The sequence below is a fragment of the Hemitrygon akajei genome, chromosome 12 (assembly GCF_048418815.1).
Source record: "Hemitrygon akajei chromosome 12, sHemAka1.3, whole genome shotgun sequence".
Taxonomy (NCBI): domain Eukaryota; kingdom Metazoa; phylum Chordata; class Chondrichthyes; order Myliobatiformes; family Dasyatidae; genus Hemitrygon; species Hemitrygon akajei.
The window spans coordinates 115,681,910-115,747,853 of NC_133135.1; the positions used below are offsets into that span (position 1 = coordinate 115,681,910).

The following is a 65,944-nucleotide window of genomic DNA, read 5'->3' on the forward strand; positions in this document are numbered from 1 at the left end:
CTTCTCTGTTGTCCCTCGTGGAACCTCTGGCGACTCCTCCCTGGGTGATTCTAACAGGTTGTTACATTATTATTCTTTGACTATGTAATGTGTTAGATGCCACAGGATCTGCTCTTTTAGACCACGGCCAAGAGAAAATCTGCAGGTGCTGGAAATCCAAAGCAAAACACACAAAACGCTGGAGAAACTCAGCATCTATGGAAAAGAGTGAACAGTAGACATTTCTGGTCAAGACCCTTTTAAACCACAATGTTGTAGCAAGCTAATTAAACAAGTGACCTGATCTCTTGCCTGCACCATCGCATTTCCACCCATTTGCTGTGCCATTGTGTCTATCCAAGATCCTTTTCAATAGCGCCTTTGTATGCTCTGTATTTTGGAAACACTTAGATAAGCACGTGGATGAAAGAAAAATGAGCAGTATGTAGCAGGGAAGGGTCAGATTGATTTTAGAGTAGGTTGTTTGGCAAATATCATGGGCCAAAGGGCCAGTCCTGTGCTATAATATTCCATGTACAAAGAACATAGAACATAGAATAGTACAGCATAGTACAGGCCCTTCAGCCCACAATGCAAGTATCCTGCCATTTACTTTGTACTTTGCCTTGGAGTTTGTCCTTCCAAAGTGTACCACCTCACACTTCTACAGGTTGAACTCCATCTGCCACTTCTCAGCCCACTTCTGCATCCTATCAATGTCTCTCTGCAATCTTCCACAATCCTCTACACTATCCACAACACCACCAACCTTTGTGTCGTCTCAAACTTGCCAACCCGCCCTTCTATCCCCACATCCAGGTCGTTAATAAAAATCACAAAAAGTAGGGGTCCCAGAACCGATCCTTGTGGGACACCATTAGTCACACCCCTCCAATCTGAATGTATTCCCTCCACCATGACCCTCTGCCTTCTGCAGGCAAGCCAATTCTGAATCCACCTGGATCCCATGCCAGCCTTCACCATCAAACTTGCAACCCTTTCCAGGCAACCATCACGCAGTGTGTGAAAATAAACTTGCATTTTCCTTTAACTGTGTTCTCACCCATCACCTGCCAGTTTGTACTCCTCGCCTTCACCCCATCTTCATATTCTGGCTTCTGTACTCTTCCTTTCCAGTCCCAATGAAGGGCCTAGGCCCCAAAATTCAAAAGTTTACTCCCCTTCCATAGACGCAGCCTGACTTGCTGAGTTCCTCCAGCATTTTGTGTGCATTACTCTGGATTTCCAGCATCTACAGAATCTCTTGTGTTCTTTCAACATAGCCCTCTGTCACCCTAAATGTATACCCTCTAGTATTAGACACTTCAATCCTGGGCAAAAGATACAGGCTGTCCACTTTATTCCTACCTCACATAATCTAAGGAAGGATGTGCTGATACTGGAGAGGGTTCGAAGGAGATACACAAAAATGATTCTGGGATTGAATGGCTTATCATATGAGGAGGGTTCGATGGTTCTGGGCCTCTACTCACTGGAATTCAGAAGAATGAGAGGGGACCTCATTGAAACCTATCGAATGTTGAAAGGCCTTGATGGAGTGGATATGGAGAGGATGTTTCCTATGGTGGGGGAGTCTATGACCAGAGGACACAGCTTCAGAATAGAGGGGTATCCTTTTAGAACGGAGATGAGGAGTAATTACTTTAGCCAGAGAGTGGTGAATTTGTAGAATTCAATTCCAAGGACGGTTGTAGAGGCCAAGTCACTGGGTATATTCAAGGCAGAGGTTGACAGATTCTTGACTAGTCGAGGCTTGAAGGGAGAAGGCAGGAAAGGAAATCGGTTCAGCCATGATGGTGGACAGACTCGATGGGTTAAATGGCCTAATGCTGCTCCTATATATTAAAGTCTTATAATCTTTTAAACTTCTATCAGCCGCAGTTGTTCCAGAGAAAGCAACACAAGTTAGTCCAAACTCTAGTTACGTTGCTAACAGTAAATCTGTAGAACATATCCAATAAACCATACTGTACTTTAGTTAGAAACACAAAGAGATTCTACAGATGCTGGAAATCTTGAGCAATGCACATTAAATGCTGAAGGAACTCAGCAGGTCAGGCAGGATCAATCAATTGACATTTCGGGCCAAGACTCTTCGTTAAGACTGAATGAAACCAGAATAAGGAGAGAGAAGGAGAAGTGGAGTACAAGCTGGCAGAATGTAAGTGAGGCCCCATGGGTGGATGAAGTAAGAAGCTGGGAGGTGATAGGTGGAAGATATTAAGACTCTGATAGGAGAGTGGACCATGGGAAAAAGGAACAGAGGAGGGGCAGCAGAGGGAGATAATGAGAAGGGGTGAGAGGGTAACCAGAAAGGGGAATGGAAAAAGAGAGGTGGAGGGAGAAGGGAGAAAGCACTGGACATTAGAGAGATCAATGTTCATTCCATCAGGTTGGAGGCCACCCATACAGAATATGAAGTGTTGCTCCTCCAATCTAAGCGTGGCCTCACCATGGCCACCGTGAAGAAATCACAGACGGACATTATCAGAATGGGAATAAACAGCTGACGTTTCAGGCCGAGACCCTTATTATTAGCTGGATCGCTGGGGGTGTCACAGTAGCGTAGCAGTCAGCATAACGCTTACCAGTGCCAAGTATAAGATCAGGGTTCAAATTCCACCTTTGTTTGTAAGGTGCTTGTATGTTCTGCCGGCGACTGCGTAGGTGTCCTCTGGGTGCTCCGATTTCTTCCCTCATTCCAAAGGATGTACAAGGTAGGGTTAGGAAGGTGTGAATGTGCTGTATGGGCACCAGGAACATGGTGATACTTGCAGGCTGTCCCCAGCACATCCTCAGGCTGCGTTGATCATTGATGCAAATGACACTGTGTGCATAGATGTACATAAAGCTAAACCTTAAATCTTTTTATGGAGGACTCCCAGGGGAAAGTGCTGGATTTCCAGAAGTCTACTGTCCAAGTCTTTATAACATTTAAACGTAAATTAAGGCTTGGGACTGTGAAGCTCTCCCTCAGTGGATGAGATGTCAGTCTGACTTCGGTTTGTGTCACAAGCCTGCCACCTTCTGAAACACAGCCATAATGGAAATTTTATAAAATAATATGACAACATTTGTGACAAAACCAGGGTGTTAATGTCAACAGTAAACCCTGGCATGGAGTATTTTGACTGACAGATCCATTTTCTAAAAGTAATTGAAAGAAGCAATTTGTACCCACTGGATATTTCAAAAGGAGACCATTCAGTCCTTTGTGGCACACACAAAACGTTGCAAGAATTTAGCAGGGGCTCCCAACCTTTTTTATGCCATGGACCCCTACCAATAACTGAGGAGCCTGTGGACCTTAGGCTGGGAAACGCTGAAGAGGGAGGCTAAAGGTTTGACATTTCAGGCCGAGACTTCATCAAGTCTGGAAAAGAGGGGGGAAGCAGTCAGAATAAGACAGTGGGGGAAGGGGAAGGAGTACAAGCTAGAAGGTGAAGCCAGGTGAGAGTGAAGGTAGGTGGCTGGGGGAAGCAGAGACGAAGTGAGAAACTGGGAGGTGATAAGTGCAAGAGGTAAAGGGATGAAGAAGGAACCTGGTAGGTGATGAGAGTGACTCTTTAAAGTCCCCATTGTATCTGCCTCCACCACTGTCACCAGCAATGCATTCCACGCACCCACCACTGTGTGTGTGAAAAACCTAGTCCTGACATCTCCTCTGTACCTACTTCCAAGCATCTTAAAACTGTGCCCCCTCATGTTAGCCATTTCAGCCCTGGGAAAAAGCCTCTGACCATCCACACGATCAATGCCTCTTGCCATCTTATACACCTCTATCAGGTCACCTCTCATCCTCCGCCGCTCCAAGAATAAAAGGCCAAGTTCGCTCAACCTATTCTCATACTGCACACTCTCCATAGTTAGAGGAGCAGATAGCAGACATTATGGACATGAAAGAGACACCCAGATAGTATGTTGCCTTCCAGGTACCAAGGTCAGGGATCTCACAGATCAGGTCCACCACACTCTGAAGGGGGATGAACAGCTGGAAGTTGTGGTACATATTCATACCAGTGACATTGGTAGGAAAAGGGAAGAGGTCCTGAAGAGAGAATATGGGGAGTTAGGCAGAAAGATGAAAAGCAGGACCTCCAGGGTAGTAATCTCTAGGTTGCTACCTGTATCACCTGCCAGTGAGGGCAAGGATAGGATAATTTGACAGATGAACGTGTGGCTGAAGAATTGGTGTAGGGGGCAGGGTTTTAGATTTCTGGATCATTGGGATCTCTTCTGGGGAAGGTGTAACCTGTACAATGGGACGGGTTACACCTGAACCCAAAGGGGATCAATAGCCTTGTGTGCAAGTTTGCTAGAGCTGTTGGAGGGGGTTTAACTTTGCAGGGGGCATAGGAATCAAAGTGATAGGGTTGAGGATGGGGCAATAAGTATTCAAGTCAATGCAGCGTACATTGAGACTGTGAGGAAGGATAGGCAGATGATAGGGCAGAATTGCAGTCAGTGGGAATGAATGCAGGACTAAAGGTGTTACATTTGAATGTATGCAGTATACTGAATAAGGTAGATTAGGTTGTAGTGCATTTAGAAATTGGTAGGTACAACGTTGTGGGCTTCTCTGAGTCATAGCTGAAAGAAGATCATAGTTGGGAGCTTAACATCCAAGGATACATATTTTGTTGAAAGGACAGACAGGCAGAGGGATTAGGGTAGTTCTATTGAGAAAAATGAAATTAAATCCTTAAAAAGAGGAGTCACAGGATGTAGGTACTATAAGAAATTGCAAGGGTAAAAAGACCCTGATGGGAGTTATATACAGACCTCCAAACAGCAGCAAAGACATGCAAACCAATTACAATGGGAGGTAGAAAAGGTTTGTCAAGAGGGCAATGTAACAGTTGTCGTGGAGGATTTCAATATGCAGGTAGATTGGGAAAATCAGGTTGGTGCTGGATCCCAAGAGAGGGAATTTGTAAAATGCCTACAAGATGGCTTTTTAGAGCAGCTTGTGGTTGAGCTCATTAGGGGAAAAACTATTCAGAGGAACAATCCCAGGAATGAAAGGGTTAACATATGAGGAGTGTTTGATGGCTTTGGGCTTGTACTCACTGAAAGAACAAGGGATAGATACCTTATTGAAGCCTATTGAATATTGAAAGGTCTGGATAGCGTGGATGTAGCGAGGATGTTCCCTATAGTGGGGAAGTTTAGGACCAGAAGACACATCCTCACAACTGTCCACTTAGAACAGCGATAAGAAAAAAATTCTTTAGCCAGAGAGTGGTAAATGTGTGGAATTCATTGCCACAGACAGCTGTGGAGGACAAGTCATTGGGTTTATTTAAGATAGAGGTTGTCCGGTTCTTGACTAATCATAATGTCAAAGGTTATGGGGAAAAAGCAGGAGAATGGGTTTGAGAGGGTTAATAGATCACTCATTATGAAATGGCAGAGCAGACTCAATGGGTCAAAAGGCCCAATTCTGTTCCTAGGTCTTCTGGTCAACAAGGTCATGCCATCTTCTCATAGATACCATCAGGCAGGAGGCACAGAAGCCTGAATTCCCACTCCACCAGGTTCAAAAACAGTTACTTCCCCTCAACCATTCGGTTATTGAACAGACCTACACAACCCTAACCACTGGAATTTAGCAACACCATGACCACTGTGCTAATATGGACTTTTGGGTTCTTGTGTTCTAATTGTGTTTGATTGGACAACGGCGCAGACGCAGTGGAAGCTTTCACACGCAGGTCCGGAGTGGAGCTTGAAAAAGCAGCCAGTTTTTAGTGGGAGTCTTTGATTAGATAGCAGCATAGCCACTGTAAACATGTTCCCACGAAGGTCCGGAGCAGAGCTTGTAAAACCCAGTCTCAATAACAGAGGGATATCATCTAGTGGAGCAGTCATCATCAGAGTGGCTTTGTCTCAACAGTCAGAGGCGAGGTAAGTAGGTAAGTTTATTTCTCATTTCTTTTTCTTATTTAACTCTTGAAAGAATAGAGGGCATGTCTGCAGAGCCAGTGTTCTGTCCTGGGTGTCAGATGTGGGATTTCCAGGAGAATTCTAACTTCGCCAATCGCCACATCTGCACCAGGTGCATCGAGATGCAGCTCCTTAGACACCGTGTTAGGGAACTGCAGCCCAATGACCTTTGTTTTGTTAGGGAACATGAGGAGGTGATAGACAGGAGCTACAGGGAGTTAACCATCCCAAGACTGCAGGAGATGGGTAACTGCGGAAAGGGAAAATGTCAGATAGTGGATCACACCCCCGTGGCTGTCCCCCTCAACAATAAGTACTCCATTTTGAGTACTGTTGTGGGGAAGCAACAGCAGCTGTGCCTCTACCACTGAGTCTGGCACTGTGGCTCAGAAGGGTAGAGAACTGAAGAGGGTGGCAGCAATAGGGACTCCAGAGTCAGGGGATAGATGGGTGAGTCTGTGGATGCAAAAAGCAAACACAGATGGTACTTTGCCTCCCAGGTGCCAGGGTCCACGATGTTTCTGCACACTTCTACAATATCCTTAAAAGGGGGGGGGGGTGGGGGTGAGCAGCCAGAAGTCGTGGTACATATTGGTACCAACAACATAGGCAGAGAAACAGAGTAAGTCCTGAAAACAGAATACAGGGAGGTAGGAAGGAAGTTGAGAAGCAGGACCTCCAGGATAGTAATCTCAGGATTACCGCCTGTGCCACATGACAGTGAGGATAGGAATATATTAAGGTGACAGATACATGAGTGGCTGAAGAATTGGAGCAGGGGGCAGGGATTCAGATTTCTGGATCCTTGGGACCTGTATGGCCTGTACAAAAGGGACAAATTGCACTTGAATCTGAGGGGGACCATTATCCTTGCAAGCTGGTTTTCCAGAGCTGTTGGGAACCAGGATGACAGAGCTGAGGATGAGCCAGCCGGTTTACAAGTAGATGATGGGTGTAACATGACTGTAAGGAAGGACAAGCCAATGATTGGGTTCAAATGCAAACACTGCATAGATTTAAATTGTACCACAGATGCAAAATTTAAAAGGGCAAAGAATACAGAACTGAAGGTACTGTATTTAAATGTACATAGTATTCGGAATAAAGTGGATGAACTCATGGCACAATTAGAGATTGGTCGGTATGATGTTGTGAACATCACTGAGTTGTAGCTGAAAGATCATAGTTGGAAGTTTAATATCAAAGGATATACTTTGTACTGAAAGGACAGGCAGGAAAGCAGGTGGTGTGACTCTGTAAGAAATGGAATTATATCTTTAGAAAGGGGTGACATAGGGTAAGAGAAAGTCAAATCCTTGTAGGTGGAGTTAAGAAACTGCAAGGGTAAAACAACTATTATGCGAATCACATACAGGCCTCCAAATAGTAGCCAAGATGTGGGGTTGAGATTGCAAAGGGAGCTGGAAAGGGCATGCAATAAGGGTAATGTCACAAATGTAATGGGAGTCTTCAATATGCAAGGGGATTGGGAAATCAGATTGGTGTAGGATCCCGAAGAGGGAATTTGTTGAAAGCCTACGAGATGACTTTATAGAGCAGCTTGTGCTTGAGCCTACTCGGGGAAAGGCTATCTTAGATTGGGTGTTGTGTAATAATACAGATTTTACTAGGGAACTTAAGGTAAAGGAACCCTTAGGAGACGGTGATTATAATATGATTGAATTCATACTGTAATTTGAGAGGGAGAAGCATGTCATCTGTATCAGTATCACAATGGAATAAAGGGAATTACAGAGGCATGAGAAAGGAGCTTGCCCAGGGGATTGGAGGAGGATACTGGCGGAGATGATGGCAGGGCAAAGGTGGCTGAAGTTTCTGGGAATAGTTTACAAGTCACAGGATAGATAAGTCCCACATCACCCAGGTCATGCTCTCATCTTATTACTACCATCATGGTAGAGCTACAGGAGCCAGAAGACACCCACTCAACATTTTAGGAGCAAACATGAGGAAATCTGCAGATGCTGGAAATTCAAACAACACACACGAAATGCTGGTGGAACACAGCGGGCCAGGCAGCATCTATAAGGAGAAGCACTGTCGATGTTTCGGGCTGAGACCCTTTGTCAGGACTAACTGAAAGGAAAGATACCAAGAGATTTGAAAGTAGGAGGGGGCGGGGGAAATGCGAAATGATAGGAGAAGACCGGAGGGGGTGGGATGAAGCTAAGAGCTGGAAAGGTGATTGGCGAAAGTGATACAGAGCTGGAGAAGGGAAAGGATCATGGGACGGTAGGCCTCGGGAGAAAGAAAGGGGGAGGGAAACACCAGAGGGAGATGGAGAACAGGCAGAGTGATGGGCAGAGAGTAAAAAAACCAAACAACTAAATATGTCAGGGATGGGGTAAGAAGGGAAAGGGCATTAACGGAAGTTAGAGAAGTCAATGTTCATGCCATCAGGTTGGAGGCTACCCAGCCGGTATATAAGGTGTTGTTCCTCCAACCTGAATGTGGCTTCATCTTGACAGTAGAGGAGGCCATGGATAGACATATCAGAATGGGAATGGGACGTGGAATTAAAACGTGTGGCCACTGGGAGATTCTGCTTTCTCTGGCAGACCGAGCGTAGGTGTTCAGCGAAACTCTCCTACCCCCACCGATGACCCCTTCTCCCTCAAACCTCCTCCTCTTCATGGACACCTCACTCTGGTCTTCTGCCTGCTCTGGATCTCTTTATTGCTAATTGCTGATGGGACATCAACCCTCTCGACTTCACCGCACCCTGTTCCAATTCCAACCTCACTCCTTCCGAACGCTCTGCTCTCTGCTCCCTCCGCTCCAATCCCAACCTCACTATAAAATCCGCTGATAAGGGGGGAGCTGTTGTTGTCTGGCGTACTGACCTCTACCTGGCCAAGGCACAGCGACAACTCTCTGATACCTCCTCTTATTTACCCCTTGATCATGACCACACTAAGGAGCACCAGGCCACTGTCTCCTATACTATCACCAAGTCTGGGGATCTCCCATCCACTGCCACCAACCTCATAGTTCCCACACCCCGTACTTCCCGTTTCTACCTCCTACCCAAGATCCACAAACCTGCCTGTCCAGGTAGACCTATTGTCTCAGCTTGCTCCTGCCCCACCAAACTCATTTCTGCATACCTTGACACTGTTTTATCCCCCCTTGTTCAATCTCTTCCCACCTACGTTCATGACACTTCTCATGCTTTGAATTTTTTCAATTATTTTAAGTTCCCTGGCCCCCACCGCCTTATTTTCACCATGGATGTCCGGTCCCTATATACCTCCATCCCCCACCAGGACGGTCTCAAAGCTCTTCGCTTCTTTTTGGATTCCAGACCTAACCAATTCGCCTCTACCACCACTCTCCTCCGTCTAGCGGAATTAGTTCTTACTCTCAATAATTTCTCCTTTGGCTCCTCCCACTTCCTCCAAACCAAAGGTGTAGCCATGGGCACCCGCATGGGTCCCAGTTATGCCAGCCTTTTTGTTGGCTTTGTGGAACAGTCCATGTTCCAAGTCTATACCCGTCCCCCTCTTTTCCTTCACTACATTGACGACTGCATTGGCGCTGCCTCCTGCACGCATGCTGAGCTCGTTGACTTCATTAACTTTGCCTCCAACTTTCACCCTGCCCTCAAATTTACCTGGTCTATTTCCAACACCTCCCTCCCCTTTCTTGATCTTTCTGTCTCCATCTCTGGATACGGCTTATCTACTGATATCTACTATAAGCCTACAGACTCTCACAGCTACCTGGGCTATTCCTCTTCCCACCCTGTCTCTTGCAAAAATGCTATCCCCTTCTCACAATTCCTCCGTCTCCACTGCATCTGCTCTCAGGATGAAGCTTTTCATTCCAGGACGAAGGAGATGTCTTCCTTTTTTAAACAAAGGGGTTTTCCTTCTTCCACCATCAGCTCTGCTCTCAAACGCATCTCTCCCATTTCCCGCACATCTGCCCTCACCCCATCCGCCCACCACCCCACTCGTGATAGGGTTCCCCTTGTCCTCACTTACCACCCCACCAGCCTCCAGGTCCAACGTAGAATTCTCCGTAACTTCCGCCACCTCCAACGGGATCACACTACCAAGCACATCTTTCCCTCCCCCCCTTCTGCTTTCCACAGGGATTGCTCCCTACGTGACTCCCTTGTCCATTCATCCCCCCATCCCTTCCCACCGATCTCCCTCCTGGTACTTATCCGTGTAAGCGAAACAAGTGCTACGCCTGCCCTTACACTTCCTCCCTCACCACCATTCAGGGCCCCAGACAGTCCTTCCAGGTGAGGCGACACTTCACCTGTGAGTCGGCTGGTGTGGTATACTGCGTCCGGTGCTCCCGGTGTGGCCTTTTATATATTGGTGAGACCCAACGCAGACTGGGAGACCGTTTCACTGAACACTTACGCTCGGTCTGCCAGAGAAAGCAGGATCTCCCAGTAGCCACACATTTTAAATCCACGTCCCATTCCTATTCTGATATGTCTATCCATGGCATCCTCTACTGTCAAGATGAAGCCACACTCAGGTTGGAGGAACAACACCTTATATACCGGCTGGGTAGCCTCCAACCTGATGGCATGAACATTGACTTCTCTAACTTCCGTTAATGCCCCTCCCCTTCTTACCCCATCCCTGACATATTTAGTTGTTTGGTTTTTTCCTCTCTCTCTGCCCATCACTCTGCCTGTTCTCCATCTCCCTCTGGTGTTCCCCTCCCCCTTTCTTTCTCCCGAGGCCTCCCGTCCCATGATCCTTTCCCTTCTCCAGCTCTGTATCACTTTCACCAATCACCTTTCCAGCTCTTAGCTTTATCCCACCCCCTCCGGTCTTCTCCTATCATTTCGCATTTCCCCCTCCCCCCACTACTTTCAAATCTCTTAGTATCTTTCCTTTCAGTTAGTCCTGATGAAGGGTTTCGGCCCAAAACGTCGACAGCGCTTCTCCCTATAGATGCTGCCTGGCCTGCTGTGTTCCACCAGCATTTTGTGTGTGTTGTGTCAACATTTTAGGAACAGCTTCTTCCCCTCTGCCATCAAATTCCTCAAAAGACAATGAATCCTACCTCAGTATTCTTCCTCTCTTTCTGCACTACTTTATTTAACTCAATTTTTAAATATATTTTAAGACCATAAGATATAGGAGCAGAATTAGGCCATTTGTGGTGGAGTCTTCTCCACCATTCATCACAGCTGATCCACTTTCCTCTCAGCCCCACTCTCCTGCCTTCTCTCCGTATCCCTTCTTGCCCTGACTAATCAAGAATCTATTAATCTCTGCCTTAAATATACCCAATGACAGCCTCCACAGCTGCTTGTGGCAATGAATTCCACAGACTCACCACTCTATGATTAAAGAAATTCCTCCTCATCTCTGTTCTAAAAGGATGCCCCTCCATTCTGTGGCTGTGTCCTCTGGTTTTAGGCTCCCCCACCATAAGAAACATCCTTTCTACATACACTCTATTGAGGCCTTTCAATGTTCGATAGGTTTCAATGAGATTCTTCCCACCCAGCCCACCTCATTCTTCCAAAGTCCAGTGGTATAGGCCCAGAACCATGGAATGCTCCTCATATGATAGGCCTTTCAATCCTGTACTCATTTTCGTGAACCTCCTTTGAACTCTCTTCAATGTCAGCATATACTTCCTTAGATAAAGGGCCCAAAACTGCTCACAGTACTCCAAGTGAGGCATCACCAGTGCCTTATAAAGCCTCAACATTACATGCTTGCTTTTATATTCTTGTCCTCTCAGCACTTGCTTTCCTTACCACTGACTCAACCAGCAAGTTAACCTTTAAGGGATTCTGTACGAGGACCTCCATGTCCCTTTACACCTCAGATTTTTGAATTTTCCCTCCATTAAGAAATTTATTGTAATTTATAGTATTTTTAATGTATTGCATTGTACACAAAACAACAAATTTCACAACATATGTCACTGATAATAAACCCGAATCTGATTTTGCACAGTCCATCTTCCACACGATACAAAACCTGATGTTCAGCTATGGTAGTTGGTTCTGATAATGAGTTCATAAAGTCAATTTAAACACTGCCCATTGAGGCAGGTTCATCTGTACTCAAAGTCACAGTCAGGAAGAAAGTTCTGCCAAAGAGTGTGTCCACTGGCCACATAACCTACGGCTCTGTAGATGATGCACCCCATGCTCAGTTATGACACCTTTTCTACAACTATAGGTTCTCTCAATTGCTGCATGTGTAGTTGCTGGACGAACTCCTCAGCATACACTTTAAACAGCGGCACTGCGTCCTAAGAAGAAAAATATTAAAAGTAAGTTGAAGATCCATAAACACTGAAATTCTGCAGAAGCTGGAAAACTTAAGCAACAGACACACGTACACACACAATGCTGGAGGAACTCAGTAGGTCAGGCAACATCTAGACAAATCATCGTTGTAATACTGCGGCATTGGTCGGCCCACATTTGGAGTATTGTGGGCAGTTTTGGGCCCCTTATCTAAGAAAGGATGTGCTGGCATTGGAGAGGGTCCAGAGGAGGTTCATGAAAAATTATCCTGGGAATGAAACGGTTAACATATGAATCATGTTTGATGTTCTATACTCGCTAGGAGAATGAGGGGGATCCCATTGAAATCTATCAAATATTGAAAGGCCTAGATAGAGTGGATGTGGAGAGGATGTTTCCTATAGTGGTCTTTCTGATGCAGAGGAGGCTGCCCCAGATACTGTGGACAATCCCAACAGACTCAGGCCACCTCAGTTTAAGGATGGGTGTGATGAGGGAGGAAGTGTAGCTGCAGGTGTAGCACTTGCAGAGATAAGTGCCAGGAGGAAAAGCTGTGGGCAAGGGAATCAAGTAGAGAGCAATCCCTACAGAAAGAAGGCACAGGGATAGGAGAGGCTTAAAGGCTATGGATCAAATGCAAGGGAATGGAACTAGCTAAAGAAGACTGTATGTCACCATATACTACCCTGAGATCCATTTTCTTGCAGACATTCACAATAGAACAAATAGGGAGTGACATAGAGAGCGATCCCTATAAACAGCGGAGAGTGGAGGGAAAATGCACTTAGTGGTAGGATCCTGCTGTGGATGGTGGACCCTACAGAGAATGATATGTTGAGGTAGATCCAGCTGTTTGCAAATTGCAACATTTATTTAGGACAGCGGATTCTCTTTTAGTCTAGGAGAGAGAAAATGCCTTCTACAACCAAAGAACAACGATTCGACAAGATAGCGGCGTAGTCATAAGGTGTTAAACATGAAGTCACACAAACTGTCACAAACAGCAATGCAACCCCAGATAATAACCCACAGAGTGGGTGGAAACTGGAAAGTACTGCCTGAGGGCCGGGTGGAGACAGGTACTCTCACAACATTTAGGAACTCTTCACAAGGCGATGCCTCAAAAAGGCAGCATCCATCATTAAGGACCCCCACCACCCAGGACATGCCTTCTTCTCATTGCTACCATCACGAAGGAGGTATAGGAGCCTGAAGACAAGCACTCAAGATTTTAGGAACAGCTTCTTCCCTTCCACCATCCGATTTTTAAAAAAATTATTGAGATACAGCATGGAATAGGCCCTTCCAGCCCTTCAAACCACACCACCCAGCAACCCCTGATTTAATCCTCGTCTAGTCACAGCACAACTTACAATGATCAATTAATCTGGCAACCAGAATGACTTTGGACTGTGGGAGGAAACCTATAAGGTCATGGCCAGAATGTACAAACTCCTTACAGGCATCAGCGGGAATTGAACCCGGGTCTTTATGTTATGCTGACCACTACCCTACCGAGCTGCCCCAAATTTCTTAATGATCTCCTGAATACTACCTCACTATTTTTGCACTACTTACTTAGTTTGTATATATTTTTATTGTAAATTATAGCAGATTTTTTATGTATTGTACTGTGCTGCTGCTACAAAACAAATTTAACAGCATATGACACTGATTTGACTCTCAGAAGGCTATGCACTGGATTCTGGTAAATGGGATTAGGGCAGATAAATACTTGATGATCGGCATAGATACGATGGGCTGAAGAGATGTCTAGAACTTTCTTTTCTCCAAGGAATGAAGTTGACAGGAACTCAGTGCAATGTTTCAGCCGAAACATGATACTTCCAGCAGTCCTATGCTCCCACATGGTTTCCCCCCATCTGTCCTCCACATCCCCTGCTCTCGCCTTCCCAAACTGGCACCAGTCATTTTTCACCCCTCTTTAGTCACTTTGGACTCCCGTCTTACTACTCCCCCTCCTCCTCTTTATACTAACCATTTCAACTCTCAGTCCTGATGTAGCATAGGTTTTGTTTCTGGACCAAAACATTATTAAAGATTTAAAACATAGGCATCAGAACATTTTAAATCCATACTCAGAATGGAACCTACAGTAAACATTGTCTTCTCTCACAATTAGTGCCTCAATCAATTCTTCCTCCCCTTTCTTCCCTATCCCATCCCCTTCTCCTCCTCTCACTCCGCTTCTCTCTCCTTCCCCCTCTATTCTTCTGTCTACACTTCTCTCCCCTCTCTTTTCCCTTTCTTCCCCCTCGCTCCCTATCCCACCTCTCTCTTTCTCTTTGACCACATGACAATAAACTGATTAACTTAAATGATTTCAAAGTTGGCATTAGAAAAAATCAAGTCCATAACAGAATGAAAATTATTGTAAACAATATGTTCTTGCCCACAAATGGTGCCTTTATCTTTCTTTCTCCCTCCCCTCTCACTCTTCTCTCCCAGTCTTCCCCCTCCCTCTCCCCTTCTCCCCCACTCTCCTCTCCTTTTCTCTCTTTCTCTCCCCTCCTCTTTCTCCTTTTCTCCCCCTTTCTCTTCACCTCTTACTTCGCCTCTCTGACTGTACCTCAGAGAAACTGCCATGCCCTGCTTAAGTGATTTTGAAGGATTAAGGATTTTAAAATAGAAAATGTTCTGGCACTATCGTGCTTCACTTCCTGAGTGTGACACAGGAGACAGTCTGATGGATCCAAGCATATCATACAGAGACCATGTGGAAAAGCTGCCTGACCCACTTAGCCACTGCGATGTGTCGCACGTGGCCTTTGTCCAAGCTACATCCGTTTTCAAGTAATGAACGTTCTAGGCATCCCTCCCTGGCTCTGAGGGCAATTGACCAAAAATAACAGCTGCATGACTGTAATAAAATTCATTGCCGATGTCTCACAGCTTACAAAACATCCTTGTGTTCAGTCTTTGGAATTACAAACAACTTACTATACATAGCATCAAACAGGGCATGAATTCTATACAGGAGGCCATTCAGCATCCTAACTAGTGCTATCTCTCTCTATCTCTCTCACACACACAGTGGCCACTTTAATAGGTATCTCCTGTATCTAATAAAGTGGTCACTGAGTGCATGTTCACAATCTTCTGCTGCTGTAGCTCATCCACTTCAAAGTTCGACATTTTGTGCATTCAGAGATGCTCTTCTGTACACCAATGTTGTAATGTGTGGTTGTTTCAGTTACTGTCACCTTCCTGTCTGCTCAAACCAGTCTGGCCAATCTCCTCTGACCTCTCTCATTAACAAGGCATTTTTTGCCGGCAGAAATGCTGCTCACTGGATGTTTTTGTTTTTGCTTTTCACACCATTCTCTGTAAATCTAGAGATTGTTGTGTGTGAAAACCCCAGATCAGCATTTTCTGAGACAATCAAACCATCCTGACTGGCACCAACAATCATTCCACGGTCAAAGTCACCGAGATCACATTTCTTCCCCCATTCTGATGTTGGTCTAAACAACTGAACCTCTTGACCATGTCTGCATGCTTTTGTGCATTGAGTTGCTGCCACTTGACTGGCAGATTAGATATTTGCATTAAATAGCAGGTGTACAGGTATAAATAATAAAGTGGCCACTGAGTGTAGATCCTAATAATATATTTGAAACTCAAAAACAAAACTGCTAGTGCTGGAAATCTAATGTGCGATTCATTGGGCTGGAAGTGCCTGTTTGAATTGTATCTCTAAATTAAATAACAGAAAATGTTGGAAATACTCTACAGGTCAGGAAATATCTATAGAAAAAACATTTTAAGTTGGAGACACCTGGGGAAATATATCCCCTGATGAATTTTGTGAATTTATAACTTGTAAAATATAATTTGACAAAACAGATCCTGTGTGATTCTAGAGTGCTTTGCAGATTTGTTAATATGTTTGAACGGAAAGCTTGCAAGGGTATGTGATTTATCTAGCAGGGAGTGTTTTAACAATACAGGATAGAAAGTAGAAAAAGAACAGGACACAGCTGTTGGGGAGAGAAGCCTCAAAGACAAATGGGCTCATTCAAGATGGATGAGAGATAAAGCAGGAATGCAATTAAAGGATGCAATGACCTCAAATGCATGAAGTTAATAAATTACAGGACTCTGTAAGTATATAAAAATTATCTGTTTAGAGCTGTAAGACTGAAGTTATCTACCAATGACTTAACGTATGGAGATAAGACCTCCCTTTTAGGTAATAAACGTACTTATAATTTGATCCACTCTGAGTTTGTTGTAGTCTGTTACTATATAAGACCCAAGGTTCCACAAAAAAGTTTGTGAACCCGTTGCAATTAACTGTTTTCTGCAATAGTTACTCATAAAACAAAAACTCATAAAACTGAGAGCGTTGTATTTAAATGCGCACAGCATAAGGAATAAAATGGACGATCTTAAAATTCAGCTTGAAAATTGGCTAAAGAATGGTTGCCATTGGGATCTGAACGTCCAAGGATATAAGGTGTATCAGAAAGATAGGTTAGTAGGCAAAGTAAGTGGTGAGGCCTGTGTAAAAGAAATGATGTAAAAGAGATGACATAGGATTGGAAGGGGTAGAATTAAGAAATAGTTGAATTAAGAAATATACGATATATGTTAATGATTTGGACTGTGTTATTAATGGATTTGTGGATAAATTTGCTGATGATACAAGGATAGGTGGAGGAGCGGGTAGTGTTGAGGAAACAGAGAGCCTGTAGAGAGACTTAGATAGTTTAGGGGAATGGGCAAAGAAGTGGCAAATGAAATGCAGTGTTGGAAAGTGTATGGTCATGCGCTTTGATGGAAGAAATAAACAGGCAGACTATTATTTAGATGGGGAGAGAATTCAAAATGCAGAGATGCAAATGGACTTGGAAGTCCTTGTGCAGGATACCCTAAAGGTTAACTTCCATGTTGAGCAGGAGAATAATGGGGATCTCATAGAAACATTCTGAATGTTAATATGCCTGAACAGATCAGATATTGCAAAGTTAATTTCCCATGGTAGGGGATTCTAGGACAAGAGGGTATGACTTCAGAATTGAAGGACATCGACTTAGAACAGTGATGCGGAGAAATTACTTGAGTAATTAGGTGGTAAATCTTTTGAAAAAGTTGCCATGAGCGGCTGTGGAGACCAAGTCATTGGGTGTACTTAAGGCAGAGATAGATATGTTCTTGATTAGCCGGCGCATTGAAAGGGTGTGGGGTGAAGGCAGAGGAGTGGGGATGAATGGTGGAGCAGACTCGATGGGCCGAATAGCCTATTTCTGCTCCAATATATTATGGTCTTATGGTCTGATCTTCATCTGTCTCAATGACAGACACACAATCTGCCTAATCTAACACACAAACAATTGTACTTTCCAGAATCAAATTTATTATCACCAACGTGTGACGTGAAATTTGTTAACTTAGCAGCAGCAGCTCAATGCAATACATAATCTGGCAGAGAAAATAATAATAAATAAAATAAAAATAGCAATAAATAAGTAAATCAATTACAGTATACGTATATTGAATAGAAATACTGTATATTTAAAAAAATGAAGTAGTGTCCAAAGATCCAATGTCTATTTAGGAATCGGACGGCAGAGGGGAAGAAGCTGTTCCTGAATCGCTGAGTGTGTGTCTTCAGGCTTCTGTATCTCCTACCCGATGGTAATAGTGAAAAAAGGGCATGCCCTGAGTGCTGGAGGTCCTTAATAAAAGACGTGCCTTTCTGAGACACTGCTCCCTGAAGATGTCCTAGGTACTTTGTAGGCCAGTACCCAAGATGGAGCTGACTAGATTTACAACCTTCTGCAGCTTCTTTCAGTCCTGTGCAGTAGCCCCTCCATATCAGACAGTGATGCAGCCTGTCAGAATGCTCTCCATGGTACAACTATAGAAGTTTCTGAGGGTATTTGCTGACATGCTAAATCTCTTCAAACTCCTAATAAAGCTGTCTTGCCTTCCTTATAATTATATCACTATGTTGGGACCAGGTTAGATCCTCAGAGATCTTGACACCCAGGAACTTGAAACTGCTCACTCTCTCCCCTCTATGAGGATTGGTATGTGTTCCTTCGTCTTACTCTTCCTGAAGTCCATAATCAACTCTTTTGTCTTACTTAGTTGAGTGCCAGGTTGTTGCTGCGGCACCACACCACTAGTTGGCAAATCTCACACCTGTACACCCTCTCGTCACTACCTGAGATTCTGCTAACAATGGTTGTATTGTCAGCAAATTTGTAGATGTTATTTGAGCTATGCCTAGCCACACAGTCATGTGTATACAGAGAGGAGAACAGTGGGCTAAGCACACACCCCTGCAATGTGCCAGTGTTGATTGTCAGCGAGGAGGATATGTTATCACCAATCCGCACAAATTGGGGTCTTCTGGTTAGGAAGTCGAGGATCCAATTGCGGAGGGAGGTAAACATGTATCATGACTTTATTGAATACGTTGTTTAATCATTCACAATCCAGGCTGGAAAAATATATGTAAACCTTAGTTCTTAATAACTGGTATAACCTCCTCTGGCAGCAATAAACTCCACCAAATGTTTCCTGTAGCTGCCATCAGACTTGCACAATAGTGAGGAGGAATTTTAGACCATTCCTCCATATAAAACTGTTACAGCTCATCAATATTGCTGGGATACCTTGCATAAACAGCCCTCTGCAGGTCATGCCACAGCATTTCACTTGGGTTGAAGTCTGGATTCTGACTTGGCCATTCCAAAACACAACTTTTCTTCTTTTTAAACTATTCTGTTGTTGATTTATACTCTTGTGTTTCGGATCATTGTCTTGTTGTGTCATCCAACTTTTATTAAGCTTCAGGTGATGGACTGCTACCCTGACATTCTCCAGTAAAATGTCTCGATGCAGTCTGAATTCATTGTTCCCTCAATGATTGCAAGCTGTCCAGGCCTTGAGGCAGCAAAGCAGACCCAAAACATGATGCTCCTTCCACCACGCTTCAGAGTTCAACTTCTATCTTATCTGTCCATGGGACATTGTCCCAGAAGCATTGTGGAACATCCAGGTGGTCTTTTGCAAACTTGAGACATGCAGCAATGTTTTTTTTGGAGAGCAGTGGTTTCCTCCATGGTGTCCTTCCATGAACACCATTCTTGTTCAGTGATTTTCTTATAGTGGACACATGAACAGAGACTTTAGCAAATTCTAGAGATCTCTGTAGGTCTTTTGCTGTTACACTTGGGTTCTTTTTGACCTCCCTCAGCATTGCATGTTGTGCTCTTGCTGTGATCTTTGCAGGATGCCCATTCCTAGAAGTACTGAGTGTCCTCCATTTGTAGGCAATTTCTCTTACTGTGAACTGATGAATGTTCAGGTCTTTAGAAATGCTTTTGTGGCCTTTTCTGGCTTCGTGCATCTTTCCAATCTTTTTTCTAAGATGCTCTGGCAGCTGTTTTGATTGAGGCACGGTACACATAAACAGATCTTTCTTGAGAAAATCAGGTTTTGCCAGTAACCGGACTTTGTCTTTTTTACAGGGCAGGGCACATGAACAACCCACACCTCCAATCTCATCTCATTGACTGGAACACCTGACTCCAAATAGCTTTTGTAGAAGGAATTACCCCAGAGGTTCCCATACTTTTTTGAACCTAGACTATTGTTGTTTGAATGGTGTACTGAGTATCACTGAGAAGGATAATTGCTGGTGTGTTATTAGTCTAAGCAGGTTGTGTTTGTCTATCATTCTAACTTAGATGAAGATCAGACCACATTTTATGAGTAATTAATACAGAAATCCAGGTAATTGCAAAGGGTTCACAAAATTTTTCATGCAACTGTAGCTGAACGGTACCTGACACACTCATCAGAAATGACTGAATAGGATTTTCCACCCTTACACCACCCAGCCAGCCAGTCTAAAGCAGTGGATGTTTAGGTGCAGTACAAAGAGGGATTAGAAAGTGACAGCACTGACTCAAGCAACAATAATGTATTGGTCTCTATTAAGTGTAAGGAGTATTTGCTCTTTTTTATAAATTAAAAATTGTTCTAATGCTGATTTTTGCTCTGATGAATTTCTCAATTTAAAGCACTTAGAAGAATCTGGGACATTTAATAGAGGTATACAAAATTATGAGACGTATAGATAGGGTAAATGCAAGCAGGTTTTTTTCCACTGAGGTTGGGTGGGACTACTAAAGGTTATGGGTTAAGGGTGAAATATGAAAAGTTTCAGGAGAACATGAGGGGAAACTTCTTCACTCAGAGGATGGTGAAAGTGTGGAACAAACTTCCAGCCCAAGTGGTGCATGTCAGCTTAATTTCAACATTTAAGAAAAGTTTGGTTAGGTACATGGATAGTAGGGATATGGAGGGCTATGGTCCAGGTGCAGGTTCTTGAAAGCAAGCAGCATAAGGCGTTCCCTCTCTCCACTACCCTGCAGGTCACCTTTAGGCAAGATGTGGCACCTGCTTCGCCCCCCACTCCACCCCCCACCATCAGGGTCACGTGAAGTCATGGGCGCAGGTGGCAGATGGTCATATGAGCAGCCGGGGCTTATCACAAGTCCTGGTTATGTGACCACTGACACCAGGCAGACATCTCTGAAGAGTACTGATAATGGCTGTGGATCACCCATCTTGTAAAGACACTACCTGGAAGAAGGCAAAGGCAAATCACTCCCGTAGAGAAACTTGCCAAGAACAATCATGGTCATAGACTATGACTGTCCATGTCATACAACACAGCACGTAATGATGATGTCCTGTATAGATATGAATGGACTGAACTTCACTGAGGGAATTTGCAAGGGTAATCATGATTTGAAATTATTTATAAAGAGATTAGAATTTTTCATATAAGACAGTATACAGCAGGGGTTTCCAACCTTTTTTATGCCATGAACCCCTACCATTAACAAAGGGTTCACAAAACCCTGGGTTGGGAACCCCTGATATAGAGTCACTCTGTCTGTGCTGACTCTCCCAAAGACAGAATCACATCCCTGCTTTACTCTGCAGCCATATAGCGTAACAGTTAGTGCAGCACTTTACAGCACTGGGTTCAATTCCAGCCGCTGTCTGTAAGGAGTTTGTACGTTCTGTGATTCTGGTTTCCTCTCATATTCCAAATGGGTTAGTGACTTGTGGCCATGATGTGTAGGCACCGGAAGCATGGCTCCCAGCACAATCCTTGCTGATTTGATTTGATGCAAATGACACACTCACTGTATGTTTCAATGTACACCTGACAGACAAAGCTAATCTTTAATGCAACACACCATCTTTATTTTGGTCAAGACAGTTGAAGAATAATTTAATTCGGATCCGTGTTACCTTTTTCTCTAATAACCTCTGTTTCTCCACCGCTTCTTCCAGGCTGAGACCAACCCACTCTGCCTCCTCTTCAGGGATCACAAATTCCTGCAACATAAACAATAGAGATTAGTTTTATTTGTCATATACTGAGGAATATGCCGTCTGTGTCAACAACCAACACAGTCCGAGGATGTGCTGAGGGTTGCTATCCATCTATCAACATAGCATTAGTAACCCTGACTTGTACATTCTTGGAATGTGGGTTTCCTCCCACGCGATCACGGGGAAATGCAGCAGAATTGACTCCCGATCGCTGGGTACTGGAAAGACAGTGTATTTAATATTGATAATATTCTTGCGGACCGACGGATGGACCGGGGGGGCAGGGGCGGGTGTTAATCATGACCAGAATATAGGTGATAAGTCACTTATAAATGGCTAATATACTCAATTTCGTTTCTAAAAGGGTTTATCTAATGAATTTAATACTAAACACACAGCGCATATTTTCCTCGCATGAATATAGTGACAAGTCAATTATAAGTCATTTATGTCAATAGCATAACATTTTAAGTAACATTTGGATATTAAACATACGGCGCATATTTTCCTCGTATGAACATATAAAATCATTGCAACACACCAATATCGTTGAATCAGTGGGAGCCCTGGCCCTGTTTCCCTGCAACACAACGGTCCCATCGAGGGGTGATGGGAGACAGTGATACTCAAAGGGGGATCCTTAAAGGGGGTTCAAAGCAGAAAACCCCGCTTCGCAGAGATATGATGTTGGAAATGGAAGCAATGTTTTCAGTGCTTTTGTGGCTATCTCAGGATATTCAGCCTTGACTTTGATCCAGAATGCCGCAGAGATGTTATGACAAACATACGTTTCAGCCCACCATCATTTGCAAGCTCGAAGTGTTGATCTTCTTCCCGCGCTGACATGGATGATTCACCGGAAGTAACGCTCGAATTCTGTCGACAGCAAAGATAGGTGATCGCGCACCAGCTGTGAGAAGGATGGTGCAGCCTCAGTTTCTCCCAAAATCCCAGCTAATGTTGAGAACATGTCAAATATGCCCCTGTCCATTCGCCATCCCCACAGTTCCAGTTTGGCTTTGAAAACACTTTATCTGCCAACTTGAAGACAGTTGTCATTCTCCCCAAAGTGACAAATTGAGTTCATTGAGCAGGTTGACGATGTCACACAGATAAGTGAGTTTCGCTACCCACTCCTCATCACTGAAGTGTGCTGCCAGTGGTGATTTTTTTCCTGAAAGAAATCTCTGTAGCGGCTCTCTTAATCTCTGTGGGGCTCTCCCCCTTGATAGCCATCTGACTTCAGTGTGTAAGAGAAGGCATTTGTGTTCTGCATCCATTTCCTCGCAAAGCTGCTCAAACAGGTGTGAAAACAACACACACAAAATGCTGGTGGGACATAGCAGGACAGGCAGCATCTATAAGGAGAAGCACTGTCGACGTTTCGGGTCGAAGGGTCTCAGCCCAAAACGTTGACAGTGCTTCTCCTTATAGGTGCTGCCTGGCCTGCTGTCCCCCATCAGCATTTTGTGTGTGTTGTTTGAATTTCCAGCATCTGCAGATTTCCTCGTGTTTGCTCAAACAGATGTGAGTTAAGGGCTTTTGTTTTGATGGGATTGATAACTTCAACAACATCACTCAATACACTGTTAAGATCAGGTGACATTTTTCGGCTAGCCAGCATTTCCCTGTGTATGACACAGTGTGTAGACTGGCATTCAGGAGCAACCTCTTTGACTCCCAACAGTTCATGGGCACATGTCCTTGGCAGCAGGCAGAATCAATTCTTCACCAACAGTGAAAAGCTTCTTAGCCTTAACAACACGGCTAGCCACCAAGTACGACACTCTCAGAGCAGCAGCATTTGTGGAGGTGGTGGCTCTCAGCACTTGCTTCTGTCCCGCTTGCTCATGGTTTTTCCCGCTCAAAAAGCTCAACAGGTTTGTCTTTAAGTACAGGGTGCTTGGACTCAAGGGGCCAAAGCAGTTTTGAGGGCTTCATTGCCTCATCCGACAGCTTGTCTCCACATATCACACACAGGGGGTTTGGAGCGTGCGAGTCATCAGTCGCATTATAGCCATATTTTATGTATGACTCGTCGTATTTTCTGTTGAAGGAAGCTTTTTTTTTGCAGTCACGGCCTCAGCTGTCTCTGCGTTATCATCATCGCTAGGCCTTTTATGTCTGGGAATACACATCTCAGAAGACCTTACATGGTCCACTAACACCACCGTTTGTTTTTCCTCAGGACGCTGAAGAAAGCTGGTCTACCTGAACAGATGCTGGTGACCTTTTACCGCTGCACCATAGAGAGCTTCTTAACATTCTGCATCTCTGTGTGGTATCTCAGTTGTACAGCAGCTGATAGGAAAGCACTTCAGCAGGTCATCTCTAGCACACAGAAGATCATCGGGACACAGCTCCCAGCCCTGGAGGACACCTACAGCTCACACTGCCTAAGGAAAGCTACAAGCATCTGTAAGGACAATACACACTCATGCAATCATCTGTTTAAGATGTTATAAGATTTTCTATGCCCACACTTCCAGACTGAAAAATAGCTTTTTCCCCAGAGCTATAATTGCTCTGAACCAATCGATAAAGCATTATCCATAAATTTGTTATACTGCTACTTTTAATACTGGTTTTATGGCTGTCATGCACTTTTGTACTGCTGGACATTGCTTGTACTGGCTGGTTACTTGATTTTATTTATTGTTTATTTATTTTATTTGTTTTATAGCATTGAGTACGAGAGTTGCAAACTCATTTTTGCTGTATTGGTGCATGACAAATTGTACTATGCAATGACAATAAAGATATTTCATTTCATTTCATTTCTACCACCTCTTCCAAAGAAACTCTCAAGTGATGTTTGGTTTTTTTACTCATCGAGTAGTTGTAGGTTAAGACCGACTGATGACCTTGCATGTGTAATGACCTCGTGTGCATTCAAGTTCAGCAGTGGGTGTGACAGGGAATGAGGAAAGGTGCAGCTGACTCATATTGTTTCATATCGTTTCCTCGCGGCCTGGTAGCACATGCTTTGGGGACCATTGTTTGAACCTACTCACCCTTCCTACATAGGTCTCCATTCTTGTTTCACCTGTGTGCCTATCTGAGTTTCTTAAATGTCCCTAATGTGTCTGCCTCACCACCACCCCTAGCAGTATGTTCCATGTACTCACTACTCTCACTGTAAAATGCTAAACTCTGACAACTCTCCCCGAAACTTACCTCCAATCACATTAAAATTATCTCCCCTCACATCCTCCTTCACTCCAAAGAGAAAAGCCCTAACTTGCTCAACGTATCCTCATAAAACATGCCAAAACTCTGCAGAATTGATGTAGGAATTTCAGCAACCAATGTTGGGCAGCAGGTTCCCAGAAATAACAATATGATAATAATCAGGTATTCTGTAGTGTTAACAGCAGGCCAGATGGATTGAGAAGGCAGGGGTGTCGGACAAGAGGCGTGGGTCAGGTCAGTTCTGCTCGCTACTCCGTAATATTTATGTCACTCCTTACTGCACTGAGGCCAAGGATGTGGGCCTGCTCTGGCTGTACCGGGTTTCGTGCCTTAGGATTCAATTTCATTCTAAATACTATTTGCTTAATTTTATTGTTTGCACAATTTGTTTCTTTTCTCTCTGCACATTGGGGTGTTTGTCAGTCTTTTTTTATGGGTTCTTTTGGGTTTCTTTGTTTTGTGGCTGCCTGTGAAGAGACAGATCTGAAGGTTGTATAATGTGTACATTTTTTGATAATAAATATATACATTATACAATCTTGGACTGAGTGATAGCACGGTTGTCATGAAGCACGGGAGTCAGGAGTAGGGGTGTGGTTAAGGCGATGGAGGAGAAACATACTGGGGCTTCCTCATGCAGAATTGAATGCTGCGACTATGGAATAATTGGTGTGAGTGTAACTTTAAGGGCAGCACAGTAGCCTAGCTAATGACCCGGATCAATTCCTGCCACTGTCTGTAAGGAGTTTGGACGCTTTCTTTATGATCATGTGCTTCAGGGTGCTTCAGTTTCTTCTCACATAGGGCCCTGTATATCTGAGGTGGTGGACACTACCAAGCCCATCAAAAGTAAAGCCCTCCCTACCAATGAGCACATCTATGAGCATTGCAACAAGAAAGCAGCATCCATCATCTAGAGCCCCTGCCATCCATCCAGGCCATGATCTCTTCTCACTTCTACTATCAGGAAGGAGGTACAGAAGCCTTAGGTCCCACACCACCAGGTTCAGGAACAGTTATTACCCCACAACCATCAGGCTCCTGAACCAGTGTGGATAACTTCACTCACCACAATGAGCCTCAGGTCCCACACCACCAGGTTCAGGAACAGTTATTACCTCACAACCATCAGGCTCCTGAACCAGTGTGGATAACTTCACTCACCTCAACTCTGAACTGATTCCACAACCTACGGACTCACTTTCATAGACTCTACAACTTGTCCTCTGTATTATTTATTTATTTTTGGTATTTGCACAGTTTACCTTCTTTTACACATTAGTTGCTTTCCAGTCTTTTGTTTGTGTGTAGCTTTGCATTGATTCTATTGTCCAACCCTCCTACTTTTACAGCCGAGCTAGGGACTGCCCACAGCAGAGTTCCATCACCCTGATTTGAGTCGGCTTCATACACCAACCCTACACTAATCCGTTTTATTCTCCCTAGGTTCCCATCAACCCACTATAGACTCTCATACTCATCTGCACATCATGGGCAATTTATGTTGACCAGTTAACATACCATCCTGCATAGCTTTGGAACATGGGAGAAAAGCAGAAAAGCTGAGGGTGCAAATCCCACACACAACACCAGAGTCAGCTTAGAAACTGGACCTCTGGAGCAGTAATGCTTCCCCTCTCTCCCTTTACTCCCTGTATTGCATTGTACTGCTGCTGCATAACAACAAATTTCATGACATATGCCGGTGATATTAAACATAAGAAATAGGAGCAGGAGTACGCTGTCCAGCCCATCGAGCCTGCCCCGCCATTCAATAAGATCACAGCTGATCTATCCATAAACTCAGCTCCAATTATCTGCGCTTTCCCCATAACCCTTAATTCCCTTACTATGTAAAACCTATCTAACTGTTTCTTAAATTCAACCTGGTGAACCTCCTCTGCACTGCCTCTAAAGCCAGTGTATCCTTCCTCAAGTATGGAGCCCAGAACTGCACACAGTACTCCAGGTGCGGCCTCACCAGTACCCTGTATAGTTGCAGCATGACCTCCCTGCTCTTGGAATTCAATCCCTCTAGTAATGAAGGCCAACATTCCATTTGCCTTCTTAATAACCTGCTGTACCTGCAAGCCGACCTCTTGTGATTCATGAACAAGCACTCCCAAGTCCCTCTGCACAACAGCATGCTGCAATCTTTCACCATCTAAATAATAATCTGCTCTTCTAATATTCCTTCCAAAGTGGATGATCTCGCTTTTACCAATGTTGTATTCCATCTGTCAGACCTTGGCCCACTCAGTTAACCTATCTATAATCTCACTGAACCTGACCTATTAAACCTGATTCTGATACGGCTCAGACTTGCAGGCTAACTCCAGACTTGTCCACTTTGGTCATCAACCTTTGGACTTGATGAGCTCTGGACTTCAAAGTTTATTGTCATCTGACTGTACATATATACAACCAAACGCGCCAATGTTCCTTTCGACCATGGTGCACCCACACAACATATACCATACCTAACACATAACCCAAAATATTACACTATAAATAAATAAATAATTTGAAATGCACGTAGTACAGTACACCACAGGTAAACAGTTCATGGTAAATGTATTATTAACGTACATAAATATCACCATATACAGCTCTGAGATTCATTTTCTTGCGGGCATACTGAATAAACCTACAGAATAATACCCATAACAGAGTCAACTTGGCTGTTCAACCAGACTGCAAAAGACAAAAACCATGCAAATACAAAAAAGAAATAATAATAAATAAATAAGCAATAAATAATGAGAATATGAGATAACGAGTCCTTGAAAGTGAGTCCAGAGGTTGTAAAGACATTTTAGTAATGGGATGAGTGAAGTTGGTTCAACAGCCTGATGGTTGACAGGTAGTAGTAAAAAGGCAGCATCTATCATTGAGGAAACCCATCACCTGGGTCATGGACTCTTCATGCCACTACCATCATGCAGGAAATACAGAAGACTTAAATTCCACCAAGTTCAGGAACTGCTCATTTCCTTCAACTATCAGATTCTCGAACCGACCAGCACAACCCTAACCTTAGCTCAGCAATGCAACATTACTGACCATCTTGTGAATGACTATTGGACTTGGTTATGTTTTGTTTTGCTATCATGTCACCTTCCCCCCTTCACTGTCCTTTCTCCTCTTTACCGTCCCTTCTCCTTTCCTACTCTTTCCTTTTCGTTGTCTCTTCCCCTTTCACTGTCCTTTCCCCTCTTCACCATCTTTCCCTCTTCGCTGTCCCTCTCCTCTTTGTCATCCTTTCCCTTCTTCACCGCACCCCCCCTTCACCATCATACATAATTTCTATGCAATTTACATTCTATGTAATGTCTGTACCTTTGTGCCTGTGATGCTGTTTCATTGTATGTGTACCTCAGCACAATGGCTTTACATAGTACCTTGTACTTGTTGTAGATACGCTCTTGCTTCTCTGGGTCGTCAGGGTACAGCTCTGTGTCTTTGCGAGCAAGTCTCAGCAGCATCGCACGCTTCAGGTCCATTCCCAGCTTGGAATTCAAGTTGACTTTTGACGTCTAAAGAACAATTTACAAGGAAATAAATGGCAGCTTTGTTATGAAATGTAGAAAATACTCCAGGACCTACCCTGCACAGCCAGTACTGGCTCTGGGCCCATACTCAAAGGAGTTCAGAAGAATAAACAGAGTTCTCATTGAAACCTATCAAATATTGAAAGGTCTGGATAGAGTGGACATGGAGAGAATGTTTCCTATAGTGGGGGAATCTAGGACCAGAGCACACAGCCTCAGAATAGAAGGATGTCCCTCTAGAACAGAGATAAGGAGGGATTTCGTTAGCTAGAGCGGGGGTGGCCAACCTTTTACATTACATGCGTCAATTTGTTCACACACGAGTTCAGATGCGCCGTACAACTCTTGTACCCCCATTCAATTCTTGTAAAAATATGTTAATATAGACATACAGTGGCATGCAAAAGTTTGGGCACCCCTAGTCAAAATTTCTGTTACTGTGAATAGTTAAGTGAGTAGAAGATGAACTGATCTTCAAAAGTCATAAAGTTAAAGATGAAACATTCTTTTCAACATTTTAAGCAAGATTAGTGTATTATTTTTATTTTGTACAATTTTAGAGTGAAAAAAAGGAAAGGAGCACCATGCAAAAGTTTGGGCACCCCAAGAGATTTGAGCTCTCAGATAACTTTTACCAAGGTCTCAGACCTTAATTAGCTTGTCAGGGCTATGGCTTGTTCACAGTCAACGTTAGGAAAGGCCAGGTGATGCAAATTTCAAAGCTTTATAAAGCTCAAACCTTGTTCCAACAATCAGCAGCCATAGGCTCCTCTAAGCAGCTGCCTAGCACTCTGAAAATTAAAATAAATGATGTCCACAAAGCAGGACAAGGGTATAAAAAGATAGCAAAGCATTTTCAGGTAGCCGTTTCCTCAGTTTGTAATGTAATTAAGAAATGGCAGTTAACAGGAACGGTGGAGGTCAAGTTGAGGTCTGGCAGAGCAAGAAAACTTTCCGAGAGAACTGCTCGCAGGATTGCTAGAAAGGCAAATCAAAGCCCCCACTTGGCTGCAAAAGACCTTCAGGAAGATTTAGCAGACTCTGGAGTGGTGATGCACTGTTCTACTGTGCAGTGACACCTGCACAAATATGACCTCATGGAAGAGTCATCAGAAGAAAACCTTTCCTGTGTCCTCACCACAAAATACAGTGTCAGAAGTTTGCAAAGGAACATCTATACAAGCCTAATGGATTTTGGAAACAAGTCCTGTGGACTGATGAAGTTAAAATAGAACTTTTGGCCGCAATGGGTAAAGGTATGTTTGGAGAGAAAAGGGTGCAGTATTTCATGAAAAGAACACCTCTCCAACTGTTAAGCACGGGGGTGGATTGATCATGCTTTGGGCTTTTGTTGCAGTCAGTGGCACGGGGAACATTTCACTGGTAGAAGGAAGAATGAATTCAATTAAATACCAGCAAATTCTGGAAGCAAACATCACACCGTCTGTAAAAAAGCTGGAGATGAAAAGAGGATAGCTTCTACATCAGAATAATGATCCTAAACACACCTCAAAATCCACAATGGACTACCTCAAGAGGCGCAAGCTGAAGATTTTGCCATGGCCCTCACAGTCCCCCAACCTGAATATCGTCGAAAATCTGTGGCTAGACCTCAAAAGAGCAGTGCACGCAAGATGGCCCAAGAATCTCACAGAACTAGAAGCCTTTTGCAAGGAAGATTGGGCGAAAATCCCTCAAACAAGAATTGAAAGACTCTTAGCTGGCTACAGAAAGTGTTTACAAGCTGTGATACTTGCCAAAGGGGGTGTTACTAAGTACTGACTATGCAGGGTGCCCAAACTTTTGCTTCCGGCCCTTTTCCTTTTTTGTTATTTTGAAGCTGTAGAAGATGGAAATAAAAAAAGTAATCTTGCTTAAAATATTAAAGAAATGTGTCATCTTTAACTTTATGCCTTTTGGAAATCAGGTCATCTTTTATTCACTTAGCTATTCACAGTAACAGAAATTTTGACCGGGGTGTCCAAATATAAGAACAAGATAAACATTACCTACCTTAATGAGACTTTTAACAAATATATTTTGTCTTCTTTTGATTTCTTCGTTTTTCTTAATCACATATTCTTTCCATAACACAGACTCAAGCACTAGCTTCAGTTTTCCTTCTATTTCAGTCTGATGTTGTGTTTTATAGTGTCCATTAAGATCATGTCCTCTATTATGTGAGAAAGTGTCTTCACAAAGAATGCACAACGGTTTTCCTGACGGACCCGCTATAAATAAGAACTCATTTTCCCACTGTTCATTGCACCAACACATGCACCACAGGTTGGCCATCCCTGAGCTAGTGAATCTATGGAAATCATTGCCCCAGATGGCTGTGGAGGCCAAGCCTTTGGTTTAAAGCGGAGGTTGATAGGTTCTTGATTAGTCTAGGTGTAAAACGTTATGGGGGGAGAGGCAAAAGAATGGGGTTAAGATAGATGATAAATCAGCCACGATGGAATAGCGGAGAAGAAACAATGGGCTGAATGCCCTAATTCTGCTTCCATGTCTTATAGTTTAAACCAAGGGTTCCCAACCTTTTTTATGCCATGGACCAATACCATTAAGCGAGGGAACTGGAAGTCCCTACAAAGGACTGTGAGAACGGCTGAGAGGATCATAAGGGTTTCCATTAGGAACATTCATTAGGAGCAGCTGCATACACAGGGACCTCAGTATTATTAAGGATTGCTTCAGTATGCACTACAGAAAAGGATCTTAGCGATTGTAGGAGTAACTTGCAGCAGACTGAAAAGCTTGAGTATGTAGATATAGGCTACCCCCGCTGTCTGAAGGTAGAGCGCTCCTATGAAACCATTTGTAAGCCAAAATGTCATAAAGCAAGGAAGCAATTACCATTAATTTATATGGGAAAAATTTCTGAGCATTCCCAAACCCAAAAAATAATCTTCCAAATCAAACCAAATAACACATAAAACCTAAAATAACACGAACATACAGTAAAAGCAGGAATGATATGATAAATATACAGCCTATATAAAATAGAAATATTGTATGCACGGTGTAGTTTCACTTATCAAAATCAGGAAGACAGCGAGCCAAAATCGATGTGGAGAAAAAAAAAATCGGCATGTACGCACCTACACACATACATGCATGCGTGCACAAGTGCCTGCACAAGGCTTCACGGTCATGGTAGTCTTTCTCAGGGTAACACACATATAAAGTGGGCGTCTTTTTTTCATAAAAGCGAAAATCCTCTTTGGTTAGTGAAAATAGGTACTAATGTAGGTCTTTCGTAACAGCGAGATGTCATAAAGCGAACGTTCGAAAAACGGGGGCCACCTGTATTAAGGAAGAGGATGTGCTGGAGCCTCTGGAAAACATCAAGTTGGATAAGTCGCCAAGACCGGATGAGATGTACCCCAGGCTACTGTGGGAAGCTGGGGAGGAGATTGGTGAGCCTCTGGTGATGATCTCTGCATCATCAATGGGGACGGTAGAGTTTCTGGAGGATTGGAGGGTTGCAGATGTTGTTCTCTTATTCGAGAAAGAGAGTAGGGATAGCTCAGGAAATTATAGACCAGTGAGTCTTACTTCAGTGGTTGGTAAGTTGATGGAGAAGATCCTGAGAGGCAGGATTTATGAACATCTGGAGAGGTATAATGTGATTAGGAATAATCAGCATGATTTTGTCAAAGGCAGATTTAATTTTTTGAGGATGTGACTAAACACATTGATGAGGGTAGAGCCGTAGATGGAGTATATATGGATTTCAGCAAGGCATTTGATAAGGTACCCTATACAAGTCTTACTGAGAAAGTAAGAAGGCATGGGATCCAAGGGGACATTTCTTTGTGGATCTAGAACTGGCTTGCCCACAGAAGGCAAAGAGTGTTTGTAGACGGGTCATATTCTGCATGGAGGCCGGTGACCAGTGGTGTGTCTCAAGGATCTGTTCTGGGACCCTTACTCTTTGTGACTTTTACAAATGACCTGGATGAGGAAATGGAGGGATCGGTTAGTAAATTTGCTGATGACACAAAGGTTGGGGGTGTTGTGGATAGTGTGGAGGGCTGTCAGAGGTTACAGCGGGACACTGATAGGATGCAAAACTGGGCTGAGAAGTCAGACCCCACTTTGATTACTGTGCTCAATTCTGGTCGCCTCACCACAGGAAGGATGTGGAAACCATAGAAAGGATGCAGAGGAGATTTACAAGGACGTTGCCTGGATTGGGGTGCATGCCTTATGAGAATAGGTTGAGTGAACTCAGTCTTTTCTCGTTGGAGTGACAGAGGATGAGAGGTGACCTGACTTTGAGAGGCATTGATCGTGTGGATAGTCAGAGGCTTTTTCCCAGGGCTGAAATGGTTGCCACAAGGGGTTTAAGGTGCTTGGAAGTAGGTACAGAGGAGATGTCAAGGGTATGTTTTCTACACAGGGTAGTGAGTGTGTGGAATGGGCTGCCGGTGGCGGTGGTGGAGGCGGAAACGATAGGGTCTTTTATGAGATTCCTGGAGCTTAGAAAAATACAGGGCTATGTGTAAGCCTAGATAGTTCTAAGGTAAGGACATGTTCAGCACAGCTTTGTGGGCCGAAGGGCCTGCATTGTGCTGCAGGTTTTCTATGTTTCTATCCTACCCATCCATCCAGCATCCTCTTTGACGTTCTACCATCAAGCAGGAGACAAGAATGGCCAGGATGGGAGAGAGTTTCTTCCTCCAGGCCTGAACTCCTTGATGCATCAAATTTGAAGTGTCACTGGAAGATTTGTACTGTACCTTACAATATTTAATTTATGCACCTTATTTTGGTTATTTATGCATAATTCATTAGCAGAATTATTTGTTATGCGTACTACTATGATTTACACCCTGGTTTGAAGAAACATTGTCTCGTTTGATGGCATACATGTATATAGTTAAGTGACAATAAACTTGTCTTGACTTGTTGGGAACCTCTGGTCTACACAAAGGTACCCACCTACTACTAAGCAAACATGCACAGGATTCAACTCAAGGCCAAATGTCCTGACCTTCAGAATGTAGAAATCGAAGCCATAGCAAGCATCCACCAGGTCCAATGTTCGCATAGTCACTGGGATGTCGAAGCTCTTGTCCAGGATTTCACTGTAAAGCTTCCGCACAAAGATCTGCGGCTTCCACGTTTTCCTGAGTCGAGTGGAGAGCTGCAGAGGAGACAAGCAGACCGAGGTAGAGCAAAAGTGCATGAGAGCTGTTGTCAATCAGAGACTGGGGTTGCACACATAATCTCTCAACAACCCACCCACTCACCTCTTCCTCTCAACCTCCTCCACTTCCAGTCTCTTTAGCTAGAGATTAAATGCAGAGAGCAGGGATATGCCCAGCTGGTTAATATGATGATTCTTAACAGTGTGGCCAAACAGACGGATCCTGGGTACCACTTCTATAGATCCCTCAAAGTTGCCACACAAGTTGACAGGGTAGTTAAGGTGGTGTCTCTTGTGTTGGCTTTAATTAGACAGGAGATTGAGTTCAAGGGCCGTGAGGTAATGCTGTAGCTCAATAAAACACTGGTTATACCACACTTCTGGGCGGCAGATAAGGCTCTACCAAAGGAAGTACAAGGCACTCCTTCCATCCACTAGCCTGCGGGACACCCTTGAGCAAGGTGTAGTCCCTGCTTAGACATTCTCCCCCCCTCCACCCACGATCGGAGTCACGTCACGCCATGGCAGCAGGCAGTGGATGATCGTATGAGCAGCTGGTCCTGGTTATGTGACCACAGAAGCCGGGCAGACAACCTATGAAGAGTATTGATAATGGCTCAGGGTCGCCCATCTCGTAAAGACACTGCCCCAGAAGGCAATGACAAACAACTTCTGTAGAAAAATTTGCCAAGAACAATCATGGTCAATGACATCTGACATGGCACATAGTGGCGGTGATGATACCACACTTGGAGTATTGTGTTCAGTTATGGTCACCTCATTATAGGAAAGATGTTGTTATAAGACCTACCTTAACTTCTCCCTCAAGCAGCTCATTCCATATATGGACCACCCTCCATGTGAAAAAGGCTGCCCCTCAGGTTCCTATTATAACTCTCTCTTCTCACCTTAAACCTATGCGCTCTAGTTCTTGATTCTCCAGCCTTGGGTAAAAAACTGTCCACGTTCACATTCACTATGCCCCTTGTGAACATAGAATAGTACAGTGTAATACAGGCCCTTCAGCCCACAATGTGCTGACTTTTTAATCTACTCCAAGATCAATCTAACCCTTCCCTCCCACATAGCTCTCCATTTTCATTCATCCATGTGCCTACCTAAGAGCCTATTAAATCTGCCTCCACCATGTCAAGTCACTTTTATTGTCATTTCGACCATAACTGCTGGTACAGTACACAGTAAAAATGAGACAACGTTTTTCAGGATCATCGTGTTACATGACACAGTACAAAAATTAGACTGAACTACGTAAAAAAAACAGAGAAAGCTACACTAGACTACAGACCTACACAGGACTGCGTAAAGCGCACAAAAACAGTGCAGGCATTACAATGAATAATAAACAGGACAATAGGGCAAGGTGTCAGTCCAGGCTCTGGGTATTGAGGAGTCTGATAGCTTGGGGGAAGAAACTGTTACATAGTCTGGTCGTGAGAACCCAAATGCTTCGGTGCCTTTTCCTAGATGGCAGGAGGGAGAGGAGTTTGTATGAGTGGTGTGTGGGGTCCTTCATAATGCTGTTTGCTTTGCGGATGTAGCGTGTAGTGTAAATGTCCGTGATGGCAGGAAGAGAGACCCCAATGATCTTCTCAGCTGACCTTACTATCCGCTGCAGGGTCTTGCGATCCAAGATGGTGCAATTTCCGAACCAGGCAGTGATGCTGCTGCTCAGGATGCTCTCGATACAACCCCTGTAGAATGTGATGAGGATGGGGGGTGGGAGATGGATTTCCCTCGGCCTTCAGAAAGTAGAGACTCTGCTGGGCTTTCTTTTGCTATAGAGCTGGTGTTGAGGGACCAGGTGAGATTCTCTGCCAGGTGAACACCAAGAAATTTGGTGCTCTTAACGATCTCTACCAAGGAGCCGTCAATGGTCAGCGGGGAGTGGTCGCTCTGTGCCCTCCTGAAGTCAACAACCATCTCTTTTATTTGGTTCACATTAAGAGACAGGTTGTTGGCTCTGCACCAGTCCGTTAGCCGCTGCACCTCCTCTCTGTAAGCTGACTCGTCGTTCTTGCTGATGAGACCCACCATGGTCGTGTCATTGGTGAACTTGATGATATGGTTCGAGCTGTGTGTTGCAGCACAGTCGTGGGTCAGCAGAGTGAACAGCAGTGGACTGAGCACACAGCCCTGGGGAGCCTCCGTGCTCAGTGTGATGGTGTTGGAGATGCTGCTCCCGATCTGGACTGACTGAGGTCTCCCAGTCAGGAAGTCTAGGATCCAGTTGCAGAGGGAGGTGTTCAGGCCCAGTAGGCTCAGCTTTCCAATCAGTTTCTGAGGGATGATTGTGTTGAATGCTTAACTAAAGTCTATGAACAGCATCCGAATGTATGTGTCTTTTTTGTCCAGGTGGGTTAGAGCCAGGTGGAGGGTGGTGGCAATGGTGTCATCTGTTGAGCGGTTGGGATGGTACACAAACCGCAGGGGGTCCACCAACATCCCTGGCAGCAGGTTCCAGGCACCTACTACTCTTGTGTAAAAAAAATCTTGATGCTCCCCCCTCCCATACCTTCCTCCAAACACCTTAAAATTATGCCCTCTCGTACTCGCCATTTCCATCCTGGGAAAAAAACATTCTATCTATGTCTCTTATCTTATACACATCTAACCAGTCAAGGTGTACCACGACGTCTGGCTGCTCACCCTCCCACTTAATATTGAGGCATCAAAGATGCAAGCCCATGACTAACTCCATTGCTTCTCCCCGAGTGAGGCGTCAAACAAGGCTGCAGTTGACGAGGATGAGAGCAGAGGACATGCGGGTGCCTGTGTTTGGCTGGTCTTCCTCTCCCTCTTGCTAGCTGCAGGAATCTTGGGATCCACATTGCCAGGGTTGATCAGTGGAGCTGTGGACTCATTTTGGCAGACTTTGAGGTTAATGTCGCACATTTCTGGATTCTGGTTACCATTTTTTTTTGCTGTTTTTGATTGGTTTGATTGGGGTGATTGATGCAGACTAGGACGCTTCTGTGAAGAATAACCTTGCGGCCCACATCAGCAAGCGGCACTGAACTGAACGGAAACAACCACCACCAGACTCCTGATTTGAAGCTTGATATTCTCTGTGTTGCTCGCTCGCTTTTAACCATTTGCAAAATTTGTTCTTTTTCACGCATTCAGTGTTTGATGTTTTCCTGAACGGGTTCCATGGTGGCCAGAGGACGAATCTCAGAGTTGTATTCTGTATACATACTGTGATGATAAATGGATCTTCGTCCCTTAGCCCCAGACTCCCAGATCAATTCCTATGCTCCAGGGAATAAATTTGTCACTTGCCCAACCTCTTCCAATAACCTAGTCCCTTCATTCCTAGGAACATCCTCTTTATGGTGGCAAGTAGCGTACTGGTTAGCTGAAGTCCTGCCGATGGGTTTTGGCCTGAAAGGTCGACTGTACTTTTCCATAGATGCTGCCTGGCCTGCTGAGTTCCCTCAGCACTTTGTGTGTGTTGTACTGGTTAGCACGATGCTTTACAGCAGCCATCTGTAAGGTAAGGGGTTCGATTCCCGCCGTAGTCTGCAATGAGTTCACATCTCCCTGTGAACGGATTCTCTGTTTTCCTCCCATGTTCCAAAGATGTTAGGGTTAGTGAGTTGGGAGAACACAAACTTGGCACTGGAAGCATGGCGACATTTGTGAGCTGCACAGCAAAATCCTCGCTGATTTAATTTTGATACAAAACAACACACTTCACTGTATGCTTCGATGTACGTGTAACAAATTAAGCTAATTTTAAATTTTTCTCTGCTTATTGGTGTCTTTCCTATAGCAGAGTGATCAAAACTCAACCCAATACTCCAGTCATTGGACAAAATTTTGAGATGGGGAGGTGACACAATAGACTATCAGTTAGCACAACACTTTACAGTACCAGCAATCTGGGTTCAATTCCCACTGTGCTTGTAAGGAGTTTGTATGTTCTCCCAGCCCATGTGGGTTTCCTCCCACAGCCCAAAGACATACTGGTTGGTTAGTTAATCGGTCATTGTAATTTGTCCTGTGATTAGGCTAGGGTTAAGTCTGGGATTGCTAGATGGTGGGAAAGGAAAGGAAGGAAGGAGAAAGGAAGGGGTGGTTAGATGGATAGATATTCAACTTGGCTGAGCAAAGACCTTCATAATGGGGGGAAAGAGAGGAGGATATGCTTAGGACTGGCCACTGCCCCGGTGCTAAAAGTGGAGCAGTACACAAGACCAAAACTGAAGAGGAACAGTGCGGTAACATTGCAGATGTAAAGAAAGGAACGAAGCCACAGAGCATTTTGAACACAAGGATAAAGATTATAAATACAAACAGAAAATCTTGGCAATAATCAATAGATTGGGCGGCATCTGCAGGAAGGAAGAGATAACTGTTACAGGTCAGTGACCCTTCAACTGAGCAGAGAGCCGAAACATTAACTGCGTTAATGTTAACTGGGGTGGCACAGTAGGGCAGCAGTTAGTGTAATGCTTGACAATGCCAGAGATCACAATTGGTGTTCATTTCCTGCCCATGTCTGTACGTTCTCCCTGTGACTATGTGCATTTCCTACCACACACACTCCACTTAACGAGGGCAGGCTATGTTGGCACCAGAAGCACGGCCATACTTGTGATCTGCTCCCAGCACATCCTTGGATTACAGTGGATGCATTTCACTGTATGTTTCGAGGTACATGTGACAAATAAAGCTAATCGTTCTCTCTGGAGGGTGGTGTCATTGCCTGGGGTGGTGGTTGAGGCAGATACATTCATCGTAATCTTTATGTGCCGTGTCATATGACATGGGCAATCATGGTCTTGACCATGATCGTTCTTGGCAACTTTTTCTACAGAAGTGGTTTGCCACTACTACCTCCTGGACAGTGCCTTTACAAGATGGGCAACACCTATTATCAGCTCTCTTCAGAGACTGTCCCCCTGGAGTCAGTGGTCGCATAACCAGAACTTGTGTTACGCTGCTCATATAACCATCCATCATCTGCTCCCATGGCTACACATCACCCTGATCCGATGGGGGGTGGGGGGGGTGGTCTAAGCCGGTGCTACACCTTGCCCAAGGGTGACCCTAGCGGAGGGAAGGAGCACTTTACACCTCCTTTGGTAGAGACGCATTTCCACCCTGCCCCCAGCTGATATATTAGGGAATTTTTAAAAGATGTTTAGATTGCCACATCAATGTGAAGGAAATGAAGAGATATGGACATTGTGTAGGCAGAAGGGATTAATTTAATTGGCCATTTGATTACTAATTTAATTGGTTTGGCACAACATTGTGGGCCGATGGGCTTGTTCCAGTGCTATACCCTTTTATTTTAATGTCAACTTTCCATTAATTATGAAATTGCTCACTCTCCCCACTTCTGATCCTTCTATGAGGATTGGTTTGTGTTCCCTTGTCTTACTCTTCCTGAATTCCACAATCAGCTCTTCAGTCTTAGTGCCATTGAGTGCAAGGTTGTTGCAGCGATATACTAGTTGGTATATCTCATTCCTGTACGCCCTCCCATCTCCTTCTGAGATTCTACCAACAATGGTTGTATCATCAGCAAGTTTATAGATGGCATTTGAGCTATGCCTAGCCACACAGTCAGGGGTATAGAGGGAGTAGATCAGTGGGCTAAGCACTGAGGTGCACCAGTGTTGATCATCAGCGAGGAGGAGATAATATCACCAAGCTCAACATTGTTGTCTTCCAGTTATGTCCATATCCCTCCAGTTGCAGAGGGAGGTACAGAGGCCCAGGTTCTGTAGCTTATCGATCAGGACTGTGGGAATTGCGGTGTTAAATGCTAAGCTAGGGTCAACTAATAGCATCCTGACATAGGTGTTTGTATTGTCCAGGTGATGTAAGGTGCTGACTGGCCTGCTGGATGCCTCCATCATTTTGTGTGTGTTGCAGAGTTACATTGCTGTTAGTTTGGATTCACAGTAACAGCTAGCTCATTATGAGCCTACAGTGAGAGGGTTACATTTGCTTTTGGTCCAAACTAGAGAACATTTTTGAGTCAGTAAGCAGAAAATTAAAATTTCTTAAGATTTTGGTGCCCATACCTTGTCATTGTTGGCATATCTGAACCCTTGTATGTAGCCCTCTCCTCCCCACAATCCACGCTGTGACTCTGGGGGGAAGTAGATGGGAATTGGGACATCTTGTACTCGCTCTTCTTTCCCAGTGCGTGGGTCACGCTTGAATTTCACCCCATGGGGCTTAAAGTGGACAGGCGTGGGTTCCTGTTTCTCAGTGAGAGAGCGGAGATAGTGAGCAGGCAGCCGTGACTGGATTCCCTCCTTAAAACGCAGAGCAGCCCAGATCTTGGGTGGGTACTTGTGCAGTGGCATCTCTCAGCATTCCTAAGGTGGAAGCAGAAAGCAGTCAGAATTAAAGTACAGAAATGTTATTATTGAAGTACATCTTTGTCACCACATACTATCCAGAGAATCATTTTCTTGCGGTCATTTACAGGAACATAAAGAAACACAACTTTGGTTCCTTAAGGTTGCTACAACCGGGGGTGGTAATGGAGACAAGCTCCTACTCCTCCCAAACAGCCTCTGACAACCAGCTCCAGCTCCCGGCCTTCACATGTGGCTTCGCTACTAATCCTGGCAGAGCAATTTCTACTGACAGAAGAAGGGGCAAAGGTGGGTTACTGGTTCCTTAAAACCAGTCACCAGGCTGGTGGGGCTCATCAGCCATGTTGGCTTTCATCTAGAAGGAAAGCTCTGATCTCCAACCTCCGCTACCTTGTGGCTACACTCACTCACGGGGGAAGGCTTCTGGAATAAACCCCAATGGAAAAAATCTGGAACTGGAGTCCCTAAGGCTTACATTGAGTTCAATGCTGATTGGTAACTCCTGCGAGGCTGATGGTGCCAAAATATATCGGCCTCTGCCATTCTTTTGGGTTCATCAGATGCATGGAGAGGGGGAGCTTGCTACATAGGCAACGATTTACTCTTGCGTATCTAGAGAACTAGGACATGACTTCCATGGTCAACCCTAAACAACGGAGGCCTCAGACAATAGAATTTATGAAAAACTACACATTTACAAAGATTAACAAACCACTAATGTGAAAAAGAATACAAATAAAAAAATAAGTAATGCTGAGAATGAATTGTCGAGTCCTTAAAAGTGAGTCTGTAGGTTATGGAGTCAGGCCAGAGTTGAGGTGAGTGAAGTTATCAATGTTGGCCTGATATTGTAGGGTAATAACTGTTCCTAAACCTGGTAATATGGACCTAAGCTGCCTGTAGCTCCTGCCTGATGGTAATAGTGAGAAGAGACTGAGGCCTGGATGGTGAGGGCCCTTGATGACAGATGCTGCTTTCTTTTGGCAGCGCTCTTTGTAAATGTGCTCAATGGTGGGAAGGGCTTTTCCTGTGATGGACTGAGCCCTATCCACCGCTTTCTGTAGACTTCTCCATTCCTGCCATTGGTGTTTCCGTACCAGGCCGTGATGCAACCAGTCAGGATAACTCTCCACTCTGCATCTGTACCTTTTAGATGACATGCCAAATCTGTGCAAACTTCTCAGAAAGTAGAGACATTGTTATGCCTTCTTTGTGATTGCATTTGTAACGCTCTGTAAGGTTTCACTGCTAATGTAATGGCCTCTCTGTAATGTCTCACTGCTAAGGTAATGGTTTCTCTGTAGCAGCAATGTTTGGGTTATGACTAGAGATAACGGGGTCTTTCGAATGTATGTTAGCCAATGCGAGGCATGTTGTTCTTTCTTGTGGTCTGGGAGCAGGGATTTTGCAGCCTTTTGTCGAAGAGAGATGAAGAGAGTTGGTAGACCGTCAGACAGAGTGGACTAGCAGCGAGGGTCCAAAGGTTGGCAACACTCAGAGGTCGATGGGAAACGACTGGACGAAATTGTGAGCTCCAATGTGCACCTTAGACTGTCTGATTAAATGGGCCCTTTTTCTTTTTATTTTCTTTACTAACCCTATAGTCAGATTAAGATTTATGAAGTTCATTCGAGGAATTGCATACGGCATACTGTCTGATATTTTGCGGTTCGGATTTGTAACCAGGCAGCACATCACACAGCATCCACACGAACGAGATTTCTCAGTTTGGCTGGGCCAGAGGCCATCTTCCACTAGACAAACACATGCTGGCCAAACCTGAGGGTTACACACTTAAACGCTGGTTCCAAAACAGATCCTCTGATGTGATAACACCGAGGAATTTAAAGTTACTAACACACTCCACCCCTGATGAGGACTGGCTCATGGACCTCCAGTTTCCACATCCTGCAGTCAATAATCCGGTCTTTGGTTTTGCTGACATTGAGTGAAAGGTTGTTGTTATGGCACCATTCAGACAGATTTTCAATCTCCCTCCGATATGCCGATTTGTCACTGGGGCTTGGTACAGCACCTGCTCTGCTTGTGACCGCAAAAAACTGTAGAGAGTTTTGGACGCAGCTCAGCACATCACAGGAACCAGTCTGCCTTTCCACGGACTTTGTCCAGATCAGTCATTTGATTAAAAGTAATCAAAGACCCCATCCACCCAGATATTCTCTCTCCTCTCCATCTGGCAGAAGATGCAAAAATGTACCACCAGGCTCAAGGAAGCCTCTATCCCACTGTTATCAGACTCTTGAATAGACCCCTAGAATGTTCAGATGCACTCTTGTCCTCACTGTGATCTTGCATTAGTACTGCACATTTTCTGTCGGTGTTACACTTTATTCTACATGTTATCTTGCTCAATGCACCCTATAATAATCTGATCTGCATGAACAGTATGCAAGACGAGCTTGTCACTATCTCCGTACATGTGACAATAATAAACCAATACTTCACTGACGATATTACGTCACTGCTTGAGCAGGGGTTCCCAACACGGACCCCTCGGTAAAAAGTGGGTAAGATTACGTGACATAAAAAAGGTTGGGAAGCCCTGACTTAAAGGGAATTCCCAACTGTGGGCCAGTCCAAATTGCCAACTAACCTGTGAGACAGATACTAAATCACACTGCGGGAGCCAGTCTCCCCTCCTTAGACTGTCTACACTTCTCACCGCCTCAGGAAAGCAGCCAGCATAATCACAGACCCCACCCATCCCAGATTCTACCCCCCCCCCCCCCCACCCGGATATAATGCATAGAAACAGGCCTTTCGGCCCACCTAGTCCATGTTGAACCATTTAAACTGCCTAGTCCCATCACCCTGCAGCCGGACCATAGCTCTCCATAACCTTCCGTCCATTTTCCTATCCAAGCACCTCTGAAACATTAAAATCGAGCTCGCATGCACCACTTGTGCTGGCAGCTCGTTCCCCACTCACCCTCTGGGCGAAATAGTTACCCTCATGTTCCCCGTAAACTTTTCACCTTTCATCTTGCACCTTTTTGCTTGCTTGCTCTACATTTTATTCGACATTCTGTAACTGTTTGATCTTGGACTACCTCAACGCGCAGTATAATAATCCGGTCTATATCAAGTTACCAGCTTTTCGCTGTATCTCGGTACGCGTGACACTAATAAACAAAATCGAGGAGAGGGAAATACGGAGACTACCGGAAACAGCTCTTTCCTTTTCCCTCCCCTGCAAACCATTCATTCCCTCACGGATCGACACTTACGCCGAACCCCAGGCTTCACTCTGTCCACAAGGCCTCCGGCTGGGGACCCGCTTCTGATGGGCCAATCACCGCAGCCGACAACCGCAAGCTTCTGCTATCTGATTGGGCAGCTTTCCAGACTGTCATTCAGCCCCGCCCTCCATTTAGAAACTGTCTCATAATTACCCACCAGCCGCGGCTTAAGGGAAAGTCACTAAATCACCAGAGGCAAACAGCGCAAAAAAATCTAACCAATTAATGAGCAACATATTTTGCTCAAATTATAATTGCGTGAATTATTATTTAGAACTAATTTTATCTGGAGGGATAAAGAGAGTGGTGGAATGCTTGTGCTTTCTGCATGGAACATTAACGCATATTCCTACAATTCTTATCCCTATTGTTCAGAATCAGGTTTAATATCACCTGCATATGCTGTGAAATTTGTTGTCTTTATGCCAGGAGTATATTGCAATATATAATAATAGAAAAGTGTTAATTAGAGTAAGTATATATATCTGAAAAGTTTAAATAAAATAAGTAGCACAAAAATAGAAAGAAAAAAACTAGTGAAGTGGTGAGTCCCTTCGCATCTCAGATTTTTGGATTTTCTTCCCGCTTAGAAAATAATCTGCACAGTTATTTCCACTACCAAAGTGCATGACCATGCATTTTCCAACATTTGGCACTTTCTTGCCCATTCCCCTAATCCTGCAGCATACCTGGTTCCTCAGCACTACCTGCCCCTCCACCAATCTTCGTATCATCTACAAACTTGGCAACAAGTCCATTTATTCCATCATCTAAATCCCTGATATACAACATTTTAAAAAAAGCAGTTCCACCTGCTCACCCCTGCTGAGTCGGTGGCAGCCAACCAGAAAAGGATCCTTTTATTCCCACTCTCTGCCTTCTACCAATCAGCCAATCATGTTAGTAACTTTCCTGTAATACCATGGGCTCTTAACTTGATAAGCAGCCTCATGTGTGGCACCTTGTCAAAGGCCTTCTGAAAGTCCAAATATACAACATCCACTGCATCCCCTTTATCTATCCTGCTTGTAATCTCCTCAAAGAATTCCCTTTAAGACACCATGCTGATTTTGTCCTGTCTTTGACTCCAACATCTTCCCAACCACTGAGGTCAGGCTAACCGGTCTATAATATCCTTTCTCCTGCCTTCCTCCTTTCTTAAAGAGTGGAGTGACGTTTGTAATTTTCCAGTCCTCTGGTATCATGCCAGTGCCCAATGATTTTTGAAAGATCATTTCTAATGCCGCCACAATCTCTAACGCTACCTCTTTCAGAACCAAAGGGTGCAGTTCATCTGGTTCAGGTGACTGATGTACCTTTAGGTCTTTCAGCTTTTTGAGCACCTTCTCCCTTGTAACAGTAACTGCACCCACTTCTCTTCCTTCACACACTCCAACATCTGGCACACTGCTAGTGTCAGTGTTGTAGACTGATGCAAGATAGTCATTTAATTCATCTGCCATCTCCTTGTCCCTCGTTATTATTTCTCCAGCCTCATTTTCTAGCGGTCCTGTATCCACTCTTATCTCTCTTTTATTTTTTACATACTTGAAAAAGCTTTTTCTATCCACCTTGATATTGTTTGCTAGCTTGATTTCATATTTCATCTTTTCCTTTCTAATGATTCTTTTAGTCGCTCTCTGTAGGTTATTGATAACTTCCCAATCCTCTAACTTCCCACTAATTTTTGCATTGTTGAATGCCCTCTCTTGTTTTTCCAGTAACTTTGACTTCCATTGTCAACCACAGTTGTACTATTGGATTTTGCCATTTAAATATTTCTTTGCTTTGGGAGAAATCAATCTTGCACCTTCCTCATTTTTCCCAGAAACTCTCACCATTGCTCTCTGCCAGCATCTCCTTCCAATGTACTTTGCCAACTCCTCTCTCATACCACTGTAACTCCCTTTACTCCACAGAAACACTGCTGTGTCAGACTTTACTTTCTCCCTATCAAATTTCAAGTTGAACTCAATCATATTCTGATCACTGTCTCCTAAGGGTTCCTTTGCCTTAAGCTCCCCAGTCAGCTCTGGTTCATCACATAACACCCAATCCAGTATAGCTGCTTCCCTTGTAGGCTCAATGACGAACTGCTCTAAAAAGCCATCTCATAGGCATTCAACAAACTCACTCTCCTGAGATTCATTACCAACCTGATTTTTCCAATCGACCTGCATGTTAAAATCTCCCATGACTATTATAACATTGTCCTTTTGACACACCTTTTCTATTTCCATTGTAATCTGTGGTCCACCTCCCAGCCACTGTTTGGAGGCCTGAATATAACTGCCATCAGGGTCCTTTTACCCTTGCAGTTTCTTAAATCAACCTACAAGGATTCAACATCTTCCGATCCTATGTCACATCTTTCTACTGATTTGATGCCATTCTTCACCAGCAGAGCCATCCCCCCCACCTACCTTCCTATCCCTCCGATACAATGTGTAACCCTGGACATTCAGCTCCCAACTACAACCATCCTTCAGCCATGATTCAGTGATGGTCACAACATCATACCGGATCATCTGTAATAGTGCAACAAGACCATCCACCTTATTTCTTATACTCCGTGCATTGGGATATAACACTTCGCGTACTGTATTTGCTATCCTTTTTGATTTTGCATCCCTAATGCACTGAGACTCTTCTTGCTGGCTGCAATTATGCCCCATTATCTACTTGCCCTTCCTGACAGTCTGACTGCACACTATCTTTACTTTTTTTAACCATCTATCCTATCCTGAGTCCCTTTACTCCGGTTCTCACCACACCTACCAAATTAGTTTAAACCCTCCCCATCAAATCTGCCCGCGAGAATATTGGTCCCCCTCGGGTTCAGGTGCAACCTGTCCTTTTGTACAGTTCATACCTCCCTCAGAAGAGATCCCAATGAGCCAAGAACCTGAAGCCCTGCCCCCTGCACCAGCTTCTCAGCACACATCAATCTACCAAATCATCTCTGTTTCTACCCTCACTAGCATGTGACATAGGTAGCAATCTAGAAATTACTACCCAGGAGGTCTTGCTTTTCAGCTTTCTGCCTAGCTCTCTAAACTCTCTTTTCAGGACCTCTTTGCTTTTCCTTCCTATGTCATTGGTACCAATACGTGCCAAGAATTCTGGCTGCTCCCCGTCGCCCTCCAAAATGAACCACCTCACACTTATCTGGGTTGAACTCCATCTGCCACTTCTCAGCCCAGTTTTGCATCCTATCAATGTCCCGCTGTAACCTCTGACAGCCCTCCACACTATCTACAACACCCCCAACCTTTGTATCATCAGCAAATTTACCAATTCATCCCTCCACTTCCTCATCCAGGTCATTTATAAAAATCACGAACAGTAAGGGTCCCAGAACAGATCCCTGAGGCACACCACTGGTCACCAACCTCCATGCAGAATATGACTCATCTACAACCACTCTTTGCCTTCTGTGGGCAAGCCAGTTCTCGATCCACAAAGCAAGGTCCCCTTGGATCCCATGCCTCCTTACTTTCTCAATAAGCCTTGCATGGGGAACCTTGTCAAATGCCTTGCTGAAATCCATATACACTACATCTATTGCTCTACCTTCATCAATGTGTTTAGTCACATCCTCAAAAAATTCTATCAGGCTCATAAGGCACGACCTGCCTTTGACAAAGCCATGCTGACTATTCCTAAACATATGATGCCTCTCCAAATGTTCATAAATCCTGCCTCTCAGGATCTTCTCCATCAACTTACCAACCACTGAAGTAAGAATCACTAGCCTATAATTTCCTGGGCTATTTCTACTCCCTTTCTTGAATAAGGGAACAATATCTGCAACCCTCCAATCCTCCGGAACTTCCCCCGTCACCATTGATGATGCAAAGATCATCGCCAGTGGCTCAGCAATCTCCCCCCTCACCTCCCACGGTAGCCTGGGGTACATCTTATCTGGTCCCGGAGACTTATCCAACTTGATGCTTTCCTAAAGTTCCAGCACATCCTCTTTTTTAAAATCTATATGCTCAAGCTTTTCAATCCACTGTAAGTCATCCCTACAATTGCCAAGATCCTTTATCGTAGTGAATACTGAAGTAAAGTATTCATTAAGTACCTCCGCTATCTCCTCCGGTTCCATACACACTTTCCCACTGTCACACTTGATTGGTCCTATTCTCTCATGTCTTATCCTCTTGCTCTTCACATACTTGTAGAATGCCTTGGGGTTTTCCTTAATCCTGTCTGCCAAGGCCTTCTCATGGCCCCTTCTGGCTCTCCTGATTTCATTCATAAGCTCCTTCCTGCTAGCCTTATAATCTTCTAGATCTCATCATTATCTGGTTTTTTAAACCTTTCGTAAGCTCTTCTTTTCTGCTTGACTAGATTTTCAACAGCCTTTGTACACCACAGTTCCTGTATCCTACCATCCTTTCCCTGTCTCATTGGAACATACCTATGCAGAACTCCACGCAAATATCCCCTGAACGTTTGCCAGATTTTTGCTGTACATTTCCCTGAGAACATCTGTTCCCAATTTATGCTTCCAAGTTCCTGCCTGACAACTTCATTTGTCCCCTTACTCCAATTAAATGTTTTCCTAACTTGCCTGTTCCTATCCCTCTCATTCAGCTCCATCATAGGCACTAAACTCCCCAGCATCCTGGACACCTCCAAAAGGCGGTACCTCAAAAAGGATCCATCATTAAGGACCCCAAACTCAGGATTTGCCCTCTTCTCATTGCTACCATGCAGTGGGTACAGGAGCCTGAAGACACACACTCAGCGATTCAAGAACAGCTTCTTCCCTCTGCCATCCGATTTCTGAACGGACATTCAACCCATGAACACTACCTCACTAGGTTTCTGCACTACTCATTTTAACTTTTATATATCCTTCCTACTGTGATTTATTATTGTGTATTGCATTTTACTGCTGCCACAAAGACAGCAAATTTCACGACATATTCCGGTGACATTAAATCTGATTCTGATTCTGGACCTGGCTGGTTGAAAGAGGCGGTTCAAGTGGAACTAATGCGCCACCCGGTGTTTGCATATGGTAATGCAACCGATATCAGAAACAAAATCGAGTTCATTATCGTTCAGGTGTACAATCTGACCTCAGTTGCTTTACGCCAGCGGTACAGTATGACGGATTAAAATTATAGTAAATTTCAAAATAAATAAATAGCACAAAAAAGATTACCAGTAAGTATTCATGGGTCCATAGACTGTTAAGAAGTCTGATGTGGAGGGAAAGAAAAAGGGTTTAATATCACTGATAATACGTCATGAAATATGTTTTGGGGCAGCAGTACAACTTAATACATAAAAATAGAAACTATATATTACAATAAATATCTACTAGAGTTGTCTAATGCCCTTCCCTTGGACAACATCGGTGGTGTGGAGAGGGGAGACTTGCAGCTTGGGCAACTGCCGGTCTTCCATTAAAAAAACCCTTGCCCAGGCTTGTGTCCTGGAAACTTTCCAAGACACAAATCCATGGTCTCTCGAGACTAACGGAGGCTACACACACTAGAGTAGTGCAAAAGGAGAGGGAAAAGTAGTGACGTAGTGTTCATGGATTCATTCAACACACACAAAATGCTGGTGGAACGCAGCAGGCCAGGCAGCATCTATAGGGAGAAGTACAGTTGAAGTTTCAGGCCGAGACCTTTCCTCAGGATTAACTGAAAGAAGAGATAGTAAGAGATTTGAAAATAGGAGGGGGAGGGGGAAATGTGAAATGATAGGAGAAGACCAGAGGGGGAGGGATGAAGCTAAGAGCTGGAAAAGTGATTCGCAAAAGGGATACAGAGCTGGAGAAGGGAAAAGATCATGGGATGGGAGGCCTAGGGAGAATGAAAAGGGGAGGGGAGCACCAGAGGGAGATGGAGAGCAGGCAAGGAGTGATTGTAAGAGGGGCAGAGAGAGAAAAGAAAAAAAAAGGGAGAAAAATAAATAAATAGATAGATAAGGGATGGGGTAAGAAGGGGAGGGGCATTAATGTAAGTTAGAGAAATCAATCAAGCGAAATGGTCTCCCAGTCTGCGTTGGGCCTCACCAATATATAGAAGGCCTCACTGGGAGCACCGGACGCAGTATACCACACCAGCCGACTCACAGATGAAGTGTTGCCTCACCTGGAAGGACTGTCTGGGGCCCTGAATGGTGGTGAGGGAGGAAGTGTAAGGGCAGGTGTAGCACTTGTTCCGCTTACAATGATAAGTGCCAGGAGGGAGATCGGTGGGAAGGGATGGGGGGGGGGGGGGGGGGACGAGTGGACAAGGGAGTCACTTAGAGAGAGATCCCTGCGGAAAGCAGAAAGTGGCAGGGGGAGGAAAGATGTGCTTGGTGGTGGGATCCTGTTAGAGGTGGTGGAAGTTATTGAGAATTATATGTTGGACCCGGAGGCTGGAGGGGTGATAGGTGAGGACAAGGGGAACCCTATCCCTAGTGGGGTGGTGGGAGGATGGAGTGAAAGCAGATGTGTGTGAAATGGGAGAGATGCGTTTGAGAGCAGAGTTGATGGTGGAGGAAGGGACGCACCTTTCTTTAAAAAAGGAAGACATCTCCTTCGTCCTGGAATGAAAAACCTCATCCTGAGAGCAGATGCAGTGGAGACGGAGGAATTGTGAGAAGGGGATAGCATTTTTGCAAGAGACAGGGTGGGAAAAGGAATAGTCCAGGTAGCTGTGAGAGTTCATAGGCTTATAGTAGACATCAGTAGATAAGCTGTCTCCAGAGACAGAAAGATCAAGAAAGGGGAGGGAAGTGTTAGAAATGGATCAGGTAAATTTGAGGGCAGGGTTGGAGGCAAAGTTAATGAAGTCAACGAGCTCAGCATGCGTGCAGGAAGCAGCGCCAATGCAGTCGTCGATGTAGCGAAGGAAAAGAGGGGGACGGATACCCGTATAGACTTGGAACATGGACTGTTCCACAAAGCCAACAAAAAGGCAGGCATAACTGGGACCCATGCAGGTGCCCATGGCTACACCTTTAATTTGGAGGAAGTGGGAGGAGCCAAGGGAGAAATTATTAAGAGTAAGGACTAATTCCACTAGATGGAGGAGAGTGGTGTTAGAGGAGAACTAGTTAGGTCTGGAATCCAAAAAGAAGCGGAGAGCTTTGAGACCTTCCTGGTGGGGGATGGAGGTATATAGGGACTGGACGTCCATAGTGAAAATAAGGCAGTAGGGGCCACTGAACTTAAAAATCATTGAAAAATACAGAGCGTGAGAAGTGTCACGAACATAGGTGGGAACGATTTGAACAAGGGGGGATAAAACAATGTCAAGGTATGTAGAAATGAGTTCGGTGGGGCAGGAGCAAGCTGAGACAATAGGTTTGGACAGGCAGGTTTGTGGATCTTGGGTAGGAGGTAGAAACGGGAAGTGCGGGGTATGGGAACTATGAGGTTGGTGGCAGTGGATGGGAGATCCCCAGAGCTGATAAGGTTGGTGATGGTGTGGGAGACAGTGGCCTGGTGCTCCTTAGTGGGGTCATGATCAAGGGGTAAATAAGAGGAGGTATCAGAGAGTTGTCACTGTGCCTCGGCCAGGTAGAGGTCAGTACGCCAGACTACGACAGCTCCCCCCTTATCAGTGACTTTTATAGGGAGGTTGGGATTGGTGCGGAGGGAGCAGAGAGCAGAGCGTTCGGAAGGAGTGAGGTTGGAATTGGAACAAGGTGTGGTGAAGTCGAGATGGTTAATGACCCATCAGCAGTTAGCAATAAAGAGATCCAGAGCAGGCAGAAGACTAGAGCGGGGTGTCCATGAAGAGGAGGAGGTTTGAAGATGGGAGAAGGGGTCATCGGTGGGGGTGGGAAAGCTCTTGTGAAGAATTAGGCTCGAAGACAGAGCCAGCGGAAGAGTTCAGAGCCATGGCGCACGTAGAACTCGCGGAGGTGTGGGCTCCGGGGGACAAAGGTGAGGCCCTTACTGAGGACAGAGCGCTCTGCCTCAGAGAGTTGAAGGTCAGAGGGAATGGTAAAGACCCGGCACGGATGAGAGATAGGATCAGAGGGGGGAGGGAGGCTGGTAGTGTCAGTGTGTTGTAAACTTCTTTCAATCTACCTGATGCAAAGACACCATGTACTACAGTGAAAGTAACTTTAACTCTTTATTAGTAAGTTACTCGAGAGAACCCTCCTTAAGCACTCTCTCTCGGAGGCTGCTTAGAGGGTCTCTGTCTCCTGAAGCAAATACAGTTCTTTCTATATACATGCAGTCACGCACACAGATACATGTGGGTTCACCCCCTTAGTTTCTGTACAGATGAGTATTGTTAACTTTATCAGTCATAAATTGTTCGTATAACAGTTTTAATTGCTACTATGTCTGGATGCAGACAGGCACAGGCTTACCATCCAAAGCCTCCTGCCCTTGGAAATAGCCACTCTTTTTTATGCTCATCTTGCAGGTGCCATAGAAATACAAGGCAAAATAGGTTTCTCACAGCAATGAATCAAGCAATGATACAAGTTACTCTAAGCAAAACCAAAGTTAAGCGCAGATCGCATACCAAGGATGATGTCATCTGCTCATCTTATCTTATAGCATTTGGGATTCTATAGTTTTTTTCTCAAGCTCTTAGCTGCTATGACCCTTACAAAAAATAGCCAGGGTTACAAGCGGCCTATGAGATGCTAACTTCTTAATATTACGTTCCCTCCTTTTATCATTATATGATATAATTTGGAAAAAGAAGGCAGTGGGAGAGCACCTAAGGATTTCCAGCGGGAAGACATTTTGAGTTCTCGGGGGAAGAGAGAGGCCAGACTGCGCAGGCGCGTGACGTCAGCCAGTTGAGCATGAACAGTTTAAAAAGAAGGCAGCCATATCCAGCGGGCAGCAGAGTGAGAGGCAGCAGAGTGAAAGGGCTTTGGCTCCATCATGGGCTTCAGCAGTAATGGGATGAGGTGAGGCAGTTGTTGATTGCACAAGGAGGTAGTATGTGTGTGAGGCCAGTTTTCTGTGGTTGGTGTCAGATGTGGGAAGTCCTGGAGTCTCCCGGCATCCCAGACTGCCACATCTCCACCCAGTGCATTGAGATGTAACTCCTAAGGGACCATGTTAGGGAACTGGAGCTGCAGCTCGAAGACCTTCGTCTGGTCAGGGAGAGTGAGGAGGTGATAGAGAGGAGTTACAGACAGGTGTTCACACTGGGGCCACGGGGGACAGAGAAATGGGTCACAGTCAGGAGAGGGAAGGGGAAGAGTCAGGTACTAGAGAGTACCCCTGTGGTTGTACCCCTTGACAATAAGTACTCCTGTTTGAGTACTGTTGGGGGGGACAGCCTATCTGGGGGAAGCGACAGTGGCCATGCCTCTGGCACAGAGTCTGGCCCTGTGGCTCAGAAGGGTAGGGAAAGGAAGAGGAAGGCAGTAGTGATAGGGGACTCTATAGTCAGGAGTTCAGACAGGCAATTCTGTGGATGCAGGAAAGAAACTCAGATGGTAGTTTGCCTCCCAGGTGCCACGGTCTGGGACGTTTTCTGATTGCGTCCAAGATATCCTGCGGTGGGAGGGAGAACAGCCAGAGGTCATGGTACATATTGGTACCAATGACATAGGTAGGAAAAGGGAAGAGATCCTGAAAGAAGACTACAGGGAGTTAGGAAGGAAGTTGAAAAGCAGGATCTCAAAGGTAGTAATCTTGGGATTACTGCCTGTGCCACGCGACAGTGAGAATAGGGATAGAATGAGGTGGAGGATAAATGCGTGGCTGAGGGATTGGAGCAGGGGTCAGGGATTCAGATTTCTGGATCATTGGGACCTCTTTTGGGATGGGTGTGACCTGTACAAAAAGGACGGGTTGCACTTGAATCCCAGGGGGACCAATATCCTGGCGGGCAGGTTTGATAGAGCTGTTGGGGAGGGTTTAAACTAGTTTGGCAGGGGGTTGGGAATCAGAATGTGAGTGCAGGGATTAAGGTAGAAGGACAAGGGCATGATGCTAAGAGTTCTGAGTTGATGAGGAAGGACAGGCAGGGGACAGAACATAATTGTAGCCAGTTAAAGGGGTTGAAATATGTCTATTTCAATGCTAGGAGTATCAGGAACAAGGAGGATGAACTTAGAGCATGGATTAGTACGTGGAACTATGATGTTGTGGCTGTTACTGAAACTTGGTTGGAGGAAGGGCAGGATTGGATGATGCAGGTCCTGGGGTTCAGGTGTTTTAAAAGGAACAGGATGGGAGGTAGAAAAGGGGGGGGAGTGGCATTGCTGGTCAGGGATAGTATCACAGCTATAGAAAGGGAGGACGCTGCAGAAGGAGTGTCTACGGAGTCAGTCTGGGTGGAAGTCAGAAATAGGAAGGGATCAATCACTATGCTGGGAGTAGTTTATAGGCCCCCAAATAGCCCTCAGGACACTGAGATAAGCAGGCAGATTTTAGAATGGTGCAGGAAATACAGGGTAGTAGTTATGGGTGATTTCAACTTCCCTCATATTGACTGGCACCTCCTGAGTGCAAGGGGGATAGATGGGGCTGAATTTGTCAGGTGTGTTCAAGAAGGATTCCTGACACAGTATGTGGACCGGCCGACGAGAGGAGAGGCTATACTGGATCTAGTTCTGGGTAATGAACCTGGTCAGGTGACAGACCTCTTGGTGGGGGGGCATTTTGGTGAAAGTGACCACAACTCCCTTAGCTTCAGCATAGCTATGGAAAGGGATAAAATCAGACAAAATGGTAAAGTGCTTAACTGGGGAAAGGCTAATTTTGAAGGGATGAGGCAGGAACTAGCAAGAGTAAATTGAAAACAGATGTTCAAAGGGGAAAGTACAGAAGTAATGTGGGAGAAGTTTAGGGACCACTGGAGCTGGGTTCAGGATAGGTTTGTCCCACTGAGGCAAGGAAAAAATGGTAGGAAAAGGAACCGTGGCTGACGAAACATGTGAGGCAACTCGTCAAGAGGAAAAAGGAAGCATATGTTAGATATAAGCAGGAAGTAGGAAGCACTTATGGGAAATAAAGGGTAGCCAGGAAGGAGCTAAAGAAAGGACTTAGGAGAGCTCAAAGGGGGCATGAGAAGGCCTTGGCTTGTAGCATTAAGGAGAACCCCAAGGCATTCTATGCGTATGTGAAGAACAGGAGGATGATAAGAATGAAGGTGGGACCGCTAAAGGATAAAGAGGGCAACATGTGCCTGGAGGAAGAGGAGGTTGGGGAGGTCCTAAATGAATACTTTGCTTCAGTATTCACAAGTGAAAAGGATCTTGATCAGGATGAGGTCGAAGAAGAGCGGGCCTGTGCACTGGACAATGTGGAGATTAAGGAAGAAGTAGTGCTAGATCTTCTTAAAAACATTAAGATTGATAAATCCCCAGGGCCGGATATGATACACCCCAGGTTGTAGTGGGAAGTGAGAGAAGAGATTGCAGGAGCATTAACTACGATCTTTGAATCCTCTTTGGCTGCAGGGGAAGTGCCGGAGGACTGGAGAATGGAAAATGTAGTTCCCTTGTTTAAAAAAGGTAATAGAGAGAAACCTGGGAACTATAGACCAATGAGTCTTACGTCAGTGGTATGCAAACTACTGGAAAGGATTCTTAAGGATAGGATCTACAAGCATTTGGAGAAGTACAGTCCACTCATGGATAGTCAACATGGCTTTGTGAAGGGAAGCTCGTGCCTCACGAGTCTGATTGAGTTTTTTGAAGAAGTAACAAAAGAAATTGATGAGGGTAGGGCAGTGGATGTGGTCTACATGGACTTTAGCAAAGCATTTGACAAGGTCCCTCACGAGAGACTCATCCGGAAAGTCATGAGGCATGAGATCAGTGGAACCTTAGCTTTTGGATAAAAAAATTGGTTTAAAGGAAGAAAGCAGAGGGTAGTTGTGGAAGGAAAGTATTCTGCCTGGAGGTCAGTGACTAGTGGAGTGCCGCAGGGATCTGTCCTGGGACCCCTGATATTTGTGATTTTTATAAATGACCTGGATGTAGAGGCGGAAGGATGGGTGAGTAAGTTTGCGGATGACACAAAGATTGGAGGAGTTGTGGATGGAGCTGTAGGTGGTCAAAGGTTACAAGAGGATATAGACAGGCTGCAGAGTTGGGCAGAAAAATGGCAGATGGCGTTCAATCTGGACAAGTGTGAGGTGATGCATTTTGGAAGGACAAACCAGAAGACTTGAGTACAGGATTACTGGTCAGTTACTTAAGAGTGTGGATGAACAAAGGGACCTTGAGGTTCAAATCCATACATCCCTCAAGGTCGCTGCACAAGTTGATGGGGTGATTAAGAAGGCCTATGGGATGCTAGGCTTCATTAACAGGGGGATTGAGTTCAAGAGTAGAGAGGTCATGCTGCAACTCTACAAATCTCTGGTGAGACCACACTTAGAGTATTGTGTTCAATTCTGGTCACCTCATTATAGGAAGGATGTGGAAGCTATGGAGAGGGTGCAGAGGAGATTTACCAGGATGTTGCCTGGTTTGGAGAACAAGTCATATGAAGCAAGGTTAGCAGAGCTGGGACTTTTCTCTTTGGAGCGTAGAAGGATGAGAGGGGACGATAGAGGTCTACAAGATTATGAGAGGCAAAGATAGGTTGGATAGTCAGTACCTGTTTCCCAGGGCACCAATAGCAAACGCCAGAGGGCATATGTACAAAATTAAGGTAGGGAATTTTAGGGGAGACATCAGGGGTAAGTTGTTTTTTTTTGTTTTTTTGTTTTTGTTTTTTTTTACACAGAGGATTGTGAGTGCCTGGAATGACTTGCCAGGGATGGTGGTGGAAGCTAAAACATTAGGGGTATTTAAGAGCCTGTTGGGCAGGCAGATGGATGAAAGAAAAATGGAGGGTTATGGGGTGGTGTGGGTTTAGTACTTTTTTTAAGGATTATATGGGTCGGCACAACATGGAGGGCTGAAGGGCCTGTACTGTGCTATAGTGTTCTATGGTTCTAATACATTCAGATTGGGGCCGAAAATGAATTTCTTAGCTCATGCAGACACAACTTGCAACACATATTAATACAATAACACACACACAGCAATACGAGTGATCATGACTGTAATAAGCCCATGTAGCAAGTAGGAACCCCAGGAACCTCCTAGTAGCCAACCTAACCACCATCCCCTGGTTTGGGACCTTCCCTGAAGTTATCTAACTGTTTCTTGATTGACTGAATAGCATGTGTTATATGATTTGTCTGTGACGTGGGTGATACACTTGTCCCCTACTAAGGGACATACTCCTCCTTGCTGAGCCAACTGGTAGTCTACAGCATACCGGGTCTGTTGAGCGTACAGTCGCAACTCTGCCAGCTCTTTATTTACAGCCTCCAGCCCTTCCATAGTACTGTTTCTCAGCACAGTCAGCCCACAAATAAGGTAGTTCTGATTTTTTGCGGCTATGGCCCCTGCCGAACCCCCTAGAGAGAGTGTACTCAGAAACCCATAGCCTAAAGAGGATCCTTCCAGTCTGCACAGAACTCCTTACTTACTGACCGGGCCATGAGTCTTCGTCGGACATGAGCCTTCTGGGGGCAGGGGACCGTGACCGGCCCAATCGTTCCCACCGCAAACAAGGCTGGCAGAGTGGATGTGGCAGTGGTAAAAGTCTCGTTAAGGAGGAAAACGAACCCCTCCTTAGCCCGGCAGCATTTTATGGTAGACTTCCCAGCTCCTGTCATCTGTTTTTTGTGCCAGTTACTGATTCCTCCATATGGATTAAAATCTGAAGTGTTATGTGGGTATATCAGGGAACCTGTAGTAACTTGTGTCCCGTTATACTTCCCACAGACCCTCTGTGGTCCCATGGTCACATTAACACACTGTTGTTCTGTACATGTGCAACTAAACCATCCTTCTTGTATTCTACATCTACGGCATATGCAATGAGTGATTGCATGAGAGATATTGTTAGGAACTAGACCTACTACACAGCCCCAGCCTTCTCCTCCAAAACAGTAGGGGTAACTCTGTGGGTCAGAACAGTTAGCCATTGTTCCTTTAACGGGATGAGACCCAACGCAGTTAGGTCTGGGGGATTTCCTATCATTGTATACAAGTTCTACACATTGCCCTATTGTCCCCTGCCAGACCTGCCTGTCCTTCCTATGCAGGGGGCATCCGAGGTATCAGTGGTGTACAGACTCTTAGGGTTCCATCTCGGGGTGGCTACAAACAGGGCTTCCACTGATTTGGCAAGCGGATAACACACAGTACGATGACCATGCAGCTGCATATGGGTTTTATAGAACAGATTTTCCTCTAGAGCGGTCACCATAAAGGCGACAGCAATGATAAAGAGTCCAAGTCGAACAATAATCACTTCTCTTCCGGCGGCCATTGCTTGCAATCACTCAGGTGAACCCAACGGTCGTGACCTTGTACCTTTACCGCTGTGTGTGTCTGGAGAAGTATCTGGAGGGGTCCCTTCCACCGAGGTCCAAGCTTGGGGCGCTCCCAGTCCCTTATCAGTACCTTTAAGTCAGGCCACTCTGCTTCCGATCCTCTTTGTGGTGTGAACACCTGCTGTACCTGTGAATGAAGAAACTTTAAAGAGGATGTTAATTGCCTAAAATACCTTTGTAACTTGCCCCCCCACCATGATGTTAAGATCAACTTGGGGGGGGGTTGGATATTGGCATCCCACGGGGTTCTTCCTGGGTGCCCATAAACGACCTCAGCAGCCGACACCCCGGTAGTCGAATGGGGAATGATCCTTATGTGGTACAGTGCCAATGGGAGAAACTTTAGCCAATTGAGGCCAGTTTCAGACATCAGTTTGGCCAATTTGTTTTTCAAGGTGCCGTTAGCTCTTTCCACTATGCCCACTGCCCTAGGGTGGTAGGTAGAGTGGAACTGTTGCTTGATATGCAGTACCTCACACAACTCCTTAGTTATCCTTCCTGCAAAGTGAGGACCATTATCTGAGCTTATCTGTCGGGGTACCCCAAACCTTGGTATAATCTCTGTGAGTAACAGTCTCACGACCATTGAGGCTTTGTTGTTGGTGGTTGGATAGGCTTCAATCCATCTACTGAACACATCTACAACTATTAAACAACATTGTACACGCGGTAATGCAATAAAATCAAGCTGGATGCATTCAAACGGACCACCTGGCAAGGGGGGGTTTTCCTGAGGCACACTTTACTCCTTTTCCCGTATTCATTTTTTGACATATTAAACACGACCGTATTTTTCTGTGTGCCGCCTCATTCAACCTAAGGTGCCACCAAGTGCGTAGCAACATGTTACTCATTCCCTCCTTGCCAAGGTGCATATCAGTATGTTAGCAGTCAATGAGCATTGGTAATAAAGCATCAGGTATACACACTTGGCCGACTGGCATAAGCCAGAGGCCTGCTGATGCAAAGTGCGAGCACCCATGTGTTTCCATAATTGTTTTCCCTGGGATCGATGCACAGCGCTCATGTCTGGGATACCCTTCGTTGCTGTGTTCGGCTTGCAGGCCAAGGCCAATTTCTCTGCCGTGGAGGCAATGTGAATGGCTGTTTGTGCCGCTAATTTGGCCTCCCTGTCCACCCGGTTGTTGCCCTGGGTGACTGCGGAGGAATCGGAGAGGTGTGCTGAGCACTTAACAATAGCCAATTGTTTTGGGAGGAGGATGGCCCTGAGGAGGTTCTATACATACAAAGCATTCTGAATAGGGGTTCCTGTGGAAGTGAGAAATCCCCGGTGCGCCCAAAGTTGGCCGAAGTCATGGGCAATACCAAATGCATAGTGGGAGTCAGTAAAAATGTTAGCCACTTTATCTTTAGCCAAAATATAAGCTCCGGTTAGGGCAAAAAGTTCCACTTTTTGGGCTGATACAGGGGGCTGCAAGGATGCAGACTCGAGCACAGCTGAGTCACTTATAACCGCATAGCCGCCGAGGCGGCTGCCCTGCTCAGAGACAGAGGAACTACCGTCGATGTAAAGGATTAAATCCGCAGACGGGAAAGCTTTATCTGAGAGGGGGCAGTCAGAAAGTGGTTCCTCATTAAACAGTCGTGGGGTTGGTTCCATGAGGTCCTCAGGTGGGCTTTCTGAAAAGGTGGTGGGGTTGATGGTAGTACAGTAGGCAAAGGTGATAAGTGGGTAATTAAGGAGTGCTACCTCATATCTGTTCAATCTAGCCTGGGTGAGGTGCTGGGTTTGATGGGAGGTCAAAAGTGCAGTTGCAGTCTGTGAGGAATGAACAACTACAGGCTGCTGCAGAGTTATGTTGGAGGCTGCTGTTACGAGAGAGTAAATGGCTGGGAGCATCTGTGAACATGGTGGGAGACCTCTTGCCACTGGGTCTAAGTGGGTGGAGAAATATGCCACCGATCTTTTCCTATCTCCATGGATCTGAGTAAGGACTGCTGCAGCGCAGTCTTCCAGGACTTTAACAAATAACTTGAAGGGGTGGTCATAGAGTGGCCGGAGCACTGGCCAGCGACTGTTTGAGTTGGTCAAAAGCATCCCTTTGTTCTTGTGCGGGTTTGAAAGGTCCTGCCATCTGGATGGACGCCAGGGGTGAGAGGTGCTTAGTTGGGAGGGCAACGTTGGGTAACCACTGGGGTCTGCAAAAGTTCACTAGACCCAACAGACAAACAGACATACTTTATTGATCCCGAGGGAAATTGGGTTTTGTTACAGTCGCACCAACCAAGGATAGTGAAGAAATATAGCAATATAAAACCATAAATAATTAAATAATAAGTAAATTTATTCCAAGTGGAAATAAGTCCAGGACCAGCCTATTGGCTCAGGGTGTCTGACACTCCGAGGGAGGAGTTGTAAAGTTTGATGGCCACAGGCAGAAATGACTTCCTATGACGCTCAGTGTTACATCTCGGTGGAATGAGTCGCTGGCTGAATGTACTCCTGTGCCTAACCAGATGGCATGCAACTTGGACAGCATCCTCTTTTCAGACACCACCGTCAGAGAGTCCAGTTCCACCCCCACATCATCACTGGCCTTACAAATGAGTTTGTTGATTGTTGGTGTCTGCTACCCTCAGCCTGCTGCCCCAGCACACAACAGCAAACATGATAGCACCTGGCCACCACAGACTCGTAGAACATCCTCAGCATCGTCTGGCAGATGTTAAAGGACCTCAGTCTCCTCAGGAAGTAGAGGCGGCTCTGACCCTTCTTGTAGACAGCCTCAGTGTTCTTTGACCAGTCCAGTTTATTGTCAATTCATATCCCCAGGTACTTGTAATCCTCCACCATGTCCACACTGACCCCTTGGATGGAAACAGGGGTCACCGGTGCCTTGGCCCTCCTCAGGTCCACCACCAGCTCCTTAATCTTTTTTACATTAAGCTGTAGATGATTCTGCTTACACCATGTGACAAAGTTTCCCACCGTAGCCCTGTACTCAGCCTCATCTCCCTTGCTGATGCATCCAACTATGGCAGAGTCATCAGAAAACTTCTGAAGATGGCAAGACTCTGTGCAGTAGTTGAAGTCTGAGGTGTAGATGGTGAAGAGAAAGGGAGACAGGACAGTCCCCTGTCCTGTCCAAGAAGGCCCTCATACCCTTCAGTGTGGTTGGCGGTGGGGTAGCAATGATGGGTGTTACTCGTTAAGGGGTGAGCTTTCTCTCATATGCACTCAATCGGGTGCCCAGGAATTTCACCTAACGTTCAGCACGTTTTACCTTATGAGGGGGTATTACATATCCCCAGGAGTGGAGGGCATTAAGAAGCCTGTTAGTGTTTTGTTCATTGGTGGGTTCAGAAGGGCTGGTTAGCAACAGGTCATCTATGTATTGGATAATGGATTACCTCCCTGGGAGCTACAAGTCCTTAAGTTGGTTATGTAGGATTTGAGAGAAAATGGTCGGGGAGTGGACAAATCCTTGTGGAAGGCGTGTCCAAGTGTATTGCTGGCCTTGGAAAGTAAAGGCAAACAAATACTGGGATTCGGGGGTCAGGGGAATTGCAAAAAAACACATGCTGCAGGTTAATGATAGTGAAAATACATGAGTCCGCAGGGACATCACTAAGAATGGTGGCGAAGTTGGGGACGACAGGATGTAAAGGTTCAACTATTTCATTTATCTTTCATAAATATTTCTATTTATTTATTTATTACATTTTTAAGAGGATTACATAGAATGAATGGAATATAGAATAGTAAAAAAATTTAATATTGACCCTCCCCCTCCCCTTAACCCTCTCCCCCTTAACCCGTATCTAAAAAAAAAGGGGAAAAAAAAGAAAGGAAAGAAAGAAAGAAAGATTGCCTGAATATTGGAGGTTCCCCACATGCTCCATGGAGTTCAAAATAATTTTAATTTTTATTTTTATTTTCCCCATTACTTTGTAATTTTATCTTCAAAGGACCTGTGTATTTAATCCTATCGTTTGTAGATATGGGTGCCAAATTTTCAAAAATATATCATATTCATTTCTTAGATTATAAATAATTTTTTCAAGTGGAATGCAGCTATATATTTCATTATTCCAACGATCCATAGTTAAATATAAGTCTGATTTCCAAGTAACTGCAATAACTTTTTCGGCTACTGCCAATGCAATTTTTATAAATTTTTTCTGATACTTATTCAATTTAAGTTTCAGTATTGTCCCTTCAATGTCACCAGTAAAAATAATATTGGGCTATGTGGGAGTTGTACTTCAGTAATTTGCTCCAATAAAAGTCTTAAATTTATCTAAAATGGTTGAATTTTAAAACAAGACCAAGTAGAATGTAAAAAAGTACCAATTTCTTGATTACATCGAAAACATTGGTCGGATAGATTTGAATTTAATCTATTTATTTTCTGTGGTGTTATATATAATTGATGTAAAAAATTATATTGTACTAATCTAAGTCAGACATTTATTGTATTTATCATACTATCAAAACATAATCTTGACCAATTTTTTCCATCAATTTTAATATTCAAATCAGATTCTCATTTTTGTCTTGATTTATGAATTCCTGGTTTAATTGCCTGTTTTTGAATCAAATTATACATACAATATGTAAATTTTTTAAATTTTTCCTTTTTGAATTAATATTTCTATTTCATTAGATTTTGGCATTAACATTGTTTGACCGTTTATCTCGTAAATAGGCCTTTAATTGAAAATAACAGAAAAGGGAGTTATTTGATATTTTATATATTTTTTTAATTGATCAAACGACATCAATACACCTCCTTCAAAACAGTCACCTATATATTTAATCCCCTTTTGAAACCAGTTATGTAAAAGTTTATTATCCATTGTAAAAGGAATAAGCCTATTTTGAATTAAGGTTCTTCTTGCTAATAAAGATTTCTTTATCTCATCGTCCATATTTATCTTATTCCATAAATCAATCAAATGTCTTAATATAAGAGATTCTTTCTTTTCCAGTATCCATTTGGATTCCCATTTATATATAAAGTCTTCTGGTATATTTTCTCCTATCTTATCTAGTTCTATTCTGATCCATGCCGGTTTTTCTTCATCAAAAAAAGATGCAATAAATCTAAGTTGATTTGCTTTATAATAATTCTTAAAATTTGGAAATTGTAACCCTCCTAATTCAAATTTACATGTCAATTTTTCCAATGATATTCTTGACATCTTTCCTTTCCAAAGAAACTTCTTCACATATGTATTCAATTCTTGAAAAAATTTCTGCTGCAGTTGTATTGGTAAAGTTTGGAATAAATATTGCAATCTAGGAAATATATTCATTTTTACAGCATTAACTCTACCTATTAATGTTATTGGTAACTTCATCCATTTATCAAGATCTTCTTTTATTTTTTTTAATAATTGCAAATAGTTTTGTTTATATAAATTCTTTACATCATTATCGACTCTTATACCTAAATATTTTATCCCATTTATTGGCCATCGAAATTGAGTTACTAATCGACATTGACTATAATCTCCTTTGGTAAGGGGTAAAATTTCACTTTTATCCCAGTTTACTTTATACCCCGATATTTTCCCATATTCTTCCAATCTGAAAGATAGTTTTTGCAGCGATTGCAATGGGTTTGTTAAATAAATCAGAACATCATCAGCAAATAAATTAATCTTATATTCTAAACTCTAAAACCCATAATATCTGAATCTGTTCTAATTATTTCAGCTAATGGTTCTATCGCTAATACAAATAGGGCAGGTGATAATGGGCAACCTTGTCTAGTTGACCATCTTTCATAAATCTTGTACCAGGCGCCACTCTGTCTGTCCAGGTTTGGGGATGGGTAGAATAGGGGTGTTACATGGTGATTGGCAAGGGACCAAGATGCCGTGTTTGCAAAAGGAGTCCACCAGGGAAGTGACACTGTCAACAGCATCCTTCCAAAGGGGGTATTGTGGAATGGAGGGCAGCTGTACCCCGTTTCACCTGAATTTGCACTGGGGTCACAGAGGTTAGTCCTACCTCAACCTTTGATGCGGCCCATAAGTCAGGGGCTGGCTCATCTGAGACAAGGCAGTGAGATTGGTGACGATGGACACAGCCTGTTACCAAAAAAGGGGTAAGGTAATAAGTCAAAATTCCATCTGGGGAGTTCCGAGGAGGCTCGGGTCTGCCTGTTCCCACAGTCAGCAGACTAGAAACCCTAAACTCCTTTGGCTTGTGTCCTGCAGCCACTGACAAGGTGATGTGGGGGGACACAAGACCCAACTGGCTCCTTATCTCAGTAGGCATCTGAACTAATAATGCTGCTCCCTCCTTACCCTTTACGTCTCCCAGAACAGTAATGCTGACCATGCTGCCCACAAAGGGGGCATACTGGGTTTCTAATTCCTGTGAGACCCCTGAGGGGTCATATGCCAGTGTTACATGTGGGTCGGGCACCTGCAGGGGTGGGTCGAAATCTCCAGGCCGAAGTTCCACAGCCCACCACTGAGGAGGATGGTAGACCCAAAAAGTCCTTCTGGAGTCGGGACCACTAAGTAATTCCAGCATCAAGACATTTTATTTTAAGTCGGAGGGAGCACAGCAGGTCTCTCCCTGCTAGGTTAACTCCGAGGTTCGGGGTTTAGGCAAACTGAATTGTACTCTGTTGGTCCCCAAATTGGACTCGCAGGGGTTGCATCAGTGGGTAGGATTTTTCTTGTCCCATTAAACCACTCAGAGTCACTGAGGTGTCTGACATTCTGAAACCACGTTGATTGATTCAAGTGTTGACGTAGTTACTCCAGTATCGAGCATAAAGGAGACACTGTTGCCTTCCACTAATAGGTTAAATATGGGCTCTTCTTCAGGGTTATCAGTGAGGACAGGGAACATCAAGCCAGTGTCCGGCTGATCCACTAGTCAGGCAGAAAACGGGTTATGGGTGGTGAATGGTTGCCGCCGATCTGGGGGCCTGGACTGTCGTTGGCGATTGGGACAGTCCCTTTGCCAATGATCAGAGGTAACATCCTGTAACCCTAGCGCTTGCTAAGGGTGGTTGTTGGGGCCCGGGCAGCAGAAGTCCATAGTTAGGGTTACCCTTAGGCATAGGTCGGCTGTGGAAATTGGGCGGTGGTGCATACGGGGTCCATGTGTTGGGGCTCTGGGACCGTTGGGATGCGTGAGGTACCCGCCTCCGGATTGATCAACCCATCCGGGGACACAAAACTGAAGTTCCGTCTGATACCCTACATTATCAGGACAGGGAAGTGGGGGCTGGGAAGGCCTCTGGACTATCTCGTGTTTTACTTTGGTAGGCTTGGATTCCTTAATGGTATTCCAATAAGTGAGTGCCCTTTTCATCTGGGGACGAGTGTTATCAGGCCAATGCATATTGTTTGTTCTAATGGCTGTAGCAACACCTACAGGGATACATTGCAAGAGAGCATTAAACTGGGGCGAGGAGCTTCCAGCATTATAGGTGGCATCTCCTGCATATGTAGCGTAAGTAGAACAGAAGTGGTCCCAGAAATCAGGGCCGTCCTCCTTCTCCTTCGGTCTGCACTCTAATACTTTGGCCACATCTACCGGCTGCTGTAGAGTGTTTCTAAGAGCCTGCTTGATTTGGTCAATCTGGTCAGCTGACTCTGGGACTGCTGCCGCAAAGTCCTGCCAGTTAGAGTGCCGCATGTGCTCTCTCCACCTAGTCTGCTCATCATGGGTAAGGGCCATACAGCAAAGGCTAAAAAGGTCTTGGGGGGGTGGCCTGATATATCTGAATAGTTCCGATTATGTATTCTATAAAACCTTCGGGATTAGTCTTGCGGTTAGGCACCCAGTTCATAATTAGACACATCTTCTGAGGTTTCCAAGGAGTATACACCTGAATGGTAGATCTAGCATTCTGCCCTTGTCCTACATTGGGGTTGGGAACTGTTCTGCTGGGAAATTGTCTCCGTACCCCATTTGCTTGGGGACCTATCTCTGGGTCATCAACATCAGTGTCGGGGTCATACTCAGTGTCCGTATTGGGATCAACCAAGGGTCCGTCACCCACCAAGAAGTTCTGTCGCTTGCTCAAACTCTTGGTAGTATGTTTATGGGGGGGCTTTTTCTGTTTCGATTGACTCCTGGTCTGTGTTGCAACAGGGTCCTTTTGAGAGGTACGTGGATCGGGGGGTATATGGGAGAGTGGGGCGGATCATCCAATCCTCCTCAGTTTCATCCGTATCATCATTTTGAAACAACAGGGGCAAACCAGACATGTCGGGAGGTATCTCCGCTTTACCTTTTTGATCACCATTTTTATTTCCCCGCTTCTCTTTCCTTTCATGTCTTTCTCCCTTTCTCTCTCTCCTACTCTGGTCAACATCGTAATCCTCACATTGATACTTCAAAACCTCCCAACAGTTAGGATTACCCTGCTTGTCGCATACACTAATCCCTCTTCTTATGTGCATTATGTTCCCAACTGCTCTGTCTAGACTTGGTGTTTAATTCCTCGGCTGTCTTTCTCCATGTCGACATTAGTATTT

At 44.6% G+C, this 65,944-nt stretch overlaps 1 protein-coding gene across 3 annotated transcripts; it reads right to left on the reverse strand.

Annotated features, from left to right (window-relative positions):
• Positions 1-11,806: 11,806 nt before the first annotated feature.
• mrpl28 (mitochondrial ribosomal protein L28) lies at positions 11,807-43,221 on the reverse strand. Of its 3 annotated transcripts, none has more exons than XM_073063895.1 (6): positions 43,110-43,221; positions 39,559-39,858; positions 33,344-33,496; positions 28,192-28,326; positions 21,515-21,601; positions 11,807-12,210 (listed from the first exon to the last, which is right to left on the reverse strand). In XM_073063895.1, the coding sequence occupies exons 2-6, from the start codon at positions 39,844-39,846 to the stop codon at positions 12,112-12,114; spliced, it is 762 nt and encodes a 253-aa protein (XP_072919996.1). In that variant the 5' UTR covers positions 39,847-39,858; positions 43,110-43,221; the 3' UTR covers positions 11,807-12,111. The 3 variants fall into 3 exon arrangements, with proteins under 3 accessions (XP_072919996.1, XP_072919997.1, XP_072919998.1); XM_073063896.1 differs by having other exon boundaries at positions 43,045-43,137; XM_073063897.1 differs by lacking the exon at positions 43,110-43,221 and adding an exon at positions 42,973-42,991.
• Between the last annotated feature and the right edge of the window lie 22,723 nt (positions 43,222-65,944).

Excerpts from the sequence above, each read along its gene's own strand:
- mrpl28 (XM_073063895.1), bottom strand. The coding sequence starts at position 39,846 with ATGCCACTGCACAAGTACCCACCCAAGATCTGGGCTGCTCTGCGTTTT. Across the intron at positions 21,602-28,191 it reads GTATCTACAACAAGTACAAG|GAATTTGTGATCCCTGAAGA; the intron begins GTACTATGTAAA and ends TTTATGTTGCAG. Across the intron at positions 12,211-21,514 it reads AGAGGTTATTAGAGAAAAAG|GACGCAGTGCCGCTGTTTAA; the intron begins GTAACACGGATC and ends TTTTCTTCTTAG.